This window comes from Coregonus clupeaformis, chromosome 23, assembly GCF_020615455.1.
Source record: "Coregonus clupeaformis isolate EN_2021a chromosome 23, ASM2061545v1, whole genome shotgun sequence".
NCBI classification, from domain to species: Eukaryota; Metazoa; Chordata; class Actinopteri; order Salmoniformes; family Salmonidae; genus Coregonus; species Coregonus clupeaformis.
This window is the reverse complement of record NC_059214.1, coordinates 3,106,282-3,178,370: the sequence shown is the minus strand read 5'-3', so window position 1 is coordinate 3,178,370 and position 72,089 is coordinate 3,106,282.

Below are 72,089 nucleotides of genomic sequence, written 5' to 3'. Positions count from 1 at the left end.
GATTTGAGTCCCTGGTGGCGTAGTGTGTTACTGATGGTAGGCTTTGTTACTTTGGTCCCAGCTCTCTGCAGGTCATTCAATAGGTCCCCCCGTGTGGTTCTGGGATTTTTGCTCACCGTTCTCGTGATCATTTTGACCCCACGCGGTGAGATCTTGCGTGGAGCCCCAGATCGAGGGAGATTATCAGTGGTCTTGTATGTCTTCCATTTCCTAATAATTGCTCCCACAGTTGATTTCTTCAAACCAAGCTGCTTACCTATTGCAGATTCAGTCTTCCCAGCCTGGTGCAGGTCTACAATTTGGTTTCTGGTGTCCTTTGACAGCTCTTTGGTCTTGACCATAGTGGAGTTTGGAGTGTGACTGTTTGAGGTTGTGGACAGGTGTCTTTTATACTGATAACAAGTTCAAACAGGTGCCATTAATACAGGTAACGAGTGGAGGACAGAGGAGCCTCTTAAAGAAGAAGTTACAGGTCTGTGAGAGCCAGAAATCTTGCTTGTTTGTAGGTGACCAAATACTTATTTTCCACCATAATTTGCAAATAAATTCATTAAAAATCCTACAATGTGATTTTCTGGATTTTTTTTTCTCAATTTGTCTGTCATAGTTGACGTGTACCTATGATGAAAATGACAGGCCTCTCTCATCTTTTTAAGTGGGAGAACTTGTACAATTGGTGGCTGACTAAATACTTTTTTCCCCCACTGTATGAGGCTAATCCTTATACTGGATTTTGTACATGCCTTGTGCTGACATGAAATTGTTTAGTGCAAATCCAACCCTTGCTATCTAGGTAGTGAAAATGTCTGGAAGCAGGAGATGCTGGGATCCTAAGCTTAAAAAATACATACAACTACTACTACCAAGTTCAATGCCAAAACTTTAAACTCACGCACCGCCTACGAGAGTGTCCCGTGTAGCTCAGTTGGTAGAGCATGGTGTTTGCAAGGCCAGGGTTGTTGGTTCGTTTCCCACGGGGGACCAGTATGAGAAAAAAAATGTATGCACTCACAAACTGTAAATCGCTCTGGATTAGAGCGTCTGCTAAATGACTAAAATGTAAAATGAGAGAGACGCCTGCTAACAGCTAGACTATGAGCTATATAGCTAGCTAATGTTGGCTAACTTAGTCTTGTTGTTAACACCTGGTTAGCATAACAGCTAAACTAAACTCGAAATCGATCAGACTTACCAGTGATGAAATGACGGGTTTCTTCGCTTTTCTAACAGTTCTTGAGTCTTATATCCTTGGTGTTTCATGATTGCCGGTAATCTATAAACATATTTTTTTCCCGTTGGCTTTCCTGCCTTGTTAGAGCAGCCAAATACTGCACAGAAATTGACCATGGTGATGAATCAACTATACTGAACAAAAATATAAATGCAACATGCAACAGTTTCAAAGATTTTACTGAGTTACAGTTCATATAAGGAAGTCAGTCAATTGAAATAAATTCATTAGGCCCTAATCTATGGATTTCACATGACTGGGAATACAGATATGCATCTGCTGGTCACAGATACTTTTTTTTTTTTATGGTAGGGCGTGGATCAGAAAACCAGTCAGTATCTTGTGTGACCACCATTTGCCTCATGCAGCGCGACATCTCCTTTGCATAGAGTTGATCAGGCTGTTGATTGTGGCCTGTGAAATGTTGTCCCACTCCTCTTCAATAGCTGTGTGAAGTTGCTGGATATTGGCGGGAACTGGAACATGCTGTTGATCCAGAGCATCCCAAACATGCTCAATGGGTGAAATGTCTGGTGAGTATGAAGGCCATGGAAGAACTGGGACATTTTCAGCTTCCAGGAATTGTGTATAGATCTTTGAGACATGGGGCTGTGCATTATCATGCTGAAAGACGAGGTGATGGTGGTGGATTAATGGCACAACAATGGAGCCTCAGGATCTCGTCCCGGTATCTCTGCATTCAAATTGCCATCGATAAAATGCAATTGTGTTCGTTGTCCATAGCTTATGCCTGCCCATACCATAACCCCCACCGCCACCATGGGGCACTCTGTTCACAACGTTGACATCAGCAAACCACTCGCTCACACAACGCCATACACATGGTCTGCAGTTGTGAGACCGGTTGGATGTACTGCCATATTCTCTAAAACGACGTTGGAGGCTTATGGTAGAGAAATAAACATTCAGTTCACTGGCAACAGCTCTGATGGACATTCCTGCACTCAGCATGCCAATTGCACGCTCCCTCAAAACTTGAGACGTATGTGGCATTGTGTTATGTGACAAACCTGCACATTATAGAGTGGCCTTTTATTGTCCCCAGCACAAGGTGCACCTGTGTAATGATCATGCTGTTTAATCAGCTTCTTGTTATGCCACACCTGTCAGGTGGATGGATTATCTTGGCAAAGGAGAAATGCTCACTAACAGGGATGTACATTTTTTGTACGAAATAAGCTTTTTGTGCGTATGGAACATTTCTGCTGTCACCTGGCAACCCTCTATAGTAAATACTACAGTATACTACAGACCGCAAAAACACTACAGTAAATTCCACAGTAATGTCCGCAAAAACACTACAGTCCGCAAAAACACTACAGTAATTATAGTATATAATACTACAGTATTTAATTTGCATATCCAATGCCCATTGCTCTACCTCATATCCAAATTTGTGCCACCCATAAGTGAGAAACCTACACAGAGGTGGCGCCACAGGTTCAAAAGTGGTGGGGCAAAATGTGTATGTGTCTTTTTTGGGGCCTGGAGATTTTCCTGATCTCATGACCTGGTCAGGTAAAACTCTGGGCCTATTCATAGACTATGACAAAATATTATAATTATAGATAGCTTCTCTTTTCATCTGTGCTATGACTATAGGGCTGGGGGGTTTCTTGTCGGGTCATGTTAATTGGAAACACTCCTGGCATAAGCTGGATCAAACCCTTTCAACCTACCACAAATCGTGTTATTATTAATTGTGAATCTGATATTAAAAGAGCCAGAGACAACAAGCAAATAATGGTTACAATGTCTTTAAATATACATTTCACTCTATACACACAAAATGTTAAGCAGTGGACATAGAAAAATGTAAAAGACAGACAGGTTTCAACGTAGAAAAGTATTTGAATTTTATGTTATAAAACCTTTTATTTGTTTGTCTGATTACAGTGGTCTTCTGCAATTATTCATTATGTAAGCTTTATGTAAGGCAGGGTTCCATTTAACACTATAAACAATAGACTTTGTAACAAGGCAAGGTTACATTTAGCCCAATAAGGGACTAAAGGAGCCTAACATTACTCCTTATATTCCAAGGACCTTACATGTTCTGTTAAGATGCCAATTGGCTCGGGCAGCAAAAACAGCCAAGTACTCCATCTAAACTTCAATCGATTCTCAATTGCGGTATGGTTCTAGAAACATAAAGCCCTTTACTTCCATATCACAAAATCATTTCACAAATGCAAAATATACACTTACTGTACACTGTTTTAACCGGTTTGAAAACAGTTGCAGCCGACAGTATTTTAGTGATAACACGTTTGTGGCGTCCAGTGTTTGGAGATTCCATCTGTTTTCCATAAACAAGCGATTTACAGTCATGCGTGCATACATTTTTACGTATGGGTGGCCCCGGCAATCGCACCCACTATGCTGGCGTTGCAATGCTCCACCAAGATGTATGACAAGGTTATAAATGCTTTGTGAAGCCTCAATTTAATATGAATTACACTATATATACAAAAGTATGTGGACACCCCTTCAAAATAGTGGATTCGGCTATTTCAGCCTCACCCATTCCTGACAGGTGTATAAAATCGAGCACACAGCCATGCAATCTCCACAGACAAACATTGGCAGTAGCATTGTCTTCCTGAAGAGCTCAGTCACTTTCAATGTGGCACCATCATAGGATGCCACCTTTCCAATAAGTCAGTTTGTCAAATTTCTGCCCTGCTAGAGCTGCCCCGGTCAACTGTAAGTGCTGTTATTGTGAAGTGGAAACGTCTAGGAGCAACAATGGCTCAGCCGCGAAGTGGTAGGCCACACAATCTCACAGAATGGGACCGGCAAGTGCTGAAGTGCGTAAAAATCATCTGTCCTCGGTTGCAACACTCACTACCGAGTTCCAAACTGCCTCTGGAAGCAAAGTCAGCACAATAATTGTTAGTCAGGAGCTTCATGAAATTGATTTCCATGGCCGAGCAGCCTGAGATCACTATATGCAATGCTAAGCGTCGGCTGGAGTGCTTTAAAGCTTGTCGCCATTGCCTCTGGAGCAGTGGAAACGCATTCTCTGGAGTGATGAATCACGCTTCACCATCTGGCAGTCCGACGGACGAATCTGGGTTTGGCGGATGCCAGGAGAACGCTACCTGCCCGAATGAATAGTGACAACTGTAAAGTTTGATGGAGGAGGATGAATGATCTGGGGCTGTTTTTCATGGTTCGGTGTCACGGTTTTCGCTGACAAACATACTGTTCATGGCTAACGATCCGGCAGGGAATGGATGTCAGGTCAGAGCTTAAGAAGGGGTGATGATCAGGACCAGGTGTGCCGAGGCTGATGAGAAGCAGGTGCGGGTAATCGAGAGATCACCCGCCTAGCAACGTCATCCGGCAACCGGACAGGGTGCGTTCAGGAACCTTCGGGAAACAGGAGATATCGAGCAGAAAAACGGCAACACAGGCAGGAACAGACTCAGGACGCAGGGATCATGACAGTACCCCCCCTCCGATGAACGCCACCGGGCGGACTACCCGGAGCGCCAGGATGGAGGCGGTAGAAGTCACGAAGGAGGTCAGCATCAAGGATCTGATGCCGAGGAATCCAACTCCTCTCCTCAGGACCATACCCCTCCCAGTCCACGAGATACTGGAAACCCCGGCCCCGCCGTCTGGAATCCATGATGCGGCGCACCGTATAGACAGGACCTCCTCCGATCATCCGAGGAGGAGGAGGAGGAGGCGGAGGGGGCAACAGAGGGCTGAGGAGAACAGGCTTGAGGCAGGAGACATGGAAGGTGGGATGGACTCTGAGCGTCCTAGGCAACTTGAGTCGAACCACAACCGGATTGATCACTCTCTCCACCACAAACGGACCAATGAACCTCGGCGACAGTTTCCTTGACTCAGTCCGCAGAGGGAGGTCCCGTGTAGCCAACCAGACCTTATCTCCAATAGCATAAGCGGGGGCTGGACTACGGCGACGATTCGCCTGGAGCTGATACCGGTCAGAAACTCTAAGGAGGGCCTTTCTGGCCCGATGCCAGGTCCGGTGGCAACGACGAATGTGGGCCTGGACAGAGGGAACCGAGAGATCCTTCTCCTGAGAAGGAAACAAGGGGGGTTGGTAGCCGTATAGGCACTGGAAGGGAGACATCCCAGTGGCAGAAGTAGAGAGAGTATTGTGGGCATACTCCACCCAAGGCAACTGAGAGACCCAAGAGGTGGGGTTGGAGGAAACAAGGCAGCGCAGCGTGGATTCCATCTTCTGGTTGGCTCTCTCCGCCTGTCCATTAGATTGGGGGTGAAATCCAGATGTGAGACTGACTGTAGCTCCAATGGCCAAACAGAAGGATTTCCAGACAGCAGAGGTGAACTGAGGACCATGGTCGGAAACTATGTCACTGGGCAATCCGTGGACCCTGAAAACCTCCCTAACCAGGATCTTGGACGTCTCAGAGGCAGGGGGAAGCTTGGAGATGGGCACAAAGTGGGCGAACTTGCTGAATCTGTCCACAATAGTCAGAATGACCGTGTTCCCCTCAGAAGAGGGCAACCCAGTGACAAAGTCCAGGGCCAGATGCGACCATGGTCGCCGGGGGATAGGTAGGGGGTGAAGAAGTCCAGAGCTGGGCCGATTGGCACTCTTGTTCTGCGCACAAACTGGACAGGCAGCAACAAACCTCCGAGTATCTTCTCCCATGGCAGGCCACCAAAATCGTCTGCGTAGAAGCGCCATCGTCCGAGCCACGCCAGGGTGACAAGCCATCTTGCTGGCATGGGACCATTGGAGGACAGCCGAACGGACCGACTCGGGCACAAACAACCGACCGGGTGGACCGTTACCGGGGCCGGGCTGCGTCCGAAGGGCCGCCATAACCTCCTCCTCAATCCTCCACATAACGGCTCCCACGACAAGGTTCCGGGGAAGAATCGTCTCAGTCTTGGCCCCACTCTCCTCCGTCTTGGAGAACATCTGGGACAAGGCGTCCGCCTTGCCGTTCTTAGACCCCGGACGGAACGTCAAGGAAAAATTAAAGCGTCCAAAAAACAGCGACCACCTGGCCTGACGGGAGTTGAGACGTTTAGCCGATTGCACGTAAGCAAGATTCTTGTGGTCAGTCCAGACAACAAACGGTTGCTCCGCCCCCTCCAACCAGTGGCGCCACTCCTCCAAGGCAAGTTTAACCGCGAGAAGCTCCCGGTTACCCACATCGTAGTTCCTCTCCGTAGACGAAAGACGACGAGAGTAGAAAGCGCAGGGATGGAGTTTACCATCAGTGGAGCATCGCTGGGACAGGATGGCGCCAACCCCCACATCAGACGCATCCACTTCAACGACAAACTGACGGGCAGTGTCAGGTTGAGAGAGAATCGGAGCGTTGGTGAATCGCCTCTTCAAATCCAGAAATGCTCGGTCCACCTCAGGATTCCAACTGAAGGCTCTGGTACTAGAAGTCAGGGCAGTTAAAGGAGCGGCCACACGGCTGTAATCACGGATAAATCTCCGATAGAAATTCGCAAACCCCAGAAACCTCTGGAGCTGCAATCTCATCCCGGGCTGGGCCCAATCCAGAACCGCCCTAACCTTCTCTTGGTCCATCCTAATCTCTCCCCTGGAGATGATGTATACGAGGAAGGATGTAGTGTGGGCGTGAAATTCACACTTCTCGGCCTTCACAAACAGGCGATTCTCCAGCAATCGCTGCAGAACCTGCTTGACATGCTGGACGTGGCTGGAAGGTTCCTTCGAGAAGATAAGAATGTCATCCAGGTAAACAAACACAAAAAGACCGATCATATCTCTCAGGACGTCATTCACCATACTCTGGAACACTGCTGGAGCATTGGTCAGTCCAAACGGCATCACCTGATACTCGAAGTGACCCATCGGTGTATTGAAACCCGTCAACCACTCGTCCCCCTCTCTGATCCGGACCAGATGATACGCATTGCGTAGGTCCAGCTTGGTGAACACAGTAGCACCCTATAAGGAGTCGAAAGCAGAGCTCATCAAGGGCAGGGGATACTTGTTCTTGACCGTGATATCATTCAACCCCCGATAATCAATACACGGTCGAAGAGAGCCATCCTTCTTACCCACAAAGAAGAATCCTGCCCCCAGGGGTGATGACGAGGGACGAATGAGACCAGCAGCTAGGGACTCCTTGATGTAGGTCTCCAAAGCTTCACGTTCAGGTCGGGAGATGCTGTATAACCGTCCCTTGGGATAGGCAGCCCCAGGGAACAGGTTTATGGCACAATCATATGGTTGGTGGGGAGGGAGTGACAGAGCCCTCTGCTTACTGAACACTTCCCCCAACTCGTGATATGTTTCGGGAACCAGGGACAAATCTGGGGGGTTAGCCTCAATGACCTGACTGGGAACAGAATGGGAACAGGCAGTCTTGAGGCAGTTAGCATGACAATCAATGCTCCAACTAGTTACCTTGCCAGTCACCCAATCGAACGAGGGATTGTGTTCCTTCAGCCAGGGGTATCCAAGGACCAGAGGAACATGGGGAGAAGGCAGAATGAAGAATGAGATAACCTCAGAATGATTCCCTGACAACAGCATCCTAACCGGTTCAGTCCTCATCGTGATACGTGCCAGACTACTGCCGTTCAGAGTGGTAGCTTCAATGGCTTCCGGTAATCGCTCCTTGGAAAGCCCCAGCTGTTCCACCACGTCGGCATCAATAAAGCTGCCATCGGCACCTGAATCGACGAAAGCGTTAATCGCTAAACTCTGATTCCCGTTCATGAGGGTAGCCGGGAAACGGGGTCTGACAGGGGTATTGAGAGGTTGTAACTGGCTCGCTAAAAGTCCTCCCAAACTTAGCGAGCCGGGCAGTTTGACGGCCGCTGGGAACAAGTGGAGATGTAATGTCCCGAACTCCCACAGTAGAGGCAGCGGTTGGTCTCACGTCTATGTTGGCGCTCCTCCTTGGTTAACCCGTGCCGCCCCACTTGCATGGGTTCAGAATCTGAAGGCAGGACCTGTCCACTAATCCCGTGTGGTGGACAATGATCGACGCGTTCTGGTCCACCTCCTGACCCGACTGGGAACCGAGAAGCTGATTGATCGGACGGGCCCCATTGCTTCTCCCTCCTTCTCTCTCGGACTCTGTTATCCACCCGAATAGACAAAGCTACCAAACTGTCCAGGTCACTAGGCTCCGGGTAGGAGATCAGCTCATCCTTAAGTTGCTCTGACAACCCCTGATAAAAGGCCGCTTGCAGTGACTCTTCATTCCACCCACTCTCCACAGCCAATGTCCTGAATTCTATTGCGAAGTCGGCGACGCTGCGAGCTCCTTGGCGAAGAGAGAACAGGCGCTTAGCTGCGTCCTTACCTCGGACTGGATGGTCAAACAGCCTCCTCATCTCTGCCGTGAACTCCTGGTATGACGCCATGCAGGTGTCCTGTCGTTCCCACACGGCTGAAGCCCACTCCAGGGCTCTCCCACGCAGCAATTCAATCACAAAGGCTGTCCTAGCCTTGTCTGTGGCATAAGAGTGGGGCTGTAGATCGAACACTAATCCACACTGCATAAGAAAGGAACGGCATCTTCCAAAATCCCCTTCATACTTATCAGGCGTCGGAACCTTGGGCTCACGGAAGGGCACAGCTCCAGAAGCGGTAGGCGAAAGGGGTGAAACCGGTAGTGGATTCTCCACCGGCAACCTGAGCTGAGCCTGGATCTTCGTCAGACTGGTCGAAAAGTTCAGAACTGACAACGCTATCTCCTGTAGCGCCGTGCTGTGTTGTCCCAACATCCTTTCCTGATGGGTAATGGCATGGCGAACAGAGTCCAGGTCCGCTGGGTTCATTTCTGGCCGGATCGTTCTGTCACGGTTTTCTAAGCCAGAACCCAGAAGCAGACCAGGACAAGGTGAGTTGAACGAAGGTGAGTATTTATTAACAGATTCAAAAAACGATGCAGAATAATCCAGGGGACAGAGCGGGTGGCGGAGATGAGTTGGTGGAGGTGAAGTGGCAGATCCAATGATGGCTCGGCAGCCGCCGACAACCAGGCAGGGGTTGGGTGAAGGTTCCGGGAGAATGACTGTAGATAGAAACAAACGGAGGTAAGTACACGGCAAGCCAACAAGGTGCAAAACAACAAAACTAACGCTAGTAACTCAGAGGCTGATACGCTGACAAACATACTGTTCATGGCTAACGATCCGGCAGGGAATGGATGTCAGGTCAGAGCTTAAGAAGGGGTGATGATCAGGACCAGGTGTGCCGAGGCTGATGAGAAGCAGGTGCGGGTAATCGAGAGATCACCCGCCTAGCAACGTCATCCGGCAACCGGACAGGGTGCGTTCAGGAACCTTCGGGAAACAGGAGATATCGAGCAGAAAAACGGCAACACAGGCAGGAACAGACTCAGGACGCAGGGATCATGACATTCGGGCTAGGCCCCTTTGTTCCAGTGAAGGACAATCTTAACACTACAGCATACAATGACATTCTAGATGATTCTGTGCTTCCAACTTTGTGGCAACAGTTTGGGGTAGGCCCTTTCCTGTTTCAGCATGACAATGCCGTCATGCTCAAAGCAAAGTCCATAGAGAAATGGTTTGTCGAGATCGGTGTGGAAGAACTTGACTGGCCTGCACAGAGCCCTGACCTCAACCCAATCGAACACCTTTAGGATGAATTGGAACGCTGACTGCGAGCCAGACCTAATCGCCCAACATCAGTGCCCCACCTCACTAATGCTCTTGTGGCTGAATGGAAGCAAGTCCCCTTAGCAATGTTTCAACATCTAGTGGAAAGCCTTCCCAGAAGAGTGGAGGCTGTTATAGCAGCAAAAGGGGGACCAACTCCATATCAATGCCCATGATTTTGGAATGAGATGTTCGATGAGCAGGTGTCTAAATACTTTGGTCATTTAGTGTATAAAGCCTTTATGGTTATGTCACGCAGTTATGCCACATATAAACTCAGCAAATAAAGAAACGTCAATTTTTCAGGACCGTCTTTCAAAGGTAATTTGTAAAAATCCAAATAACTTCACAGATCTTCATTGTAAAGGGTTTAAACACTGTTTCCCATGCTTGTTCAATGAACCATAAACAATTATTGAACATGCACCTGTGGAACGGTCGTTAAGACACTAACAGCTTACAGACGGTAGGCAATTAAGGTCACAGTTATGAAAATGTAGGACACTAAAGAGGCCTTTCTACAGACTCTGAAAAACACCAAAAGAAAGATGCCCAGGGTCCCTGCCCATCTGCGTGATCGTGCCTTAGGCATGCTGCAGAGGCATGAGGACTGCAGATGTGGCCAGGGCAATAAATTGCAATGTCCGTACTGTGAGACGCCTAAAACAGCACTACAGGGAGACAGGACGGACAGCTGATCATCCTCGCAGTGGCAGACCATGTGTAGCAACACCTGCACAGGATTGGTACATCCGAACATCACACCTGTGGGACAGGTACAGGATGGCAACAACAACTGCCCCTGTTACACCAGGAACACACAATCCCTCCATCAGTGCTGACTGTCCGCAATAGGCTGAGAGAGGCTGGACTGAGGGCTTGTAGGCCTGTTGTAAGGCAGGTCCTCACCAGACATCACCGGCAACAACGTCGCCTATGGGCACAAACCCACCGTCGCTGGACCAGACAGGACTGGCAAAAAGTGCTCTTCACTGACGAGTCACGGTTTTGTCTCACCAGGAGTGATGGTCGGATTCACGTTTATCGTCGAAGGAATGAGCGTTACACCGAGGCCTGTACTCTGGAGCGGGATCGATTTGGAGGTGGAGGGTCCGTCATGGTCTGGGGCGGTGTGTCACAGCATCATCGGACTGAGCTTGTTGTCATTGCAGGCAATCTCAACACTGTGCGTTACAGGGAAGACATCCTCCTCCCTCATGTGGTACCCTTCCTGCAGGCTCATCCTGACATGACCCTCCATCATGACAATGCCACCAGCCATACTGCTCGTTCTGTGCGTGATTTCCTGCAAGACAGGAATGTCAGTGTTCTGCCATGGCCAGTGAAGAGCCCGGATCTCAATCCCATTGAGCACGTCTGGGACCTGTTGGATCGGAGGGTGAGGGCTAGGGCCATTCCCCCCAGAAATGTCCGGGAACTTGCAGGTGCCTTGGTGGAAGAGTGGGGTAACATCTCACAGCAAGAACTGGCAAATCTGGTGCAGTCCATGAGGAGGAGTTGCACTGCAGTACTTAATGCAGCTGGTGGCCACACCAGATACTGACTGTTACCTTTGATTTTGACCCCCCCTTTGTTCAGGGACACATTATTCCATTTATGTTAATCACATGTCTGTGGAACTTGTTCAGTTTATGTCTTAATAGTTGAATCCTGTTATGTTCATAAAAATATACACATGTTAAGTTTACTAAAAATAAACTCAGTTGACAGTGAGAGGATTTTCTTTTTTTCAATCCTTTATAGAGCATGACAGACGTTATAGATGATTTGTGTAGTGTTTATGAAGGTTTTATGAAACTTTAAATTGAGTTATGTTGTTTCTGTCTGTAGTCAGATTTTGTTTAATATTTAAATAATTAAGCATTTAATTATTCCATTCTCTTAACATTGGAGAATCATTTGACTTCCATTATTTAAGTAATAGCTTCTTCAGTTCACAGTTAACATTTAATTGAGAAAGAATGGCAGACCGTAATATTCAATATCTGTACATTTTACTAAATATTAGCATTTCACTCCACGTAGGCAATAACCTTCAATCTGGATAACAACACAAAACAAATTATAAGGCTAGAGAAATGTATCGACCAATATCACCAATACGATCAACACCAAAACATGTCGGAGAGTAAGCATGGAGAACCAATCCCCAAAAGAAAACGAGACTCCTCAACGGACACAGACGATTTATGCTTTTCACCTCCGGGAATGGTAAGTGTAGAAACCAACTTGCTAAATTCAATAAATACTGTACTTGAACTATTCAGTAAAGATACAAAGGGGTTGAAATTGAGCCTCAAGATGATGCAACAATGGAGAAAGAAACAAACAAGCTAAATGGTACAGTCAATACTATTGAAACGGACGTTAAAGAACTTAAAAAGGAGAAGCCATACTTGGAATACAGACTAGATCTATGCGAGGAAATCTGGTACTTACCGGTATTAAAGAAAATGAGGGTGAAGATCCTGAAAGTGTGGTGAAAGAATTCCTTCTGAATGCGCTACAGATCCTAGGTGATACAGTTGAGAAAATCAAACTCAAACGTGTACACCGTTTCAGACAGAGAGGACAGAGATATGAGCGCCCAATCGTTGCCAAATTTGCATTCTTTAAAGATAAAATAATGTTTAAAAGCCTGGTCAAAAGACACGAAAATAGGAATGAATGATCAGTTCCCGAAGGAAATTGCGGAATGGCGCAATGTTCTGTACCCACTCTTCACGGTGAATAGACTTAAAGGGAAACATGTAGCTCTTGTACTCGATAAACTGTATATTGATAACCAACTGCTCCGAGTCACCAAGACTATTCCATGGCTATTCTAAATAATACAAAATTCCCATAGATGAGTTTAATAATGGAACACCCAATACTATCCATGGTAGGGATTGTAATAAAACAACAACAGGAAAACAATCAAATACAACAATTGATAAAGAAATAAACTACAAATACACTTTATCATTCAAGATAGGGAATGTTGTAAAATAATTAGTATTCAACTTTCTATTCATAGTATTTATAAATAGATAAAAGACAGCATTAGAAGAAATGATAATTATTGAAATAATGCATCTTCGAATATAAGAAAAAAGCCCAAAATTAGGTAGGAATCAACATGGTAGGGATATAAACACAGCAAACAGAGGACATAGAAGGCACAGTATATGGGTATGTGCAGGTGAATTGTGATGGAAGGTGGGGTGTGTGTTTTTGTGTTTGGAAAAGTGTGGAGTTTATTACTTATAATGTAATGGCAAAATGTAGATTTCTGCCTAAATAGACAAACCCAAACGTAACTGCTATTCATGTGTAATTACATGATTCTGACATGCAAAAATGTGGTATATTTGGAAAGAAGACATCTGGGAGATTATGAGGAAATGATCAGAAGATTGATAGGAGTTACATAGTTCAGAATACACAAGATTTTATATTTTGAAAGTCATCTTTCATTGACAAGCTATAAGTGAATTATTGATGACTAGAGCTGGAAACACATCAAATGGCTTCCACAACATGTGAACAATATCCTAATAAAAATGGGATTGATAGACCTAACAACTAGAAATTGGCAGATGTTTTAGTAAGTGGTGTCAGGTGTGGTCATGGGACGTTTCCAAGTGTCCCTAAACCTCTCCAAAGTGGCATATGTCTGTAAATTAGATAATTCCAGAGCTATTACATATTTGCAATCCCTCAATTCTATTTGTTCAGTATAAAAACACAATTTCTACCATATCAACCTCACTCAAACATTGTGGTGGTGTAATGGGGTATCCAAGGTACATTCAAGTGCACTTTCAACCTCTCCAAAGTGTCCGAATGTGGTAACGGCACTGTTTTTGCACACTGGATGTGCTTAAAAGTTATTGTTCACTATAAAAACTAACTTTCTAGAACACCAACCTGTCTCAAACATTGTGGTGGTGTCAGGGGACATACAGGGGATATGGATGCCTACAGAGCGCAAGCAGTCAACATCATATTTCTGATGCGCAAAGATATAGTCACTAAGTCATTAAGTCATACATCATCAGATAACATTGGCAATATGCTAGATTTGTTTCTACCAACCTAAGGATTAATTTGATACCCCCCATGTAGCTATAGCCCAAACACAGACCAAATCGAAGCTTATCTTGTAACAGTAGGTCACAGGCAGACAAATAAGACATCCTCATGATCTGTGGAGTCCCGGCTTTTGGTGTGACCTCTCCCGGGTTGGTGTCGGGAGAGGTCGTGTTTTTCTCTAGCTGGAGGTAAGCAGGAGGTAAGCTTCTCATATGGTGTTGAGTAAAGCTTAACCATGTATTAGATCGTAGGTAGGTAGTTAGCTGTAGTTAGGTATTGTATTTATTATAGGTTAGTATTGTTGTTATTGTAGGTTTCCGTAGGTAATTGTAGGTTAGTATCGAAGCACGAGGCTAGCTAGCTAGCGGGTAGCTACTGGTAACGATTAGCAACGCTGGAGAGCTGTTTCCAATGTTAATGTAGTCCTAGCCAACGTTTAATTTTTTGCTTAACCATGTATTAGATCGTAGGTAGGTAGTTAGCTGTAGTTAGGTATTGTATTTATTATAGGTTAGTATTGTTGTTATTGTAGGTTTCCGTAGGTAATTGTAGGTTAGTATCGAAGCACGAGGCTAGCTAGCTAGCGGGTAGCTACTGGTAACGATTAGCAACGCTGGAGAGCTGGTTCCAATGTTAATGTAGTCCTAGCCAACGTTAAATTTTTGCTGCGTTATGCGTTATGAAAGGAACTAGACACGGACTTGAATTATCTGTTTAGTGTGCTAACACACTCTTGGCAGTTTGTTGTAACCAAGTATTGATGCTAAATTGTGTGTTAATGGATGCTAGCTTGCAAGTTAGCTACGGCGTCATAGCTAGGCTTCGTGGGTTGTTGTGGGTAGTTACTGTGTCTTGGCAGTGTCCTCGGCCGTGCCGGCTGTAGCACGAAGCTAGCTAGCTAGCCGTTCTTCAAACAAAGTCAACACAGTGGCCATTGCTAGCTCCCCAACACGACCAGCTAGCTGTACTGTAGTAGCTAACTACAATATACTTGTCCTAGCTAGCCAACGTCTAATCATTGCTGCGTCATGAAAGGAACTTGACACAGACACGAATGATCTGTTTAGTGTGTTATCACATTATTGGTGGTTTGTTGTGACCAAGTGTTGGTGCTAAACGGTGTGTTATTGTTATTGGATGCTAGCTTGCTAGTTGGCTATGGTGTCATAGTTGGCTAGCTGAATAAAGTGGGTTGAGTCTATTCCTTAAACATTGAACCGCTGTGGTTCACAACAATTCTGATTTCTAAAGGCGGAAGTTGGGAGAGTTTTTGTTCGGGTGGTTCAGTGAAACAATTTTAGTTTCTGAAGTAGAAGTTTTTGGTGAGGGAGGCCCTGCTCTCTCCGCTCCCAGATGCTTAGCCCATTTCATTCCGATCTCCTCTGCATTTTTGTAGCCATTTGCTACAGCCTGTCAACTATGCCTCTGCCTATCCCTGTTCTCTCCTCTCTGCACAGGCTACACAAACGCACCACACCGCGTGGCTGCTGCCTCTCTAACCTGGTGGTCCCTGCACGCACCACCCACGTGGAGTTCCAGGTCGCAGGCAGCCTCTGGAACTGCCGTTCTGCTGCCAACAAAGCTGACTTCATCCCAGCCTATGCCAACCTCCAGTCCCTCGACTTCCTGGCGCTGACGGAAACATGGATCACCACTGAAAACACTGCTACTCCTACTGCTCTCTCCTCGTCTGACCATGTGTTCTCGCATACCCCGAGAGCATCTGGTCAGAGGGGTGGTGGTACAGGAATCCTCATCTCTCCCAAGTGGACATTCTCAATTTTTTCCCCTAACCCATCTGTCTATCTCCTCATTTGAATTCCATGCTGTCACAGTCACTAGCCCATTTAAGCTTAATATCCTTGTCATCTATCGCCCTCCAGGTTCCCTTGGAGAGTTCATCAATGAGCTTGACGCCTTGATAAGTTCCTTCCCTGAGGATGGCTCACCCCTCACAGTTTTGGGGGATTTCAACCTCCCTATGTCCACATTTGACTCATTTCTCTCTGCCTCCTTCTTTCCACTTCTCTCCTCTTTTGACCTCACCCTCTCACCGTCCCCCCTACTCACAAGGCAGGCAATACGCTTGACCTCATCTTCACTAGATGCTGCTCCTCTACTAATCTCACTGCAACTCCCCTCCATGTCTCCGACCACTACTTTGTTTCCTTTTCTCTCTCACTCTCCTCCCACACTACTCACTCTGCCCCTACACAGATGGTAATGCGCCGCCGCAACCTTCGCTCTCTCTCTCCCACTACTCTCTCCTCTTCCATCCTATCATCTCTTCCCTCTGCTCAATCCTTCTCCCTCCAATCTCCTGATTCTGCCTCCTCAATCCTCCTCTCCTCCCTTTCTGCATCCTTTGACTCTCTGTGTCCCCTATCCTCCCGGCCGGCTCGGTCCTCCCCTCCAGCTCCGTGGCTTGATGACTCATTGCGAGCTCACAGAACAGAGCTCCGGGCAGCGGAGCGGAAATGGAAGAAAACTAAACTCCTGCCGACCTGGCATCTTTTCACTCCCTCCTCTCTACATTTTCTTCATCTGTTTCTGCTGCTAAGGCCACCTTCTACCACTCTAAATTCCAAGCATCTGCCTCTAACCCTAGGAAGCTCTTTGCCACATTTTCCTCCCTCCTGAATCCTCCCCCCTTCGTCAACCACTTTGAAAAGAAGGTTGACGACATCCGATCCTCGTTTGTTAAGTCTAATGACACTGCTGGTCCTGCTCACACTGCCCTACCCTATGCTTTGACTTCTTTCTCCCCTCTCTCTCCAGATAAAATCCTGCGACTTGTGACTGCAGGCCGCCCAACAACCTGCCCGCTTGACCCCATCCCCTCCTCCCTTCTCCAGACCATCTCCGGTGACCTTCTCCCCTACCTCACCTCGCTGATCAACTCATCCTTGACCGCTGGCCATGTCCCTTCCGTCTTCAAGAGAGCGAGAGTTGCTCCCCTTCTCAAAAAACCAACACTCGACCCCACTGATGTCAACAACTACAGACCAGTATCCCTTCTTTCTTTTCTTTCCAAAACTATTGAGCGTGCCGTCTTTAGCCAACTCTCTTGCTATCTCTCTCAGAATGACCTTCTTGATCCAAACCAATCAGGTTTCAGGACTGGTCATTCAACTGAGACTGCTCTTCTCTGTGTCACGGAGACTCTCCGCACTGCTAAAGCTAACTCTCTCTCCTCTGCTCTTGTCCTTCTAGACCTGTCTGCTGCCTTTGATACTGTGAACCATCAGATCCTCCTCTCCACCCTCTCCGAGCTGGGCATCTCCGGCGCGGCTCACTCCTGGATTGCGTCCTACCTGACCGGTCGCTCCTACCAAGTGGCGTGGCGGGAAGCTGTCTCCGCACCACGTGCTCTCACCACTGGTGTCCCCCAGGGCTCGGTTCTAGGCCCTCTCCTTTTCTCCCTATACACCAAGTCACTTGGCTCTGTCATATCCTCACATGGCCTTTCCTATCATTGCTACGCTGACGATACACAACTAATCTTCTCCTTTCCCCCTTCTGATAACCAGGTGGCGAATCGCATCTCTGCATGTCTGGCAGACATATCAGTATAGATGACGGATCACCACCTCAAGCTGAACCCTGGCAAGACGGAGCTGCTCTTCCTCCCGGGGAAGGACTGCCCGTTCCATGATCTCGCCATCACGGTTGACAACTCCGCTGTGTCCTCCTCCCAGAGTGCGAAGAGCCTAGGCGTGACCCTGGACAACACCCTGTCGTTCTCCGCCAACATCAAGGCGGTGACCCGCTCCTGCAGGTTCATGCTCTACAACATTCGGAGAGTGCGACCCTGCCTTACACAGGAAGCGGCGCAGGTCCTGGTCCAGGCACTTGTCATCTCCCGTCTGGACTACTGCAACTCGCTGTTGGCTGGCCTCCCTGCCTGTGCCATTAAACCCCTACAACTCATCCAGAATGCCGCAGCCCGTCTGGTGTTCAACCTTCCCAAGTTCTCTCACGTCACCCCCCTCCTCCGCACACTCCACTGGCTTCCAGTTGAAGCTCGCATCCGCTACAAGACCATGGTGCTTGCCTATGGAGCAGTGAGGGGAACGGCACCTCTGTACCTTCAGGCTCTGATCAGTCCCTACACCCAAACGAGGGCATTGCGTTCATCCACCTCTGGCCTGCTGGCTCCCTTCCTCTGCGGGAAGCATAGCTCCCGCTCAGCCCAGTCAAAACTGTTCGCTGCTCTGGCACCCCAATGGTGGAACAAGCTCCCTCACGACGCCAGGACAGCGGAGTCACTCACCACCTTCCGGAGACATTTGAAACCCCACCTCTTTAAGGAATACCTGGGATAGGATAAAGTATTCCTTCTAACCCCCCCCAAATTGTAAAGTGGTTATCCCACTGGCTATAGGGTGAACGCACCAATTTGTGAGTCGCTCTGGCTAAGAGCGTCTGCTAAATGACGTTAATGTGCCCTTGAGCAAGGCACTTAACCCTAATTGCTCCTGTAAGTCGCTCTGGATAAGAGCGTCTGCTAAATGACTAAAATGTAAATGTAAAAATGTGTGTATCAACATGAATAAAGCGCAGCAAGCGTCAAAACAAAACTAGCACAAGGGAAAAATCCACCTTGGCTACATACAAGGAAAGAGTAGCTCAACCGAGCTACTCACTCTCACAATGAACAATCACTCACAAAGGACAAGGGGGCAGAGGGAACACTTCTACACAGACTAATGAGGGAATGAGTACCAGGTGTGTGTGATTGACAAGACAAGACAAGACAAATGGAGGGATGATAAATGGAGCGGTAGTGGCTGGTAAGCCGGTGACGACGAACGCCGAAACCTGCCCGAGCAAGGAGGAGGGGCAGCCTCGGCTGAATTTGTGACACAGACAGAGCATTCAATTTTGTGCAGATATGGGATATACATTTTAAAATAAATTGTAAATGTAGTTTATTTATTTATTGTCCTATCATGATGGAACGGTCCACAACCCTATACCCGAGACACCCACCTGAGCGACCCATACATTAAGGAGAAGTCCTTATCTGTTTTACAGGCCTACTGCAAGTAGCCTATACACAGCCACGACAGAAAGATAAAGGTGGTCAGAGACCCACTAAAGCGGCACTGCCCCCTCAATACTCTGAGCCTGCCTGGCAGGGTTGGTCCAACAAAGATAAAGCCCCCGGATGGGTGAGCATAATATACAGAACAAGGAAATTCTCAAAGCTGCTAATGAGAACCTTGACAACCTTGTACCTAGCCAGCGGGAATTCTGGTGGGGTGCCCCCACCCAGGTAGTGGTAGTGCTGGCAACACTAGCTGCAGTAACCCATGGGGAGGGGGTCACACTCTGACAATCAGAGAGGGGGCAAATTATTGTGGCCCTGGTGGCACAAAATAATCAAAAGGTCTGACTGCATAGAGATGCTTGGGAAAATGGTCACAATGGGGGACTAGCATGTGTGTGTTTCAGGATAGGGTGGTGTATCTGAGCTCCATCAGCTAGGACTTGACATTGGTTAATCAACTCTCCCCATTCTTGCTCAATTTTGCATGCCTTCTCAAACAGCTACAACTGTATATATATATTCGCACATCAAGTCTTCTCTTGAGTTGGTCTCGGATGGAACAACTGTTGAACATTTGCGCTTGTGGTTGTTTGTGGGGGAAGAGTGGGGAGTGTGTGTGTGTGTGTGTGTGTGTGTGTGTGTGTGTGTGTGTGTGTGTGTGTGTGTGTGTGTGTGTGTGTGTGTGTGTGTGTGTGTGTGTGTGTGTGTGTGTGTGTGTGTGTGTGTGGACGTGTTTAACTATACAATTTTTTTGACGACATGGGTCCCATTACAGCAGGCGAAAACCAAACACTGCATTCCACAGTAAGGCATGCTTTGCTGCCTTAGGACCTGGACGACTTGCCTTAATAGAAGGAACCATGAATTCTGCTCTGTATCAGAGAATTCTACAGGAGAATGTCAGGCCATCCGTCTGTGAGCTGAAGCTAAAGCGCAGCTGGGTCATGCAGTAAGAAAATGATCCAAAAGAAACAATCGAGTCTACATAAAATGGCTATGTGACACAGCTGTCAATTTTTTGGTCCTTAAATGGTATACTTCTTTATTTATCACAATTTTCTTTAACCAATTTTGGTCTTTATTCAGGGCCGACAGACAAGTTCCTTACTTTTTCCCCTTTCCACTTGCCTCTTCAACTTTTGCGGTAATGCTGCAATTAGTTGGTTGTAGTTTTGGGTAGAGCAGACATTTCCATATATTTGTGTTAGCTGCATGTGTGGCATAACTCCACTAGTCCTATTTATGATATAATGTACAAAGATTATACCTTTTTTAAACATTTTTTCCAAAGATATAGTTTTTTTTTAAATCAATTAGTATATTTGAGTTTAACCATAATATGTCTTGTATTATTTGTTGTGTCTTTTCTGGTGGAATAAACTGAAATTGTAACCAACTTTCTATGGCTTGTTTTATAAATAATGATATTTTGGAGATTATTTCATTTTCAAATAACCGAAAGTGAGAGGTTGTAATCTTAATAAAGGGAAAAAGGCCATTCTTGAACATGGGGTGAGACATTCTTACTAATCTGCTAGAGAAAGATGTTGGATTTAAGTATAACTTTTGTGAGCGGTCTAATGCTTTAATATTTAATAATTTCTGCCGTCCGAATTGATATTCATTATATAAATAAGGCCATTTAATTTTGTCTGGCTTGCCGTTCCAAATAAAATTTAATATTTTTTTCTCGTATAATTTAAAAAACAAGTCACTAGGTGTAGGCAAGGCCATAAGCAAATAGGTCAACTGGGATATGACTAAAGAGTTAATCAGGGTGATTTTTCTATAAATAGACAGGTATTTTCCTTTCAATGGTAGCAATATCTTATCTATTTTTGCTAACTTTCTATAAAAATGTATTGTAGTGAGATAATTTCTTTCTTTCGGGATATAAATACCAAGTATGTTCACATCACCGTCAGACCATTTTATTGGTGAACTACACGGTAATGTAAAAGTTGTATTTTAATTACTTTGAGAAAAAAAGGAGTAGTCTTGTAGTTGGAAATAATAATCTCCAGGTGTCCTGTAAAATATTTGTAGAGATGACATTTTTCAGCCTCTTTGGAGGCTACTTGAATTTCCCTTTTTTATTGCTATGTCTGTCTGACTTGCTGAATGCTTGATTTGGGTCATCTACTAAAATAAAAGTTCCTGTCTGGGTTTGATCTTATATAGCTTGAATTATATCTAAAAACACCAGGTATGCCACTGGCGGGATATACAATTAAATCAATGTGTATTTTTTCCCATGTAAGGTACAATTCAAAATGAGAAAACGTCCTTCTTGGTCCATGTGCTGGGATATAAGGTAAAGGGGTGTATTCTTATTTATCAGGATGCCTACACCTCTGCTGTTACTACAGTAGGTGGCAGCACAGGCCTCTCCAACTCAGCTCCTCTTTATTTTTTTAAAGTGTAGCTCTTGCAGGAAAACCACATCTGCTGACAATCTCTTTAAATGTTCAAGAACCTTATGTTTTTTTTTTCATCATGAAGCCTGTGCAAATTCCATATAATAAGTTGGATTTTGTTGTCATTTACTTGTATAGAACAAAAGTTTACCTTGTCTGTTCCGTTTGCCATTGAACAACCAGATAAACATTTTTAGCAGACGTCATATGAGGGCTGTGAACATCCCATTGATATGGAAGAGTCATAGTATGAATGCATAGTTATTGTATACATTACATATATAAAACGTGTGAACGTGTAGGGTGAGCAAACATTCAATGCTGCAATATGTAACTTTTTGGGCGGCACAACCAAATTCACATAGAAATATGATTATAGATATGTCATTCTCATTGAATGCAAGTCTATGTAATGATAAAGCTGTTCTATGTGCACTATTTCTATGCTTCCCATTCATCTTTTACTTTCTTTTTTGTACACCAGCTTCAAACTGCTGAAAATACAATATTTTTTGTTATGGAAAATATATTTCAAATAGGTTTAGATGGTACAATGATTTTCTACACTCTTGAGTGATTGTTTTGTCACATAAACTGAAATTAGGCAAATTAGTATTAGCGAATCTACTTTTTAAATTACAGATTGTAGCAGTTTGTTTGTTTTGGTGTGCATTGAGAGCATTTTACCTATGTTTTCCTGGATATCCTTTAGCTGTTCATTACTCTCGTTTGCATCTTTAAGTTGCTCCTTGTCTTTTCCTCTGGGGGAAGCCATGGCTAGTTGGATTTGTGTCACCGCGCCACTTTACCAACTGATTGGTTCGCTGTTGTACATAACTGACCGTTCACTCGCCCAGTTGCTTGGGGATGTTGATTTAAGAGGCTTAATTTAAACTTTGTTGCCTGGTTTCTACATATAACCACAGTTTTGTCTGAACAAAACGGAGCTACTCACACCCCATGCGTCCTATCGGTGTGCACATGCGGCCCCAAATAACAATTATTTCATAATCTGATTAGTGTTATACTGTAATTGTTCATTATTTTAAATCCTACTCCAATCTCCTTTTCACCTCATTTAACACCTGATTTACTTAACAAAAGGAACATCTCAGTAGGTCCAGTTATCTTCATGACACGGCACAAGTGGGGAGGGTGGGCCTTTCCTCTTTTGTTCTCTATTGCTCCTCTATTGCTCCCAGCAGTGGAAATAAAATAATATGCCAACATTACTGGACTAACACACTGGCTGATTAACCTTTTCAGGAACAGTATCCCTTGGCCTTGGGTAGCAGCAGCAGATCGTTTCATCTTCTTTGTCCTGTGCCAAACACATTTATTCAGTGAGTCTAAATTATTATTGTTATCTGCTGGCTGCATGATTGCATCAACCTAGCTAGCTAATGTTAGCTAGCTAGCTATCTAGGATACTAAAGATAACGTTAGTAGTTTTGTTAGCTATAGATTGGATCATTCTAGATAGTTTTAGCAGAAGACTAAACTGATTTTATTAACTGCTTTTATTAACACATACCTTGTTTTCCAAGAAATTTGAGTTCGCTCTCTAGTGAGGCAGGCAACCAGTCATGGTTGTCACTAGTTACCACAGTCAAAATTGGCTATATCGTAAAAATGAGGCTCTGTAGGCTGTAGCTAAGAGACCACTGTGACTGACAAGTGAATCCACCTGTCGCAGCGAACGTGTGGGTTACCGCATGAAATCCCAGGGACAGGGTTATATTCACTAAACAAAAGAGAAGCAAAGGGGCTGAAATTGGGGGACGTACTATGTCAACTTGTCCAATAAGAAACACCTGCTTTCTTTTCCTTTGCAAACCGCTTTAAATGTTTTTCTATGATGTGAACTAATGACTATATCTGGTAAATGCGTTCGGTGCTGCTGCTTTGAAAGTGATGTGGCAGATTGAAAAGTACTGGGACAAATTTTGTCTCACCATACGTTTTCTGGCTGCTCTGAACCTACATGGCAAGTATAGACCATGTATTGTGTTCCCTACAGGTTACAGTACATGCATACTTATCCAGTACAAGCATACTTACCCACTGTGTCTGCTGTGTTGCTGCTCTGGAGAAGACATGTGGGTAATGCTCTCTGCCCATTCCTTTTGGGTGATGGAAACACAAACAACATCAACAACATCCACAACCACCTACTCACAATCACAAAACACCACGCCCTCCCAGCATCCTGAAGAGCAAGTTTCCATCCCCAATTATTTTATTTAATTTTTTGTACATTTACGTAATTTAGCAGACGCTCTTATCCAGAGCCACTTACAGTAGTGAGTGCATACATTTGAACACTTTTTCGTATTGGTCCCCCGTGGGAATCGAACACACAACCCTGGCGCTGCAAGCGCCATCCTCCCCCAACTCAAACCCTTACCCTAAACCGGGTCTTTAACCTAAACCCTTCCCTCTTTTTATTTGTATCTTTATTTTTCTTCTTTACATTTAATTATCAAAAAATCAAATCGCAGAAGACAAAAGCAGAACTCCAACCCCCATCCCCCTTGTTCCTTGGCAAACCTCACGCTCAACTGGACAGACACAATGAGAAGAGGGGTAGAAAAGTGCAGGAAGCCCTGAGCTATCCCTACAAGCTCCAAGTCTATTTACTTCATACAGGTTCTAGAAAAGATTAGAAGCTCTGAACTATCCGTTCAGACCTCAGTCCTACCTACCTACAGGTTATGGAAAATATGCTCATAGGAAGAACAAAGTGTTTTGGCCTGTCAGTAGAGAGGCTCTCAGGGTTCAGCTGTATTCCCCTCAGCCAATCAATTAGCCAGATCAGAGAACCTTCATCCGGCCTAGGGGGATAGGTGGAGGGGAGAGGAGGGGGAGAGCGGGAGGAGGAGAAGGGTGGATGTTGGGGGAGGGTGGCTGACAGGGTGAGAATACACCAGGGGAATACACCAGGGGAAAAAGAGAGAGACTTATATAGAGATGAAAAACAGAATGAAGATGAGCAGAGCCAATGTTAACCTCTGTGAGTGTTTTCTTTTCTTAGACAGAACCAGACTTCACAGTTTACCATTTAGAGAGGATGGATTTGGTATGACAGCCACACAGAATTCCAAAGTCAACCCTACATCATGTTAGTCTAACTGACTCGGATCGGACCCGGGTCTGCACCGCTCTTAAGGTGAAACTGGCTCTTGATATTGTTTCCCTCTTGGTGGCATAGAGTGAGCTCTGATTGGCTTCGAGTGTGCACCGGTTGCTCGCTGTTCCTGTCTCCATGACCTCTGGGTGAACCTGTTGTTCCTCATTTGCATAGGACACTGAACTGACAGCTCATCAGCTTACAGGATTCATGCACATATTCCTCTCTCTATCTCCCTTGCTTTCTCTCCCTCTACCCTTCTCATTTTACCTCTTTCTCACTGTCTCTCCATCTCTCCACCCCCTCTCTTTGTAGGCTCTAACCTAATTTATGTGCCCTCTGTTTTATTTTTTGAATTTTATTTCACCTTTATTTAACCAGGTAGGCCAGTTGAGAACAAGTTCTCATTTACAACTGCGACTTGGCCAAGATAAAGCAAAGCAGTGCGACAACAACAACAACACAGAGTTACACATGGGATAAACAAAAACATACAGTCAGTAACACAATAGAAAATCTATATACAGTGTGTGCAAATGCAGTAAGTTATGGAGGTAAGGCAATAAATAAATAGGGCATAGTGCAAAATAATTACAATTTAGTATTAACACTGGAGTGATAGATGTGCAGAAGATGATGTGCAAATAGAGATACTGTGGTGCAAATGAGCAAAATAAATAACAATATGGGGATGAGGTAAGTTGGGTGGGCTAATTACAGATGGGCTGTGTACAGGTGCAGTGATCGGTAAGCTGCTCTGACAACTGATGCTTAAAGTTAGTGAGGGAGATAAGAGTCTCCAGCTTCAGAGATTTTTGCAGTTCGTTCCAGTCATTAGCAGCAGAGAACTGGAAGGAATGGTGGCCAAATGAGGTGTTGGCTTTGGGGATGACCAGTGAGATATACCTGCTGGAGCGCATACTACGGGTGGGTGTTGCTATGGTGACCAATGAGCTAAGATAAGGAGGGGATTTTCCTAGCAGTGATTTATAGATGACCTGGAGCCAGTGGGTTTGGCGACGAATATGTAGTGAGGGCCAGCCAACGAGAGCGTACAGGTCACAATGGTGGGTAGTATATGGGGCTTTGGTGACAAAACGGATGGCACTGTGATAGACTACATCCAATTTGCTGAGTAGAGTGTTGGAGGCTATTTTGTAAATGACATAGCCGAAGTCAAGGATCGGTAGGATAGTCAGTTTTACGAGGGCATGTTTGGCAGCATGAGTGAAGGAGGCTTTGTTGCGAAATAGGAAGCCGATTCTAGATTTAACTTTGGATTGGAGATGCTTAATGTGAGTCTGGAAGGAGAGTTTATGGTCTAACCAGACACCTAGGTATTTGTAGATGTCCACATATTCTAAGTCAGACCCGCCGAGAGTAGTGATTCTAGTCGGGCAGGCGGGTGCAAGCAGCGTTCGATTGAAGAGCATGCATTTAGTTTTACTAGCGTTTAAGAGCAGTTGGAGGCTACGGAAGGAGTGTTGTATGGCATTGAAGCTCGTTTGGAGGTTTGTTAACACAGTGTCCAATGAAGGGACAGATGTATACAAAATGGTGTCGTCTGCGTAGAGGTGGATCTGAGAGTCACCAGCAGCAAGAGCGACATCATTGGTATACACAGAGAATAGAGTCGGCCCGAGAATTGAACCCTGTGGCACCCCCATAGAGACTGCCAGAGGTCCAGACAACAGGCCCTCCGATTTGATACATTGAACTCTATTTGAGAAGTAGTTGGTGAACCAGGCGAGGCAGTCATTTGAGAAACCAAGGCAATTTAGTCTGCCAATAAGAATGCGGTGATTGACAGAGTCGAAAGCCTTGGCCAGGTCGATGAAGATGGCTGCACAGTACTGTCTTTTATCGATGGCGGTTATTATATCGTTTAGGACCTTGAGCGTGGCTGAGGTGCACCCATGACCAGCTCGGAAACCAGATTGCATAGCGGAGAAGGTACGGTGGGATTCGAAATGGTCGGTGATCTGTTTGTTAACTTGACTTTCAAATTCTTTCGAAAGGCAGGGCAAGATGGATATAAGTCTGTAACAGTTTGGATCTAGAGTGTCACCCCCTTTGAAGAGGGGGATGACCGTGGCAGCTTTCCAATCTCTGTGGAACTCAGATGATACGAAAGAGAGGTTGAACAGGCTAGTAATAGGGGTTGCTACAATTTCTGTGGCTAATTTTAGAAAGAAAGGGTCCAGATTGTCTAGCCCAGTTGATTTGTAGGGGTCCAGATTTTGCAGCACCTTTGGGTGAAGGAGAAGCAGGGGGTGGGGCATGGGTCCAAGGACTAGTCAGTCTTCCCCTTCTGAGGGGCCAAAATGTATCTCTCTATTACAGTACCCAGAGGACTGACTATTGAATGTGTGATAGAATAATACTGTAGTATCCATGTTTGGTATCTATCTGAAACTTGTTCTCTGAGGATAACTCTGATGCTATCTATATGGATGTATGATCTCTGTGGAAACTTGTATCTGTACAGGGTGAACTCTAAATTACTCCATGCAAAGAGGTTTAATGGAATTATGTATTTTTGTACATTGGCCTCATCCTACACACAAGCCCCTAGATGCTATGCCACCCTGTGGAGATTGGGCCTTGGTGGTCGGGTTGATGTATACTTGGTATTGTTTGATTGGTCAATAGTTGTTGTTTGGGGTTGAGAAGGTTACACCTTCAGATGTTCTAAATGGAATTAAATGCATTTGTTCTCTCTCTTCTCCTGTATCCAGTCCATGGAGGAAGGTTGTATGATCAGTTCTCATTTCTTTGTTCATGCTTTGTCTTGTAAGTTAACCTTAGGATTTATATGCCTAGAATTATGCTTTGTTAATGTCAGTATTGCCTTGTAACTTCAGCTTTATGCCTTGTATGTGAATCCATTAATTTTACAAAGTAATTAAATACACTTAGTATTTAGAATTCCATTCTCAGACCGTTCTTGATTGCCTATTACTGTAACTCAACTATAGTGTTCTTGCAAATTGCTATTTATCTTATGAAGTCAGATAATTCCATCAATGGATTAATTGCTTAGTCTTATTGCGAGTCGCATGTGAGGTAAATATAATATACAGTCCATTCGGAAAGTATTCAGACCCCTTGACTTGTTCCACATTTTGGACAAATGGACAAAATTGTTTTTTTCCCTTCATCAGTCTACACACAATACCCCAAAATATATATTTTTTTATTTTACCCCATTTTCTCCCAATTTCAATCACGATCTTGTATCATCGCTGCTACTCCCCAACGGGCTCGGTAGAGGTGAAGGTCGAGTCATGTGTCCTCTGAAACATGACCCACCAAACCGCGCTCCTTAACACCCACCCGCTTAACCCGGAAGCCAGCTGCACCAATGTGTCTGAGGAAACACCGTTCAACTGAAAACCGAAGTCAGCCTGCAGGTGCCCGGCCCGCCACAAGGAGTCACTAGAGCGCGGTGAGCCAAGTAAAGCCCCCCCGGCCAAACCCTCTCCTAACCCGGACGACACTGGGCCAATTTGTGCGCCGCCCTATGGGACTCCCGGTCACGGCCGGTTGTGACACAGCCTGGGAACAAAACCTGGTCTGTAGTGACGCATTAAGCACTGTGATGCAGTGCCTTAGACCGCTGCGCCACTCGGGATGCCCACAAAAGCATTTTATTTGTTGCCAATGTATTAAAAAACAACAACTGACATATGACATTTACATAAGTATTCAGACCCTTTACTCAGTACTTTGTTGAAGCACCTTTGCCAGCAATTACAGCCTCGAGTCTTCTTGGGCATGATGCTACAAGCTTGGCAAACCTCTATTTGGGGAGTTTCTTCCATTATTTTCTGCAGATCCTCTCAAGCTCTGTTAGGTTGGATGGGGAGCGTCGCTGCACAGCTATATTCAGGTCTCTCCAGAGATGTTCAATCAGGTTCAAGTCCAGGCTCTGACTGGGCCACTCAAGGACATTCAGAGACCTGTCCCAAAGCCACTCCTGCATTGTCATGGCTGTGTGCTTAGGGTCATTGTCCTGTTGGAAGGTGAACCTTCGCCCCAGTCTGAGGTCCTGAGCGCTCTGGAGCAGGTTTTCACCAAGGATCTCTCTGTACTTTTCTCCGTTAATCTTTCCCTCGATCCTGACTAGTCTCCCAGTCCCTGCTGCTGAAAAACATCCCCACAGCATGATGCTGCCACCACCATGCTTCACTGTAGGGATGGTATTGGCCAGGTTATGAGCGGTGCCTGGTTTCCTCCAGACGTGACACTTTGCATTCAGGCCAAAGATTTCAATCTTGGTTTCATCGGACCAGATCATCTTGTTTCTCATGGTCTGAGAGTCCTTTAGGTGCCTTTTGGCAAACTCCAATCGGGCTGTCATGTGCCTTTTACTGAGGAGTGGCTTCTGTCTGGCCACTCTACCATAAATGCCTGATTGGTGGAGTTCTGCAGAGATGGTTGTCCTTCTGGAAGGTTCTCCCATCTCCACAGAGGAACACTGGAGCTCTGTCAAAGTGACCATCGGGTTCTTGGTCACCCCTCCCTGACCAAGGCTCTTCTACCCTGATTGCTCAGTTTGGCCGTGCGGCCAGCTCTAGGAAGAGTGTTGGTGGTTCCAAACTTCTTCCATTTAAGAATGATGGAGGCCACTGTGTTCTTGGGGACCTTCAGTGTTGCAGAAATGTTTTTGCACCCTTCCCCAGATCTGTTCCTCGACAAAATCCTGTCTCGGAGCTCTACGGACAATTCCTTCGACCTCATGGCCTGGTTTTTGCTCTGACATGCACTGTCAACTGTGGGACCTTATATAGACAGGTGTGTGCCTTTCCAAATCATGTCCAATCAATTGAATATACTACAGGTGGACTCCAGTCAAGTTGTAGAAACATCTCAAGGATGATCAATGGAAACAGGATGCACCCGAGCTCAATTTCGAGTCTCATAGCAAAGGGTCTGAATACTTATGTAAATAAGGTATTTCTGTTTTTTATATAAAAACCTGTTTTCGCTTTGTCATTATGGGGTATTGTATGTAGATTGATGAGGATAATAAAAATAAAAAAATAAATTTTTGAATAAGGCAGTAATGTAACAAAATGTGAAAAAATTGAAGGGGTCTGAATATTTTCAGAATGCACTGTATGTATCAAATATTACAAATATTACATTAGATCTTCATCTACCCCTTTCTCTCTCCTTGACTTTCTCTGCTTCTCTCTCCCCCCCTCTACCTCTCCCTTCTTCACCCCTCCCCTCTCCTCTCTCCCATGTCTAATGAGCCTCCTTCTCTTCAGGGACTGCGGTGAGTGACGGCTGGGAATTAGCGATGTGTAAACACTCACGCATCTTTTGCATATCATCAGCAGGCCGTCACACTCCTCCTCTCATTCCGCACCTTTTCTGCTGCTTCCTGCGCTTTTCTGTTTGTAGAGTTTTCTGCTTTCACAGAGGAAGAGGGGAGAAAAGAGGAGGAGGGTGGAGCACGTCTAACTGACTGAGTTATGGTCACCTTCAGAAAACCGCCATCAGCGGGAGAGGAGAGGAGAGGAGAGGAAAGAGGGGGGAGGGGAGGAGAGGAGCTTCTGTAAGAAACAGTTACATTTGATACCGATTAATAATTCTGCAAAACATACTTCTAGGAGATCATACGATACAGACCCAGAGAGATAATTATGTAGCATGTGTTAGACGAAAGCTCCCCTGCTACCCAGTAATCATAGGAGGTGAATTCAGTAAACAGCTTGTTATTGATCGTCAGACATTTTGCTCTGCAAAGTTCACACATATTGATTTTCCTTCAGGAGACTCTCCGTATTACGCCTGGAAACTCCAAATCTATACGAATGTTTTACCCTGAAAGACGCTCCCAACCGCAGGCCCAATATTTCACTACATAAGGCCTGCAGTTGAATGTTATTTTCTCTCAAATACCAGCTATAGTACGAGCTTGAACATGACTGCAAAGCAAATTGGTACCTATTTCACTGTGTATCCGTGTCATTGTAAAATATAATTTATTCTCAATTCTAAATAAACTGTACGAGGCTAGCAGGTTGTGTGCTGTAGCTTATCTATAAATCGGATCAAATCATCAACATGATTAGTTCCAACACGGCCATCTTTACTGACCTCAGCGCCTTCTGATCACACTACAAAGCATCAACATCAACGTCATGCATCACATCCATCCATTTACAACCTGGAAGATTTAATGCCCGGCTCTAAAAGACAGCGGAGCGTAAAATATGCATGTCTAATTGTCTGGACGACTTCAGTTTTTATTCCTTTGTCCATTGTTCTTATTTTGCTGTGGCTCTATGAGGCGCGGCGTTGATGGGGATGTAGCCATTCGTGAGAAGAGAACACACAGTGCTCGGCTTTATAGGGTCATTATCTCTTCTCTGGTATTAAGGAACAAACCATCGCTCTCTCCAGCCATGACATTAATGTCTAAACGAGCATTAATTAACATGAGCATGCGCAAACACACACACACACACACATATGCAAGATGCAATTTTCACACACACCCTCTTTTTACTTCTCTCTCTCTCATTCCCTTCCTTTCTCCATCTCTCCCTCCATCCATCCTTTTTATGAGAAGATATATATTTTCTATGAATTAATGGGGCCAGAATAAGAGGTGTCTTTTGATCCTAATTATTTTGTCAGACCTTTTTTATCTCTACCTAGTCATGTGTGAGGCAGTAAAACGCAACGGAAACCACTACAGTATACTTGACAGGAAATATGCAGTGATGGCCTGCTATTTTAATTAGCAGAAGATAACCATATTGCCTATACAAATTATAGCTTTAGCCTTTTAAAAATGCATTAGAATGGTCATTGAGCATTATTCATGAAACTGCATATTAATTTGAGCATGGTTTCACACTGCGCTGTAATAAAGTTTTTTTTTCTCACTTATCCCTGAAACACACTTAGCAGGTTTGGCTGAATATGGGTTCTAATCACACCACTCCTAATCCTGTCCTCCTACTTGTCAGGGACTGATTCCTTTCTTACAGTTTGCCGTGAGCAGGATCACAACGTATTAGATGACAACAAGGCTGAGCATCATGCAACTCAGGCCCTGGTATCCATCATGAATCCAACCACACGTCTGTCTAGTTAACTGCAACGCTGCATACATACATACAATACATAACCAAACACTGTATGTGTCACATCAGTGTCAGCCCACACACACACACACACACACACACACACACACACACACCGGTCCTTTGGAGCAGTCATCAGCTCCACCTAGTCTTGTCACAGGGAACCCACTCTGCATGGTGGCTTCACAATGCTCTGATCCTGTGATCAGTTATCAGCACTACAGTACCAGTCCCAGGGTAAACACTGTCACAACGCTGTCACACACTACCGGTCACACAGAGGTCAGCCTGTCACAGCTCAGTACACATGTACGACATGCTTAGACATTATCTGTTTCTGTAAGATCTGTCTCTCACACTGACAATTTATCAGACAGAACGGTGTAGTGACAGAGACTCAGAGACAGAACTCACTGACTGTACTATAGTGAAGAACTCTACTGAATCTGTTGAAGAGAACTAATTAAAGAATTAGCTAATTGTATGTTCAGTACTGGGAAAATAGGGGAGGACTGTTTAGAGATGCTGCTGTGGCATATTAGTAAAAGTATAGGGATTGTGGAGGAACAGACAGAGCTTGAACCAGCAACCCATATATGTTATAGGACAAATCCACTATCTCGTGTGCCATAAAGATGTATACCTCCAGGCAGAGTTTGTAGTCTTACATCACTAGTATAGGCCTAAACTAATGTTTCTCACAGCATTGATCAACAGCTTGGCGTTTATCTCTTTGCTATTGCTTCCAGTTCACTGCTCACTGAGGGAAAATGCAAGTGTTGCAACCTCCCTAATTCGCATTTCACAATCTGCAAGATAATAACAACTCAATGGTGATGTAATTAGTACATCTATCAGACTATTACCAACCCACAGGTCTAGTTCAAATCAAATCAAATTGTATTTGTCACATACACATGTTTAGCAGATGTTATTGCAGGTGAAGCAAAATGCTTGTGTTTCTAGCTCCAACAGGGCAGTATATTACATTTACATTTACGTCATTTAGCAGACACTCTTAACCAGAGCGACTTACAAATTGGTGCATTCACCTTATAGCCAGTGGGATAACCACTTTACAATGTTTAGTTTTTTGTTTTTTTGGGGGGTGGGGTGGGGTAAGGGGGGTGGGTAGAAGGATTACTTTATCCTATCCCAGGTATTCCTTAAAGAGGTGGGGTTTCAAATGTCTCCGGAAGGTGGTGAGTGACTCCGCTGTCCTGGCGTCGTGAGGGAGCTTGTTCCACCATTGGGGTGCCAGAGCAGCGAACAGTTTTGACTGGGCTGAGCGGGAACTGTGCTTCCGCAGAGGTAGGGGAGCCAGCAGGCCAGAGGTGGATGAACGCAATGCCCTCGTTTGGGTGTAGGGACTGATCAGAGCCTGAAGGTACGGAGGTGCCGTTCCCCTCACAGCTCCGTAGGCAAGCACCATGGTCTTGTAGCAGATGCGAGCTTCAACTGGAAGCCAGTGGAGTGTGCGGAGGAGCGGGGTGACGTGAGAGAACTTGGGAAGGTTGAACACCAGACGGGCTGCGGCATTCTGGATGAGTTGTAGGGGTTTAATGGCACAGGCAGGGAGCCCAGCCAACAGCGAGTTGCAGTAATCCAGACGGGAGATGACAAGTGCCTGGATTAGGACCTGTGCCGCTTCCTGTGTAAGGCAGGGTCGTACTCTCCGAATGTTGTAGAGCATGAACCTACAGGATCGGGTCACCGCCGATGTTAGCGGAGAACGACAGGGTGTTGTCCAGGGTCACGCCAAGGCTCTTCGCACTCTGGGAGGAGGACACAATGGAGTTGTCAACCGTGATGGTGAGATCATGGAACGGGCAGTCCTTCCCCGGGAGGAAGAGCAGCTCCGTCTTGCCAAGGTTCAGCTTGAGGTGGTGATCCGTCATCCATACTGATATGTCTGCCAGACATGCAGAGATGCGATTCGCCACCTGGTTATCAGAAGGGGGAAAGGAGAAGATTAGTTGTGTGTCGTCTGCGTAGCAATGATAGGAGAGGCCATGTGAGGATATGACAGAGCCAAGTGACTTGGTGTATAGCGAGAATAGGAGAGGGCCTAGAACTGAGCCCTGGGGGACACCAGTGGTGAGAGCACGTGGTGCGGAGACAGCTTCTCGCCACGCCACTTGGTAGGAGCGACCGGTCAGGTAGGACGCAAGAGTGAGCCGCGCCGGAGATGCCCAGCTCGGAGAGGGTGGAGAGGAGGATCTGATGGTTCACAGTATCAAAGGCAGCAGACAGGTCTAGAAGGACAAGAGCAGAGGAGATAGAGTTAGCTTTAGCAGTGCGGAGAGCCTCCGTGACACAGAGAAGAGCAGTCTCAGTTGAATGACCAGTCTTGAAACCTGACTGGTTTGGATCAAGAAGGTCATTCTGAGAGAGATATCTAACAATTCACGACAATACACACAATACACACAACCTAAAAGTAAAATAATGGAATTAAGGAATATAGAAATATTAGAAATATTAGGATGAGCAATGTCAGAGTGGCATAGACTAAAATACAGTAGAATAGAATACAGTATATACATATGAGATGAGTAAAGCAAAAATATGTAAACATTATTAGAGTGACTAGTGTTCCATTATTAAAGAGGCCAGTGATTTCAAGTCTATGTATATGGGGCAGCAGCCTCTAAGGTGCAGGGTTACGTAACCGGGTGGAAGCCGCCTAGTGATGGCTATTTAACAGTCTGATGGCCTTGAGATAGAAGCAGTTTTTCAGTCTCTCTGGCCCAGCTTTGATGCACCAGTACTGACCTCACCTTCTGGATGATAGCGGGGTGAACAGGCAGTGGCTCGGGTGGTTGTTGTCCTTGATGATATTTTTGGCCTTCCTGTGACATTGGGTGCTGTAGGTGTCCTGGAGGGCAGGTAGTTTTCCCCCGGTGATGCGTTGGGCAGACCGCACCACCCTCTGGAGAGCCCTGCGGTTGTGGGCGGTGCAGTTGCCGTACCAGGCGTTGATACAGCCCGACAGGATGCTCTCAATTGTACATCTGTAAAGGTTTGTGAGGGTTTTAGGTGCCAAGCCACATTTCTTCAGCCTCCTGAGGTTGAAGAGGCGCTGTTGTGCCTTCTTCACCACGCTGTCTGTGTGGGTGGACCATTTTAGATCGTCAGTGATGTGTACGCCGAGGAACTTTAAGCTTTCCATCTGCTCCACAGCGGTCCTGTTGATGTGGATACGGGCGTGCTCCCTCTGCTGTTTCCTGAAGTCCACGATCAGCTCCTTTGTTTTGTCGACATTGAGGGAGAGGTTATTTTCCTGGCACCACACTCCCAGGGCCTTCACCTCCTCTCTGTAGGCTGTCTCATCATTGTTGGTAATCAAGCCTACTACTGTTGTGTCATCTGCAAACTTGATGATTGAGTTGGAAACGTGCATGGCCACGCAGTCATGGGTGAACAGGGAGTACAGGAGGGGCTGAGCACGCACCCTTGTGGGGCCCCTGTGTTGGGAATCAGCGAAGTGGAGGTGTTGTTTCCTAACTTCCCCACCAAGGGGTGGCCTGTCAGGAAGTTCACTATATTCTCAATATTTCCACAACAGATCTTCTTTGCCCCACTGTACACTGTGCATGTGTGTGCATAGGTGCATGTGTGTAGGTGTGTGCATGCGTGTGTGTGTTACCTGTGTTTTTGGTTACGTTTAAGTATGATGTGCATACTGTACAAATGTAGGATCTTAATTTGATCACTCTTTTGTTGCTGATAATTTTCCTGTGCTGCAGGAGTGCTGTGCTGATTTATATAAATTCACTGAAAACCCGCGCTAACACATGGTTATATTAACAGTATTCCACTTTTCATGTAGCCTAATTTCGACTAGCTAATACCCTAAGGGAGTGAACGTTTTTTATATTGAGGGATACCTAGAGGTAATCGGACCTCTTTGAAATGAATGAAAATGAAAAAAAACATTTTTACCTGGCCCTCCCAGAGTGTTTGAAAAAAAAACATCTAACCCTCCCTCTCCAAAATGATAATTAAAACAAAATAGCAGGGAATATTAAATCCCTTTTTTAGTACGCTATCAATGTTGCGGTCTTGATTTCTATCAAATCAACCCGTGGTTGAGAACCACTGCTGTATTCATGCCATATTCATGTTATACGCTAGAGGGCGGCATTTACCAATTTAAGTGTTAAGGGCCGTCCACACCAAGGACGATAACTATAACGATAAATTATACATAACTATAAAACATTGGCGAGCATACACACTAGAGGAAAGTTTATTGTTCTACAGTAGCCTACACCTGTCAATCAACTGAACAAAGCATCCTACTGCACGCTGTAAGCCTATTAATAAGGTGGTAACACAGACCATTCAGTGATTCAGGGTGTGTTCATTGTCATAGTGACAACTGCAAATAATACTTCAATGTAGGCTACTCATATTTGAAGTAATGTAGAAATTCAACAACAAACACTGTTTAGCCTGCACATCTTTTACATCATGTCAAAGCTTGCCTCGTTGCTCAAGTGGTTTGGAAGTGATTTCCATTTTTCTAATGGATGTCAATTCGTTTGGATCTTCTTTTTCACTGTGCTCATCACTGTCTGTCCTGTGCAACTATTTAATAGGCTACATTAGTGCAACAATGTTATCATCACTGGCCAGTGATGCACTCTCTCTGCAAGGTTCCCTGACAGTTCATTTGGCCTAGGTCTATTTTACATTCAGCTTAGCAAGAGCAAGCCTGCTTCTCTCCACAAAAAGCCTATTATGCCTAGTATAAAAACAAATCTCCTATAGCTTTTGTAGCCTATAGCTTTTCCTGGGATTTCAGGAGAAAAGGAATAGGGAAGGGGCTTGCGTCCGTATTGCATATGGGAATAGCTGGAAGAGAGAGGCTAGAGTTGTGTAGCCGAAGAAGCTAAATATTAGCTAGATATTAGGCCACTCATTAACTAGATATATTAGGGCTGTAAATATTTACATGTCAAAGTGCAAGAAAATAAATAAACAATTTAAGAGATTATAAAATGGCAGATCTGTGAGTTCCTCCAGGCTGCGCTCTGCAGCAGTTGGGCACACAAAGCTCCACTATTGATTAGGCCTACGTTTAAAAATAAATAAATACATTCTACCTAGGCTACAACAACACAGTGCAATGAGGAATGTATTATTATACACAATTATTGGCTAGGGCTGTAAACTGCAGGGATGTAGGTTAATTTGAATTTTTGTAAGCCTATACATTTTTTTTGGTATTTTATTAGGATTGCCATTAGGTGTGGCGATTGTAGCAGCTACTCTTCCTGGGGTCCACACAAAACATGAAACATGACATAATACAGAAAATTAATAGACAAGAACAGCTTAAGGACAGAACTACATGCCTTAAAAACGTCAAAACTAGCTGGTAGGGTAAGTGTGTCAATGCTGTGTATTTTCAACACATTAATGCTTCTTCTAAAAATGAAAAGTGATGCAGCCAGTCTCTCCTTTACTTTTAGCCAAGACAGACTGGCATGCAAGACAGACTGGCATGCCCTCTGATTACAGTGAAGAGCAAGACCACTCAAATGTCCTGTTTTGGTTGCTTATTGCTGAAATAACTGCATAAAACCAAATCAAATGTTATTTGTCACATACCCTCAGAACAGTCTCAATTCGTTGGGGCATGGACTCTACAAGGTGTAGAAAGCGTTCCACAGGGATGCTGGCCCATGTTGACTTCAATGCTTCCCACAGTTGTGTCAAGTTGGCTAGATGTCCTTTGGGTCAAATCTAATTTTATTTTATTGGTCGCATACACATATTTAGCAGATGATATTGCGGGTGTAGGGAAATGCTTCTGTTCCTATCTCCAACAGTGCAGTAATATCTAACAATTCACAACAAGACACAAAATCTAAAAGTACAAGAATAGAAATAAGAAATATATAAATATTAGGACATTAGGACAAGCAATGGCGGAGTCCAGAGTATATATATATATATATATATATATATATATATATATATATATACACACACACAGTACCAGCCAAAAGTTTGGACACACCTACTCATTCCAGGCTTTTTCTTTATTTTTTCTATTTTTTTACATTGTAGAATAATAGTGAAGACATCAAACTATGAAAAAACACATATGGAATCATGTAGTAACCAAAAAAAGTGTTAAATCAAAATATATTTTATATTTGAGATTCTTCAAAGTAGCCACCCTTTGCCTTGATGACAGCTTTGCATACTAATATTTTCTCAAAACCAGCTTCACCTGGAATGCTTTTCCAACGGTCTTGAAGGAGTTGCTGAGCGCTTTTTGGCTGCTTTTCCTTCACTCTGCATTCCAACTCATCCCAAACCATCTAAATTGGGTATGTGGACACTAGGGCTGTTACGGTGACCGTATTACCACCACACCGGCGGTCACGAGTCATGATGGCAGTCAAATTCCACGTGACCGTTTAGTAACGGTAATTAGGCTGTCACGTTCGTTTAAAGAAGGGTCGGACCAAGGCGCAGCGTGATATGCGTACATGTTTATTCAACGATAAACACACGACAAAACAACAAAGGAAACGAAACGTGAAGTCCAAAGGTACAACACAACAAACCTTACACGGAACAAGATCCCACAACTCAACAGTGCCAATAGGCTGCCTAAGTATGATCCCCAATCAGAGACAACGAGCGACAGCTGCCTCTGATTGGGAACCACACCGGCCAACATAGAAATACAAATCTAGAATATTCACACCCTGACCAAACTAGCTAGAATTCTGTAGGGCGTGACATAGGCTTCTCCTAGCTCTGATGCTGCTGATGGTCATTAGTAGCCTACCAAACTTGCTAACTGCCTGGTACTCAGCACTCTATTGTCCCTCTAATCACTCTGACATCAATGCAAATGTATTCAAAAATCTAATCAAACACTTCACGAGAGCCCATGAGCTCATGTTGCACAACATTTCTATAGGCTATGCAATTGCGTGAGAAAACAGAGTTTTGATGGCCTCTACTAAAAAGAGGAGGATCCCATCAGCTTTCTATAGGCTAGGCATACTATATTTATTTCACAACTTTCCTAATATTAAGCACATTGCTTTTCTTTACTTCAGGAGTATAGCCTACCTGGCTGGCATGAAAATGAACCACAGGAACAGCGTCCTCCATTCGCATTTTAAGTGCGTAGATGACATGTATTTTTTTCCCCTTCCTCTGTTTCTAGACAGGTGTATGATAGTGGTCCATTCTAAATCAAAACAAATTTCACACACATATTATTTAGCATATGTAAAGACAAGATTAAATCAAGAATAGTGTGATGGGTGACAATATTAGCCTATAACTTGTGAATGATAAATGATCAATTGTGAATGATTCACAGCTTAAGGCAAACAGCGCATGCGTTTTCTTTTGCAACTTTTTAAAATCATAGTCGTATACCTCATGTATCCTAACCCATAGGCCTATATGTTTTGATAAGGTTTGTATCACAACTAAAGTGGCCAAATAACTTCTTTAAATGAAGCACATTAAATCCACTTTACAACGGAGGTAGAGCCTAACTGGCATACATACGCAGCACGTGAGTTTCAAGTTTGGGGAAGATCATTTTCACCATAAAAATGCACCTTTATAATAAAAGCATTAAATGCATAATCGCATTTGTGGTCACTTTTGAGAATGGTGTTTTCCTGCTACACTCTAAAAAGTCAAGGTTCCCGGAGGATCCTTTAGGGGTTCTTCAAATTGAAACTGTGGGGGAACCCCTATAAGTTATTCGAATAACTCTTTAAAAGGGTTCTGCAAAGAACCCCTTTTAATGGATCCTCGAATAACCTTTTGAATAACCTTTTGGGGTTAATTTTTGAACTACTCCCTCCCCCCTCCCCTATTATTATTATTATTAATAATAATACGCTTAACAATAACAACAATAACACAATATTTTAGTTGTCAGTGTTTATTATGATTTTAGTGGCAAAGCAGAATAAAAAAATAAAAATATGAGGTCCAGTGGGTATATCCTCTGGCATGTAGATGTTAATGTGTTGATGTTCTCCATATCCATAGCCAGAATGATTTTGCAGTGCATGGTGATCGAGCAGGTTTCCTGTTATATTCATCAGATGTGTAGGGAGGGTGAAGTCTGTGAATCCCAAAAATAGTAGTTATACAGATGATTAACAAAACATGCACACGACAGTATTCATACCTTGGTTTTTGTGGTAAATGTAAAAAACTGTTTTAATAATGGTTTTCATACACATACCTTGTCCATAATGTAGAGGCCTATGGGATATTAATTGAAGAGGTAAGGGAGGAGGATGGTCAATCTGATCTTCATAACATACCAATACCAATTGACATACCTTTGTATGCATCCTCATCTGTATACCTACAGACACAAAAGTGAGCAGTTCAGTCATCTGCACCCAATACAGCTAGCCATATTCTTATAGCCTACAGTTCATATTCCTACATCTGTTGATTGATATCAATTGAATTGTGTCCATTTTCTGTTTTAGAAAGATTTGCACAAATATGAAAAGATGGATAGTGTCATCAGAAAACATTATCAATTTAGATCATACAAGGGACAAACCTTTCCTTAAATTGAGGAGATCTTTACATTTTTCAGTTAAGGGCCTGCACCTGCTGTCCTTTCAAATTAAAATCCAAATGTTTCAGTTCGGAAGTTAGGTTCCTGCAAGAACCCCCACCAACTAAGGAGGTTCCTCGATAAACCCCACCTCCTATGGGGTTCTTGGAAGAACCTTTTGGGTGCAATTTTCGGTGCCAAGAACCCTAAGGTTATTCAAAGAACTTTGAAGATCTTAGAAGAACCCTTGTTGAACCACTAATTTTTAGAGTGTAATGGATCATTCGCACTATTGCCGTGTGTCCATTGCCAAGCATATCATGTGAAGAAATAGCCTAATAGCCTAATAGCTAAACATTCTCATCTGTTGCGTCAGGCTCCTTGCTTAAAACAGTTTTTTTAATGCTAGTGGTTGTATTAATTTGAGATCTATCGCATCCCACAACTGTCCCAGACTACGTTTGGAATATTTATTTCTCGCACAGACTAGAATAGGTAAACTTTTGTACTATGGGGGATAGTAGATTGACATAGGCTAGTGCTTTTACTGTTCGTTAAGCCTACACATCTGGTTGGCTGACGAAAAGTAAATGTGGAAAGTACTTCCAATATCTTCACTATGCGCCTCGGAATTGGATAAGGACAACGCAGTTGTGTCCCCGATGTGTCTGTCTTCACTTGTAGCCTGTGAGAAAGACCCGATCATGTGACTGAGAGCCATGTGAGTGAGAGGTGCTTCGGCACGCAGCCGAGAGAAGGGAAATATAATTATAATATTCAGCCCAAGGGGACAACAGCCACTGGCTGCAAAAGGCTGTTGACAGACTGATGAAGTGTGTACAGCCTGCACAAAAAAACTAAGCCGAGCTCACTGCTTTCATGCGACTTTTTTCAAATAATCTGTCACGACTTCCGCCGAGGCTGCCCCCCCTCCTGGTTCGGGCAAGCTTCGGCGTTCGTCCTCACCAGAGTACTAGCTACTGCCGATCCCATTCTCATCACTCCACTTGTCATGTCTTGTCAATCACACACACCTGTTGCTCATTCCCCTAATTAGTATGTGTATAAGTGTTCCCTCTGTTCCCCTTGTCTTTGTGAGTGATTGTTTTGTTGTGAGAGCGTGTAGCTCGGTTGAGCTACATTTCACTGTGTTATTTGCCAAGGTGGATGTTTTCCCTTGTACAGTTTCGTTTGACGCTTGGGGCGTTTGATTTATGCAAACGGCTTAAACTTTGGTATTTTACCTCCTGCGCCTGACTCCTTCTTTCACACCTCATCACAGAATCACTCACCTGATCTGATATGGAGTCAGCAGGAGAAGACCGCATGCCTGGAGTTGTGGCAAGGGTCCAGGAGCATTCCTCGATGTTGGCCAGCTTGGGGGAAGCGATGGATCGGGTTCTTCAGGTGGTAGAACGCCTGGAGAGGAGAGGATCCGATCTATCGAGACCAGCTGGTCAACCGGATACAGCCACCTACACCCCAGCCCCTGGAGGGATCCAGATATCCCGGCCACCGGCGTTTGACGGGACTGCAGCGCGATGTATGGATTGTGTGGTCCCCTGTAGCTCAGTTGGTAGAGCATGGTGCTTGCAACGCCAGGGTTGAGGGTTAATTTCCCACGGGGGGCCAGTATGAAAAATGAATGCACTCACTAACTGTAAGTCACTCTGGATAAGAGCGTCTGCTAAATGACTAAAATGTAAAAATGTAAATGTAAGGGATTCCTACTCCAACTGGAGTTGTATTTCTCCAGCATCAGGCCGGCGCCCCGGGAGCGGGAGAAGGTATCCGTCCTCGTTTCCTGCCTTTGTGGGCGAGCCCTGGAGTGGGCCAACGCAGTATGGAACGAGGGAGGTACCACGTTGGAAAACTACGGGGAGTTTGCTCGCCTCTTTTGGGACGTTTTTGATCACCCGCCTGAGGGTTGAGAGGCCCTCATCTAAGGCAGGGGACGAGGACCTCTCAGGACTATGCGCTGGAGTTCCGGACGCTGGCAGCGGGGTCCGGGTGGGACGAGCGGGCCCTGATAGACCATTTCCGGTGCCACCTAAGGGAGGACGTCCGACGGGAGCTAGCCTGCCGGGATGCCATGCTATCGTTCTCCCAATTGGTGGACATGGCCATCCGGCTGGACAATCTGCTAGCAGCCAGAGGATGTCCTGGTAGGGGTCTGCCCGTTCCCACTCCGGACGACTCTGACCCCGAGCAGATGGAGCTGGTGGGAGCCGCCGGTCGAGAGAGCGCAGGAGGACAGCGACAGTGCCACTTTGGTGGCAAGAAGGGAATCCACCTCACGTCGCAGTCAACGTTCTTTTGGGTCTGGAGGCGGTAGGCAGGGTACTCATGCATCACCCCAGGTACGAACACCCAAACGTGTTCAGAGCCCTTTGCGGCGCACTGTACTTTATCTATCTCCTTTCCAGATCACTTGGTAGGTTCCCAGTGTAAGGCACTAGTTGATTCAGGCGCAGCTGGGAATTTTATGGACAGGGCATTTGCACACCGTCAAGGCATTTCATTGGTTCCCCTAACCATTCCACTCCCCATCAGAGCACTAGATAGTCGACCATTAGGGTCCGGGTTTGTTAAGGAAGTTACTGTACCAGTCACCATGATTACGCAGGAGACACATGTTGAGCAGATCACCTTTATGATTATTGAGTCTCCTGCTTACCCTGTAGTCTTGGGTATCCTGTGGTTAGCCCTTCACAACCCCAATTTCTCATGGCCACAGAGGGTTCTGACGGGGTGGTCGCGTGAGTGTCCGGGTAGGTGTCTAGGTGTTTCAGTCTAGACGGTACCCCCACCGTGCGCATTCCCCCCGAATACCATGATCTGGCGCTCGCGTTTTCCAAGACGAAAGCGACTAAATTACCACCTCATCGGGAGGGGAATTGCGCGATAAACCGTCGGGTAGACGCTGTACCTCCCAGGAGTCATGTGTATCCGCTGTCGCAGGCTGAAACAGAGGTTATGGAAATATACGTCACAGAGTCCCTGCGCCAGGGGTATATACGTCCCTCCACTTCACCTGCCTCCTCGAGTTTCTTCTTTGTGAAGAAGAAAGATGGCGGTTTACGCCCGTGCATTGATTATCGACCACTGAATGATGTGACGGTAAGATTTAGTTATCCTCTTCCCCTCATTCCTTAAGTGATTGAGTCAATGCATGGGGCCCGTTTTTTTTCACCAAATTAGACCTCAGGAGTGCCTACAACCTGGTGCGTACTCGGGAAGGGGATGAGTGGAAAACAGCATTCAGCACAACCTCCGGGCATTATGAATACCTGGTGATGCCCTACGGTTTGATGAATGCTCCATCCGTTTTCCAGTCCTTTGTGAACGAGGTGTTTCGGGACATGCTTGGTCGTGGTGTGGTGGTCTACATCGATGACATCCTGGTGTATTCCGCTACGCGCACCGAGCATGTGTCCCTGGTTTGCAAAGTACCTGTCCGACTGCTGGAGAATGATCTTTTTGCCAAGGCAGAGAAGTGTGAGTTTTCCAGCAGTCAATCTCCTTCCTCGGATATCACATTACCACCACAGGTGTGGAGATGGAGGGAGACCGCATTGCAGCCGTGCGTAATTGGCCGACTCCAACCACGGTAAAGGAGGTGCAGCGCTTCCTTGGCTTTGCCAACTACTATCAAAGGTTTATTCTGGGTTTTGGCAAGGTCGCAGCTCCCTTTACCTCCTTGTTGAAGGGTGGGCCGTCCCGGCTCCGCTGGTCTGCTGAGGCTGATTTGGCATTCAGTAGATTGCGGGGTCTGTTCACCTCAGCCCCGGTACTGGCACACCCCGATCCATCACTACCGTTCGTAGTGGAGGTTGATGCGTCCGAAGTAGGGATAGGAGCTGTCTTATCCCAACGCTCGGGCACGCCACCCAAGCTCCGCCCCTGTGCCTTCTTTTATAAGAAGCTCAGCTCGGTGGAGCAGAACTACGGCGTTGGTGATTGGGAGCTGTTGGCTGTTGTCCGAGCTTTGACGGTGTGGAGACATTGGCTCGAAGGGGTGAAACACCCTTTCCTCGTCTGGACAGACCACCGTAACCTGGAGTACATTCGGGCAGCGAGGAGGCTGAATCCTCGCCAGGCCAGGTGGGCCCTCTTCTTCACCCGGTTCGATTTCACACTCTCATACATTCCGGGTACGAAGAACGTGAAGGCAGACGCACTGTCTCGGCTGTATGACACAGAGGAGAGGCCCAGAGACAACACCCCCATACTCCCGGCCTCATGCTTTGTGGCGCCGGTAGTATGGGCGATGGACGCAGATACAGCGCAGGTATTACGCACAGATCCATCTCCACCGCAGTGTCCAGCTGGGCTGCAGTACGTGCCTGCGCTTATCCGTGATCGTCTGATCTACTGGGCACACACGTCACTCTCCTCTGGTCATCCAGGTATCGGTCGTACAATGCGCTGCCTGACCGAGAAGTACTGGTGGCCTACCTTGTCTAAGGACGTGAGGGTGTATGTTTCCTCATGCTCAGTGTGCGCTCAGAGTAAGGCACCTAAGCACCTCCCAGCGGGTAAGCTACTACCTTTACCAGTTCCACAACGACCATGGTCTCACCTGAGTATTGATTTTCTCACTGATCTTCCCCCCTCCCAAGGTAACACCACGATCCTGGTCGTTGTGGACCGCTTTTCAAAGTCCTGCCGCCTCCTTCCTCTGCCTGGTCTCCCCACGGCCCTACAAACTGCGGCTCTGTTTACTCACGTCTTTCGGCACAACGGGGTACCAGAGGATATAGTGTCCGACCGAGGTCCCCAGTTCACGTCTAGAGTCTGGAAGGCGTTCATGGAACGTCTGGGGGTCTCGGTCAGCCTGACCTCTGGTTTTCACCCCGAGAGCAATGGGCAGGTGGAAAGGGTGAATCAAGATGTGGGTAGGTTCCTGCGGACCTACTGTCAGGACCGGCCAGGGGAGTGGTCTGTGTTCCTGCCATGGGCAGAATATGCTCAGAACTCTCTCCGCCACTCCTCCACTAACCTAACACCCTTCCAATGTGTTTTGGGGTACCAACCGGTCCTGGCACCATGGCACCAGAGCCAGAAGGCTCCCGTGGTGGATGACTGGTTTCGGCATGCAGAGGAGACTTGGGATGCTGCCCACGTTCGCCTCCAGCGCGCCGTGCGTCGTCAAAAGGCCAACGCTGACCGCCAGCGCAGGGAGGCCCCGGTGTTTGTACCGGGGAATCGGGTCTGGCACTCAACACGGAATCTGCCCCTCTGCCTGCCCTGCCGGAAGCTGAGCCCGCGGTTTGTGGGGCCGTTTAAAGTCCTGAGGAGAATAAACGAGGTGACATACAGGTTGTTACTCCGCCCTGATTACCGTATTAACCCCTCGTTTCATGTGTCTCTCCTCAGGCCGGTGGTAGCTGGTCCACTCCAGGAGTCTGAGGTACGGGAGGTTCTTCCACCTCCTCTGGACATTGAGGGGACCCCGGCTTACTTGGTCCGTTCCATCCTGGCATCGAGGCGTCGGGTGGGGGGCCTTCAGTATCTTGTGGAGTGGGAGGGGTACGGTCCGGAGGAACGGTGCTGGGTCCCAAGGCGGGACATCCTCGATCCCTCCCTGTTGAGGGATTTCCACCGTCACCATCCGACTCGCCCTGCTCCGTGTCCTCCTGGCCGACCCCGAGGCCGGGGTAGACGCACTGCTGGAGCCGCACGTCGGGGGGGGGGCTGCCCCCCCTCCTGGTTCGGGCAGGCTTCGATCCCATTCTCATCACTCCACATGTCATATCTTGTCAATCACACACACCTGGTGCTCATTCCCCTAATTAGTATGTGTATAAGTGTTCCCTCTGTTCCCCTTGTCTTTGTGAGTGATTGTTTTGTTGTGAGAGCGTGTAGCTCGGTTGAGCTACATTTCACTGTGTTATTTGCCAAGGTGGGTGTTTTCCCTAGTACAGTTTCGTTTGACGCTTGGGGCGTTTGATTTATGCAAACTCTGGACTTCGGTATTTTACCTCCTGCGCCTGACTCCTTCTTTCACACCTCGTCACATAATCATTAGAGTCGCATCATACAGCCTTAGAATGTATAAAAAATCCAAACATATAGCCTAACATTTGTATCACAACTAAAGTTACATAAATAACTCCAAATTAAGCATATAGGAGTACCTGTTTCTTTGTTATCCTCTCAACACAGAATAGCCGCATGTGCGCATTCCCTCAAATCGTTTGGAGAAGATATCCTTTCTATTTATTCAGCTATGTCCAATTGTATTCTTCATACTATGAAATAATATAAAATAATGCCATGGAATTCTAAGCAAATCTTGTCAGCTAAATGAACTAGTGTAGCCCACAGCCATATGGCATAGCCAGATCAGGGCCTAACATAAGGACAACTCAGAGTATGCTATTCTGTTCTTCTGAAACAGACCACATTTTCTTCATATCATGTGTCTTTAGACCTGTCTAAAATAAATGATGAATTTATTGTGATGGTGTAGGCTATATTACATGGATTTTTTAGACTCTTTAAAATGTAGATGTTCCAAAGGTCTGCATCAGTGGCTTGTAGGCTATGCATGGAAGCCAGGAGATGCTAAATGTATTTATTTTAATTAACGGTCAATTACCGTGAAACCGGCAGTTATTTACTTGACAAGCACCGGCTGACAAAATGTAATGACCACCACAGCCCTAGTGGACACCTGCTCGTCGAACATCTCATTCCAAAATCATGGACATCAATATGGAGTTGGTCCCCCCTTTGCTGCTATAAAAGCCTCCACTCTTCTGGGAAGGCTTTCCACTAGATGTTGGAACATTGCTGCGGAGGCTTGCTTCCATTCAGCCACAAGAGCATTAGTGAGGTGGGGCACTGATGTTGGGTGATTAGGATTGGCTCGCAGTCGGCATTCCAATTCATCCAAAAGGTGTTCGATGGGGTTGAGGTCAGGGCTCTGTGCAGGCCAGTCAAGTTCTCCCACACAGATCTCGACAAACCATGTCTGTATGGACCTTGCTTTGTGCACGGTGGCATTGTCGTGCTGAAACAGGAAAGGGCCTTCCTCAAACTGTTGCCATAAAGTTGGAAGCACAGAATAGTCTCGAATGTCAATGTATGCTGTAGCGTTAAGATCTCCCTTCACTGGAACTAAGGGGCCTAGCCCGAACCATGAAAAACAGCCCCAGACCATTATTCCACCTCCACCGAACTTTACAGTTGGCACTATGCATGCGGGCAGGTAGAGTTCTCCTGGCATCCACCAAACCCAGATTCGTCCGTCGGAATGCCAGATGGTGAAGCATGATTCATCACTCCAGAGAACGCGTTTCCACTGTTCCAGAGTCCAATGGCGGCGAGCTTTACACCATTCCAGCCGACGCTTGGCATTGCGTATGGTGATCTCAGGCTTGTGTGCGGCTGCTCGGCCATGGAAACCCATTTCATGAAGCTCCCTGTGGCGTGTGATTTGGACGGAGTCAGGCGCAGGAGGGTAAATCAAAGTGTCGATACAAACTACAAGGAGCTCCACCAAGCTCATATAACCTCCACAATAAACAATCACACACAAAGACAAGGCGTCAGAGGGAACACTTATACAGATACTGATGAGGGGAATTGAAACCAGGTGTGTGTAATAAACAAGACAAAACAAATGGAATGATGAGAAGAGGAGCGGCAGTGGCTAGAAGGCCGGTGACGACGAACGCCGAAGCCTGCCCGAACAAGGAGAAGAGGCAGCTTCGGAGGAAGCTGTGACACTCCCGATGAACAGTTTTTGTGCTGATGTTGCTTCCAGAGGTCGTTTGGAACTCAGTAGTGAGTGTTGCAACAGAGGAATGACGATTGTTACGCGCTACGCCCTTCAGCACTCGGCGGCTCCATTCTGTGAGCTTGTGTGGCCTACCACTTCGCGGCTGAGCCGTTGTTACTTCTAGATGTTTCCACTTTGCAATAACAGCACTTACAGTTGACCGGGGCAGCTCTAGCAGGGCAGACATTTTACTAACTAACTAGATGGAAAAGTGTCATCCTTTGACGGTGCCACGTTGAAAGTCACTGAGCTCTTCAGTAAGGCCATTCTACTGCCAATGTTTGTCTATGGAGATCGCATGGCTGTGTGCTCGATTTTATACACCTGTCTGCAACGGATGTGGCTAAAATAGCCAAATCAACTCATTTGAAGGGGTGTCCACATACTTTGTATTTGGACACATCTTCCATAATGTCTATGCTGTACGTATAGACATTATGGACAGTATGTGGATAGAATATTTAGTATATCTGTAGAATACATAGGATAGAACAGTATATATACAGTCATTGTTGGTAATCAGGCCTACTACTGTTGTGTCGTCTGCAAACCTGATGATTGAGTTGAAGGCGTGCGTGGCCACGCAGTCATGGGTGAACAGGGAGTACAGGAGGGGGCTGAGCACGCACCCTTGTGGGGCCCCTGTGTTGAGGATCAGAGTAGCGGAGGTGTTGTTTCCTACATTCACCACCTGGGGGCGGCCCATCAGGAAGTCCAGGACCCAGTTGCACAGGGCGTGTTCAGACCCAGGGCCCAGAGCTTAATGATGAGCTTGGAGGGTACTATGGTGTAGGGGTAGGGAGAGATTGAATATGTCCTTAAACACTCCAGCCAGCTGGTCTGCGCATGTTCTGAGGCCTTCTGCACCGGCAGCCTTGTGACAGTTAACAAACGTAAATGTCTTACTCACGTCAGCCACAGAGAACAAGAGACCACAGACCTCGGGAGAAGCCCTTGTCAGTGGCACTGTGTTATCCTCAAAGTGGGAGAAGAAGGTGTTTAGCTTCTCCGGGAGCAAGACGTCGGTGTGCGCGAGGCTGGTTTTCTCTTTGTAATCGGTGATTGTCTGGAGTCCCTGCCACAAACGTCTCCTGCCTGAGCCGTTGAATTGCAATATTTTGCTTGTTTTGATTGCCTTACGGAGGGCATAACTGCACTGTTTGTATTCAACCATATTCCCTGTCACCTCGGTGGTTCATGCTTTCAGTTTTGAACGAATGCTGCCATCTATACACGGTTTTTGGTTTGGGTAGGTTTTAATAGTCACAGTGGGAACAACATCCCCTATACACTTCCTGATGAACTCAGTCACCATGTCAGTGTTCACATCATTGTTATTCTCAGAGGCTACCCGGAACATATCCCAGTCCACGTATTCTAAACAATCTTGAAAAATGGATTCCGATTGGTCAGACCAGTGTTGAATAGGCCTTAGCACGGGTACTTCCTGTTTGAGTTTCTGCCTATAGGAAGGGAGGAGCAGAATGGAGTTGTGATTTGATTTGCCGAAGGGAGGGTGGGGGAGGGCCTTGTAGCCATCCCAGAAGGGAGAGTAACAATGGTTGAGATTTGTTTAAGCGCGAGTACTACAGGCAATGTGTTGATAGTACTTTGGTAGCGTTTTCCTCAGATTTGCTTTGTTAGAATCCCTAGCTACAATACATTCGGCCTCAGGATATGTGGTTTCCAGTTTGCACAAAGTCAAGTGTAGTTCCTTGAGGGCCGTTGTCGTATTGGCTTGAGGGGGAATATACATGGTTGTGACGATAACCAAAGATAATTATCTTGGGAGGTAATACCGTCTGCATTTGATTGTGAGTTATTCTAGGTTGGGTGAACAAAAGGACTTGAGTTCCTGTACGTTACTACAATCACACCATGAGTAGTTAATCAGGAAACATACATCTCCGCCTTTCTTCTTCCCGGAGAGTTCTTTATTCCTGTCTGCGCGATGTACTGAGAACCCAGCTGGCTGTATGGACGGGGACAGTATATCCGGAGAGAGCCATGATTCCATGAAACAGAGTATGTTACAGTCCCTGATGTCTCTCTGGAAGGAGATCCTCGCCCTGAGCTCGTCTACTTTATTGTCCAGGAACTGAACATTAGCAAGTAATATACTCAGAAGCAGTGGAAGATGTGCACACCTCCTGAATCGGACTAGAAGTCCACTCCGAATAACTATTTTCCGCCGGCGGCGTCTTGGAGCAGCCTCTGGGAGAAGTTCAATTGCCTTGAGGGGTACGAACAAAGGATCCAATTCAGGAAAGTAGTATTTCTGGTCGGAATGCTAATAAGTTACGGCTGCTCTGTTATCCAAAAGTTATTTCCGGCTGTATGTATTAAGACAAAAAAAGTTCTGGGCTAATAATGTAAGAACAAACAAACACACACAAAAAAAAACTAAAATACTGCAAAGTTGCTTAGGAGCTAGAAACAAAGCTGCCATGTCTATCGGCGCCATCTTGTATGGGTGGTGGACCATTCTTGATACACAAGTTGTAACGGTTTTGACTTTAGGTTATTGTTTGTTAGGGGTGCCAGCTCCAACAGTGCAGTATATCTAACAATTCACAACAATACACACAATACACACAACCTAAAAGTAAAAAAACGGAATTAAGGAATATATAAATATTAGAAATATTAGGATGAGCAATGTCAGAGTGGCATAGACTAAAATACAGTAGAATAGAATACAGTATATACATATGAGATGAGTAAAGCAAAAATATGTAAACATTTTTAGAGTACATGACCCTCTCCTGACTGAAATTGAAAAAGCATGACCCTCCCCCATTTTTCTCCAGGTAACAATTGCGTACATTTTGACCGCTCCTTAACCACTGATCAAGCAACATTATGGACTAAACGTTAAAATCCTGTTGCTGCATGATTATTTTGCAGCGACAATACAGGTCAAATTAAGATCCTACAACTATATGTGCGTGTTGGTGTATTTATTAATTACTTCTAACTGCATTCTTGAACACTTTCCCTGTGTGAATGTGAGATGATGACTACACTTCTCTGCCACTTAATGTTAATAGTGCTCCATTGTAAACATGGTAAAGTGTATAAAACTGATAGATTGGGGAGAGTGATTGCAGAGAAAGAGCATCCTTATCTATTCTAATCTGAAGACGCAATCTCTTTTTCTCAACCCATGGCTCACAACAGTTAGACAACAGACGCACGCATGCACACACACACACAAAACTGAATACCAATTAAGCATCTCCATTTGCTTTCTCTTCTCCTTCTTACTTTCAATAACAGGCACATAGTGAGTGTGTGTGTCTGGCTGTCTGCGTGTTTGTTTGAATGTATATGGGAGAAAGCGTGAGTTGGGAAAATCTCACATCTTCACACCGTTTCAATTTGCCTCTTTTTTTCTCCAGTGAGCTGCATTGCGTTCACAATGATGTCACACCCTTCTATGATTGCTTAACATTTGTTCTTTGTAATTATGCATTCTGTTTATGTGGCTGCGGGCCATTAAGTGGAAAACTGAGGGACTGAACGGGTGTTTGAAGAAGGTCGTAGGAGGACCTTCACTTCCTCTTTGTGTTGGTGGGGGGCGGGGGGGGATGCCTATCAATACAGATGATGTGGGACGGGTGACAGAGAGAGAGAGGGGGGGGGGAGGAGTAGTGGGAAAATAAAGATAGTTAACTTTCCTACATTGTGAACATTTCATGACAACCACAGTTGGGGTCAATTCCAATTTAATTTGAAATTGCAGTTAAATTCTTGAATTCACTCATGAATTGGAGACATTTACGTTGAATTCAATTCAAATTTCAACAGTCTTCAAGTTATGGAATTGGAATTGAATTGGAATTAGACTTTCAACGGTTTGAATTGGAATTGAATTGCAATTGTAAAAACATTTAATCTTTGGAACGGCATTGAATTAGAATTCAATATTTATACATTTCCCAGTTATTAGTGCACTTAGTATAAAAAATGTACAGCAGGATTTGTTCTAAATCATTTCAACTTCACTTGTATTTCTATATTTCCAGTATAGCTAGGCTGTCTGAACAGTGACATGATCAGCCTGAAAGTCTGAGGGGATTGAATTTGAATTTGTGGAATTGTTGGTATAATATTGAATTGGATTTTGAATTCTTGGAATTGACCTAAAATTGGAATTATCTCTGAATTCAAAGACTGACCTGGAATTTGAATTGAATTAAATGGAAATTTACAGGGAGAGGAAATTGAATTAGAATTGAATTTGTGGAATTAACCCCAAACCTGATGACAACCCTCTGTACTTTTACTAAATGTTTTCACCCTCACCCTAGCTAAACAAACTCCATTATCTTCTCAAGGATAAAATGGCTGCCACCATGGAAGTTTCTCCATCACCTCGTCCTAGCCCTCCCCCAAGCTGTCTTAAATCTCTCCAAACCCACACAGTGACATCCTCCTCCTAAACCATTAATCTAAGTCTCTTCACATTATACACATTAAACAACATTATTAAGCATTACCATTATCCACCATGTATCTTAACCTGTACCATATGACCTGTCAGTAACGGTCATACAATAAACTGGTCTCATTTATGCATACAGTACATGTCTATTTAATGGCTTGGGCCATGTAGCGGAGAGACCTTGGGAGTAATGTGGTGTGTGTGTGAGGGAGAGCGACCGGGGGGTCAGAGGGCAGAGAAATGGCATCCTGCTGCTGGTTTAGCATTACACAAACACATACACACACACACACACACACACACACACACACACACACACACACACACACACACACACACACACACACACCCCTAAGCATGTCACTGCATGTTCCAGTGGCTAGCCCCCAGAGTCTATAATAAGGGTCATTGTAAAGCCCTGTTGAATCTCCCCTCCCTCTCAGCGACCAGGGTCAAGGGTCAAACCCAGACCTCGTGAATTATACATCAGTCATTTGTCCAGGAGACAGGCCTATAAATATATAATAAATATATAAATGCTCAATGTGATGGAGCCTGTCAGAGACAGGGAGGGCAGTCTCACCATATACTCTCTAGGACAGCTGTCTGCCAGGGAAAAGATGACAATGTTGACAGTCACTGTAATGGAACAGAATGTGCTCTGCATAGTTTCAGTGCTGTCTGACTGTTCAAGGGGGTATGGAGGGTGCAACATAAGTAGTGTGGTGTATGTGTGTTGAGGGGGAATGGAGAAAAACACTGTAGGCTCATGGTCCCTTCTCCCCATGGTGCTTTCTCATAACTCTAGCCTAAATTACTCAAACGAAAACGAGTAGAGAAGGCCACTCAAAGTGAAAGTGTTGCAGTGGCCTGCCTGAGGTGTTCTGGGAAGTGAGATATCCTAACTTCATGAACTATTGAACTCAGAATGAGAAAAAGTGAAAGTTGCCCCTCATTAAACCCTACAGTAGGCCAGATACATTAGGGGGACGTTTTTAGTCTCTTCAGAAAGCCTCACAGTGTCAAAATCTCTGACTTCAAAGCCTTGTGAAAGCCTTGTCTTCCATCCATCCAACAGTTGAACAGAGTAGAATGCTGGGGGACTGGAGAGAGAGAGAGAGAGGGACTGCTGTTGCTAGGCGGCAAACCTGTTCTGTGATGATATCACAATCATCCAGACAGAGAGAGGACTATTCCGGAACTTTTGAGCTCCAAAAAACTAGGGCACACAACACAGCAAGAGCTCAAATCCCACTTATTTTCTTAAAGTTTTAATGCTCACTGTCTCTCAGTTCTCTTGTCATCTGTGTGGCTATAGAGTGACATGCATCCTCAGTCTGTGGTGGTAGTGACATTCCTTAACAGCCTCCTCTCCTACAGTCTTTGTCTGTGTCGAGCCGGTCGCCAGCTAGTTGGGATAACATCTCATTATCTGAAGGCGATGCCAAAGCAATGCCACTGCCAAGGCTATCACCAGCCACTGTAGAAAGAGGAAGAACAAGAACATAGGAGGAGGAGGAAAAGAGGGCCTGCCTCTCTCTTGCTCTGCTTCCCCAATGCTTTACCCCCCCTCCCTACTCTGTATGACTCTACTGCCCCTACTGGTCAGCTCCTCCAGCCACCCACACACTTCCTGCTTCCTGCTGCACTGCACTCTGGGACAGGTGTGTGTTTTGATGGCGTGGGGGCAGGCGTACCGTGTCCTCCACAGACCAGGGGACAGAGCCCAGTGAGGGGTCCCTGTCCTCAGCCTTACCCTGACCGGCCCCCTGGGTCACCCCTACCTCTCCCTGACCAGAACCCTCTGCCACCCCTACCTGACCGACCAGGACCACTTCTGGAGGACTAGGCTGGCTTACCTGCTGCACAGGAGACTGCAGTGGGAGAGATGTTGGGTGAGCTAGGGGTCCCATGGCTCAATAGGTTTTGAGCATGATGCTGGGCTGAATACGTTGAATTCAATTCAAATTTAAACAATCTTGAAGTTATGGAATTGGAATTGAATTGGAATTATACTTTTTGGACTGTTCCCAGTTAATGGAATGAAAGCACTTAGTATCAAAAGTTGAGTGCAGGTTTTGTTTTAAAACATTTCAACTTGTATTTCTATGTTATGTTTCCAATATAGCTAGGCTGTCTGAACAGTGACATGAACAGCCTGAAAGCCTGAGGGAATTTAATTTGTGGAATTATTGGGGATAATACTGAATTGGGAATTGAATTCTTGGAATTTTCCTAACATTGGAATTGAGAGGAATTTAGTTATCTCTGCATTTAAAGACTGACCTGCCATTTCAATTGAATACAATTGAATTTACAGGGAGAGGGAATTTATTTAGAACTACATTTGTGGAAATAACCCCAAACCTGCTGAATATGTGTTTTAATGTAATGTGCCTTTGGAGAAGGTTTCAGCTAAATGACAGTATTATTGTGTTGTATTACTATCAGATGGGTGCTCTGAGCCTTGGCATCACTCCGTGAACCGCAAACTACAGAATCTCCTACGTAGGGTTAGGACATGGATGTGTATGAACTGAACTCCATTTCTTGATTAAAACTGAATTAAATTATTGCAATAGCTTTCATTTCCAAACTTCCCTGTTGTCTTAAGTATGATAATATAATGAATAAAAGGTCAAATTTGTCTCATAATTGTACTCTAGATAAAGACTGATCTGTCCCACAAGTTGAAATGCTGGTTGGAGACACTCCTGGCCAAATGCCTAAATCTCACATCCTGCGTCAAGAGCCTGGAGCTGACATTATCATCCCACATCAAGAGCCTGGAGCTGACGCCATCACCCTGAGTCAAGAGCCTGCAGCTGACGCCATCACCCTGTGTCAAGAGCCTGGAGCTGACGCCATCACCCTGCGTCAAGAGCCTGCAGCTGACGCCATCACCCTGCGTCAAGAGCCTGGAGCTGACGCCATCACCCTGCGTCAAGAGCCTGGAGCTGACGTCATCATTGCCTGTCAAGAGCCTGGAGCTGATGTCATCACAGAGTGCTGTTGTCGTTAGTAACACAGTCTAAGAGTGAATTTAGTAAATTTAAGTCTATTAATGTTAATTTCATATATATATCAGAACAGAAGTATGAGAGTGATTTTTAAATTGGCTGACATTTAAGAGGTTAGAGAGATAAAGAAAAATTTAAGTAGCAAAATCATCTGTCCAAATTTCAAATGAAATCAATTTTTGTGAAAATGATTGCTTCCGTGTCTATTGAGTGTAGAGTTAGTCTTTCTGTGTACACCTGACACCTGGCCTGATGTCTTATTTACACTCTCCAGGTACAGTCATTGATTTCTCTTTGATTCTTTTGTCTCCAACTTTGAATCCACCCTCGTTTTGCTCCATCCTAAGGTCTGGTGGAGAACAGAGGGCTTTGATTGGGCTGGCAGTGGGAAAACAGGGGGTCGCTCTGGGGTCAACCCCATGGAGGATCAAAGCCTGAGCTCTCTGTATTTTCAGGCTTGCAGGAGAACTAAGCCTTTCATGTCTGGGCTCTGGACAGGAGGGTGAAGTCGATCGGTGTTTACTCTACCTCAAGGGCACCACAGTACTCTGAAACACAGCCTTGAGAGAGCGAGCGAGAAAGAGAATTTGAACAACTTTAGAATTGGATGCCTATATTGTTGCATTCAGCTCTGGGCATTCCAATTGCCTATTCATTGTGAGTACTTAGATTAGTTCTCAGCAAGCAAACAAGCAAGCGAAGCTGCAATGCAACTCTCAATACAGTGCAATAATGTCCTCTGGTCTCTGCTCACAATACATTTAGTCATACATCTATGCTCAAACAACATGAATGTGTATCTACTACATCACTTCATTGAGGAGATGGATGTGAGGTTGTCTAGTACTCTTCTCCATTATTCCTCATGCACTCAATTTCCTTTGTCTGAGAGTTATTCACATACATTTTAGATCACATTAATTTTAGATCTACATGAATGATGTTTGCATTTAGTGAAAGTCTCACCATTAGCTATTGTAAACTAGACAGTGTCCGTAAAATGTATAAAGTATGTATAGGCTGGAAGTAGAAGCCTAAGAGTTGTTGTCCATTAGTTACTCCAATTAGGGGAGGGATGGAAATGTATTTGATATATACAGTACCAGTCAAAAGTTTGGACACACCTACTCATTCCAGGGTTTTTCTTTATTTTTACTATTTTCTACATTGTAGAATAATAGTGAAGACATCAAAACTATGAAATAACTCATATGAAATCATGTAGTAACCAAAAACGTGTTAAACAAATCAAAATATATTTTAGATTCTTCAAATAGCCACCCTTTGCCTTGATGACAGCTTTGCACACTCTTGGCATTCTCTCAACCAGCCGACCGACCGACCGACCGGCCGACCGACCAGGTAGAGGGAGGGAGGGAGGGAGATGTCTGTCTGTGTGAGTTTATATGTCTGCCTGACTGCCAGCCTGCCTGCTTGCCTGCCAGCCTGCCTGTCTGAGTCTTTCACCAATTTACCCATTGCAGCTTTATCATCAAATGTTTGGCCTTGAATGCAATGTAATGACATCCCATCATGCTTAGCGTTATGTGTAAAAATGCCCAGTTGCCCATTATTTTGGAAAGAGGGGTCTCAAAGGAGCATAGGGGGTTTAAAGGGTGTGTGTGTGTGTCAGTCACCAGATCTCAACCCAATTGAACACTTACGGGAGATTCTGGAACGGCGCCTGAGACAGCATTTTCCACCACCATCAACAAAACTGGTGTCGCATCCCTCCAATAGAGTTCCAGACACTTGTAGAATCTATGCCAAGAAGCATTGAAGCTGTTCTGGTAGCTCGTGGTGGCCCAACGCCCTATTAAGACACTTTATGGTGGTGTTTCCTTTATTTTGGCAGTTACATGTATATTAGTTTGTTTATATTATTTATTAGGTTTAACCAAAGGGGAAAAGTAAGTTGAGTGTTGAAAGAAATAGGTTGCAACTTGAAATATAGGTTTGTTAATAATAAAATATAACAGTTGACATTGAATCATATACTTGGTTTCAACAAATGTAGTTTTTTTCTATTGAGAAAACCTAACTAATTTACTTGTAACCAGTTGACGCAATTTTAGGTTGATCCAAAGAGTAATTTTTTACAGTGTGTTGTAATACTGTATGTGCAGGTAGTAAGTTATTATTGCTTTGGTCCTATTGTATGTACTATACATATCAATTACCCCTGTTTTCAGTCATTTACAGAACCACTGCCTTCCACTACCTTTCCATGTCTATTCCATTCTTGTGTGTGTCAATAAAGTATCTGTCATGAGGTGATTCTGAAGGAGTCAGGCGCAGGGTAAATCACAGCATAACAGGACTTATTCTGAACCACAGAGTTATGCAGTAACGTGTGAAAACACTACAGTGCGCAAATCAGGCGCACTGGAAAATACAAGGCACACAGGGAATATTCCCGGCGATAGAAAATACACTGAGCTCCACCGAGCTTCTCTCTCCTCCACAATAAACAATCACACACAAAGACAAGGGGGCAGAGGGAACACTTATACAGGTACTGATGAGGGGATATGAACCAGGTGTGTGTAATAATCAAGACAAAACAAATGGAATGATGAGATGAGGAGCGGCAGTGGCTAGAAGGCCGGTGACGACGAACGCTGAAGCCTGCCCGAACAAGGAGAGGAGGCAGCCTCGGAGGAAGTCGTGACAGTATCCTTGTGTGTAACTCTGAGGTTGCCTTGTTCCCCTCTTACAGGGGGAGGTGCTAGTGGGTCACAGATCAACCCAAATGGAGAGTCTCTATTTCACACAGGCGTTGTGTTTTCTAAAACCACATGGGAAAACAACTTAAACCATATGGAGTTTTAGAGTTTTAGAATGTTATTTTAGATGTTCAATAAGGATAACAGTGTTCAAAATAACAGCATGTGCAATCCAAAAAACTCAACGGGTTCAAACCTCTTAGATGTTATGATCCCTCTTTGCGCTGTGCAACAGCTTTCACAGGCTTTCACACGCGCGCATGTACGCAAACAGGAAATGGCGGACTGAAGATAGTGGTGCAGAATGCCTCAAGATAAAAACATAATATTAAATATCTGTACGTTTTATGAAATATTAGTACTTCACTCCAAATACTCATGGGCAATAACTTTCAATCTGGATAACAACACAAAACACATTATAAGGCTAGAGAAATGTATCGACCAATATCATCAATACAATCAACACCCAAACATTTCGGAGAGTAAGCATGGAGAACCAATTCCCAAAAGAAAACGAGACTCCTCAACGGACACATACAATTTATGCTTTTCACCACCGGGAATGGTAAGTGTAGAAACTGACTTGTAAAAGTCGATAAATGATAAACTGGGCATACTTGAAACAGTCAGTAAAGATATAAAGGGGTTGAAGGCAAGCCTCGAGATGAGTGACGAAAAAGCTGCTACAATGGAGAAAGAAACAAACAAGCTAAAAGGTACAGTCAATACAATTGAAATGGACGTTAAAAAACATTTAAAGGAGAACATATTTCTGAGAGAAGCCTTACTTGAAATACAGACTAAATCTATGGTACTTACTGGTATCAAAGATAATGAGGGTGAAGATCTTGAAAGTGTTGTGAAATAATTATTTCTTAAAGAGCTAGAGATCCTAGGCGATACTGTCAACAAAATAAAACTCGAACATGTACACCATTTCGGGCAGAGGACAGAGATATGAGCACCCAATCGTTGCCAAATATGCATTCTTTAAAGATAAAATAATGGCTAAAAGCCTGGGCAAAAGACTCGCTGGCATGAAAATGGGCATGAATGATCAGTTCCCGAAGGAAATTGCAGAATGGCGCAAAGTTCTGTACCCACTCTTCAAGGTGAATAGATTAAAAAGGAAACGTGTAGCTCTCGCAGTCTATAAACTGTATATTGATAACCAACTGCTCCGAGTCACCAAGGGGGGCAAAGAAACTCAAATGGGCAAAGAAACTCAAAAGGGGTGATGATATTAACTAACAATAATTTTGATCCCAATGTGCAAATTGTTTAAACAGATCCGGAAGGTAGACGGCTTATTTTAAATTTGTTATTGGACCATAAATAGATTTGTCTCATTAATCTATATGGTCCAAATAATGATTATCCATGCATATTTGAAAAAATATATACTGTAATAATTGATCAAGCCTACAAGCAACACAATACTCTATTATTATGGTGGGAGATTATAATAAGGTTTTGAATACCTCAATGGACTGTAAAAGAAATCACACTACAAACTATCACCCTCATGCACTTAAGGAAATCATGAATATCATGGATATATTGGGACTAGTGGATCTATGGAGGCTTAAATATTGTCACGATCGTCGACTGAAGACACGGACCAAGGCGCAGCGTGATAAGTGTACATACGGCTCCGGGCGTGACCACCACTCTCTCTCCACCCCCCCGTTGCGCCCCTGATCTGGTCTGGTCCCGCTGGCCGGAGCTGGACTGGACACCGGTGGAGCGGATTGCTCTGGCTCTGGAGTGGAGCAGCTGACCGGTGTCGGACCAGGCACCGGTGGAACAGGCACGGGCCGTGCCGGACTGGACACACGCACCACTGGCTTGGTGCGGGGAGCAGGAACGGGCCGGACCGGGCTGACGACGCGCACCACTGGCTTGGTGCGGGGAGCAGGAACGGGCCGGACCGGGCTGGCGACGCGCACCACAGGCTTGGTGCGAGGGACAAGGAACAGGCCGGACCAGGCTGGCCACGCGCACCACAGGCTTGGTGCGAGGGACAGGAACAGGCCGGACCGGGCTGGCGACGCGCACCACAGGCTTGTTGCGAGGGACAGGAACAGGCCGGACCGGGCTGGCGACGCGCACCACTGGTTTGGTGCGAGGGGCAGGAACAGGCCGGACCGGGATGGCGACGCGCACCACTGGCTTGGTGTGGGGAGCAGGAACGGGCCGGACCGGGCTGGCGACGCTCACCACAGGCTTGGTGCGAGGGGCAGGAACAGGCCGGACCGGGCTGGCAACGCGCACCACAGGCTTAGTGCGGGGAGCAGGAACGGGCCGGACCGTACTGGGAACACACACCACTGGCCTTGTGCGGGAATCAGGAACGGGCCGGACCGGACTGGTGACACACACCACTTGCTTGGTGCGAGGAGCGGGACTGGGTTTCCTTCTAAACCTCCGCTCCCTCTGCTGCCTAACCAGTTCCTCTCGCCATGCCTCTACACTCTCCCTCTCCCTCATGACCAATAGCCCCCGTAACCTGGTGGCCTCCTCTCCTAGTCCGCAGATTCGCCCTGTAGCTGCCTCCTGCTGCCCCGTCAACCACGCCGTGTGCCCCCCCAAAAAATGTTCTTGGGGTTGCCTCTCGCGTGTCCGTCGTCGGCGCGGTTGGCGCCGTTTCTCCTCTCCTGCCTGGGCATCTACCTTTGCCCATGGCCCTCTGCCCGCGAAGATCTCCTCCCAAGACCACCATTTGCCCACCTGCGACATCGCCATCTTCTCCTCCTGGGCACGCTGCTTGGTCCTCTTATGGTGGGATCTTCTGTCACGATCGTCGACTGAAGACACGGACCAAGGCGCAGCGTGATAAGTGTACATACTTTATTTAACGTACTCAACACACGATCAAAACAACAAACCAAACGATATGTGAAGTCCTAGGTTAACACCAAAACAAACCTTACGGAACAAGATCCCACAAAGACTAGTGCAAAACAGGCTGCCTAAGTATGGTCCCCAATCAGAGACAACGAGCTACAGCTGTCTCTGATTGGGAACCACCCTGGCCAACATAGATCAACACGATCTAGAAACAAAAACATAGAAAACAAAACATAGAAAATCCACACCCTGGCTCAACATATAAGAGTCCCCAGAGCCAGGGCGTGACAAATATCCTGACCTTGTGAGATATACATAGTGGAGGCTCAATCAAGCTAGTCTTCTTGAATAATTTCTTATGTAATTCTCGCTGGCACAAAATTTTAAAATGTGTTGATATGGGACAGACCATCAAATAATTGACATAGACATTACTCTTAAGCAGTTTCCATATGGGCAAGGATATTGGAGATGTAATCAAAGCCTATTGGATGATAACTTGTTTTTAACTAGGACAGAATCATTTATAACAGACATTTTCCGACATAACATAGGTACAGGAGATCCCCTTATTGTACGATACACTTTTAAATGTGCCTTTAGAGGCCATGCAATTCAATAGTCATCTTTAAAACAAAATCAATTTAGGTCAAAATAGTTCATATTAAGAAAGGAAATAGAAGGACTAACAGTAGAGAAAGATAGCAATAAAAACTGTACCATAGAGGCACATAATAAGTTAGATGAAAAACAAAACGAGATGGAGGAACTTATTCAAGAAAGATCAAGTGTAATATATTATTAAGAAGCGAACTGGATGAAATATGTGGAAAAATGAACCAAATTCTTGTTTAATCTTCAACATATAAATGCTACCAAAAATAATTGACTGAAACTTGTTACAGATGATGGAGTCACCACTTTAAGCACATGTTTTCATTTCAGTCTCCTCCATATCCACTAACTGAAGTTAATTGTATGGATTTATTTTCTATTAATAATGTAAAATTAAGAGCTGTACAGAAAGAGTCATGTGAAGGCCAAATTACAGAGGAGGAACTTCTTGATGCAATTAAATCCCAGGAAAACTCCAGGGCTGGATGGCATACCAGTTGAGGTATACCAAAACTTTCTTTATGTACTCAGAGGACCGTTATTATCATGTGTTAACACTCCTATAAAAATTGTAGATTATCAGATACTCAACAAGAAGGTATTATTACTGAAACAGGACCCAAGTGGTACATCTAAAAAATTGGAGGCCCCTTACAGTTCAGTGTTGTGATGGAAAAATTCTAGCAAAATGCATAACTCATAGAAATAAAAAGGATGGTGCTCAGAGGTAGATGGGAGGGGTTGAGTGGAACTGAAGGGTGGGACTAAAATCAACAAGATAACTAATGTAAAATACACTGTGTCCGTATAAGATGGAAGTAGAAGCCTAAGTGTTGTTGTCCATTAGTTTACTCCAATTAGGGGAGGGGTGGTAGGGTTAGGGGAAAATAATAAAGGAAAATATATAAAAAATATATATATATACAACAAATGTATATGGGGGATTGGAAATGATCCATACAATTACATTGATGGAAACTACAATCTATCTGCAAAAAAATAAAATAAAATAAATCCCCTATTTAGGCTGGTGCCGACTGACATTTTAAGTGCCGACTGACATTTAAGTGCTAGTTGTGTACACAAAGTCTAGCGGATGCAACAATGGTAGTTTCATCTCACTGTGATATTCTCAGCCAGATTTAGAGCTCTCAACATGAAATAACACTAAATAATTTCATAAACTGAACAAAGACCACTTTCTCTTGGTCACAGGTGGACGAAGTTGTAAGAAGTCTGCGCATATTTGAATGGTGTCTCTGCGGCACTCAGTGGACGTTTAGGAGAAAATTCTCTGTCGGCAGTTATATAAAATAGTGCCAATATTGCACTGTCACTAAGTATGATCATATTTATTTTGCAGTTATAAGAGATCTTAAATCTTATAGTAAGTCATTTATAATTTGATTGTTACTATATTTAGAAAGCATTTCAGTCATTGCAAGCCCTATTGCCCCACTTTTGTTTGAATAAGAAAATAAACCATATATTATTTTTCATATTTTCACAATATTTGTACTATGTAAAGTACTTGAGCTTGTGTCCTCACGAGTACACCTCAGCAATTTATTTTTAAAAAATCCAGAAAGTGAGTTCCAGACCTTACTAAAACTATGCAACAGTACCAGTTATTGTTTACGTCTAATGAAAAATAATTACATTTGGGTATGTCTATTTAGGCGGAAATACAATTTTTGCCTTAGTGTTGAAGTGATCTTTATTCCAAATTACATGATCGCAATCAAGACCTCAATGCAGCTCAGTGCATCATCACAGTGTTCATTGAATGAAATTGCAAATGTTTTTTTTTCTTTGTTTGTTTTTTACAAATGCGAGACTATTGTCTCACATTAACCAGGACAGCCCTGATCAACAGTCACAAAGTACTTTACAGATACTCAGCCTAAAACCCCAAAGAGAAAGCAATGCAGAGGCAGAAGCACAGTGACTACCTGGCTGAGCTTGATTAGCAGGGGTCCAGGACAAGGTAGCATGCACGGTGAAATCTGGCCAAGGGTCCACAGCTGCAGTCGAAACGGCAGCATGACCAGGGGCTCAGGTCCTCCAGGAGGGAATACACAGAGAGAAAGAGGGGGGGGTGATTAGTGGGGGCATGCCTAATATCACACATTACACCAGGGCCCATATTCAGAAACCATACAAGAGTAGGAGTGCTGATCTATGGTCAGGTCCCACTAGTCCATATAATTTGATTCATTATGATCTAAAAGGCCAATCTGATCCTAGATCTGCACTGGGTCCAGATCAGATAAGCTGATCCTAGCCCCCCTGACACATAAACTATTGCAGAATAATTACTGGGGACTGAGACTGGGGGGTTGGGAGATATTCTGGCCCTGTTCAATGTCACCCCTGGACAGGGCCATCTAGGAAGGAGCTTACCCAACCACTCTGAGGCAGTGGTTGTGTGGCTAGCAGAGGCACAGTTGTGTTTGGCAGATCTAAAAGACAGGCACAACATTACTTGAATGAAAATTCAGTCCACATGAAAATTCAACAGAATTCAGTATTCTTCATGCTGATGATATGTACAACTTGAGACAGATAGCAACACAGTACAAATATATTAAAACATCATATGGAATGGAACACAGATACAGATGGCCCCCTGTTTGAAGTATGTTCCAGAATGATAACACCTCACCTGATTGGTCAGAAGAAAAAGCCCGCCCAGCAGAGCTCTCGTGTTTTTCTCTGCTGGTTGCTTGCAGAGCAGCTCTTACAAGCACATATTTTTTTTTTTTACAACTACAAAACTTTTGGCACAGGTTAGTCGCTAAATTAATTGCCAAAACAGATTCAACATAGGCAAATGTTGTTTTAATTCACAGAAGAAGATTCACCAGTCTCAAAATCTTATTGTATTTGTTCACACATCACATTACCTGCTTGCTAGTGTTGTTGCTTTTATTCTCAAAAGAAGTTACATGTTTGCAAATATTTTTTGCAACTACAAAACTGATTATACAGTCTCAACTCATATTTTACATGTGCAAATCATACTTTACATGTGCAAATCATACTTTACATGTGCAAATCATACTTTACATGCTTGTACACTTATGACATTAATTTACCTTCATACTCCTTGTCCACCCAACCTTAAAGAAGAGACAATTCATAGAGAAGAAAAATGTTAGTTCGATTTAATCTTGCCACACTGCAAACCTCCAAATTATATAATTCTGCACTCCCAATCCTACATGTCATTGTCATGTTATTACACAATAATTAACTTTGATGTAAAATTGTCAGCGTTAACTTAACAGCTTGTTTTCGTCCATAATCCCTGAGCATTTACCTCCTGAGTTTTGTCGCAGGATGTATTTCATCATAGAGGAAGCTGAGCAGAGATAGGGTAAGGCACAGAACCACCAGCAAGGCCTTATGAATAAGAGAAGGAAAGACAAATGGAAAGAGAGAATGGAAAGAAAAAAGTGATTAAATTGAGCGTAAAACAGCGAGCCAATATGCTTACAGGGCCCCAAATGTCATTTGGCGTTTTCTCTCTTGGTTGGGCAGTAAACCCCATTACACTTCATCTAGCTAGTGAACTCCAACTGATCCTGTGAGACCACAGTAGACTCTGCCCTTTGTAATATCCATCAATTTTACCACTCATCTTTTAAAACAGGGGTGACCTTTGTTCCAAGCTGATATATTTAATCTGTAGTGTCTACTCACTTGAGTGGGTACATTCTGAGGACGACATCCATTCCAGGGCAGTAGGACAGGAAGAGAGCCAGGGTGGTTTCCGCAAACAATCCGAAGACGAAAACATGGATCCTGATGTGGTAGGAGAAACAAAATCATTTTCATGGATTTAAAACTAACAGGGTGAATATTGATTTCAAAGTGAGTTGCAAGACTGTATGAACATGGTGATGTGTACCAGAGGTGAAGTCAAGACTAGAGAAGTGAAGATCAAGTCTAAGAAAATAACTCTTAGGACCCAGACCTTGACCAAGACAACAAAGATTGATGTGTGTACTCACTTCAATAGTCCCTGCTGAACAATGGAGTTCTTCCTGGTCTTACAGATGATCAGATCGACCCACTGTACAATCACGATAATGACGAAGAACGCTGTGTGGTAGGTGAACTCAACAATCTTTCTGCGCTCATATGTCTGAAGGATGAATTGTAGGCCATAGAAAGAGAGAGAGAGAGAGTGTGTGTAGTACATATGGAGAAAAAGAAAAGAGAGGACATGTTTATTACATTGTTACATTGCAGTAGTGAAGATTGCTGACTTCTCTGACTGAGTGTTTTGCAAAGATAATATATTTCCTCCTCACCCTGAGAAACTCCACCCCTCTCTCTCTCTCTCTCTCTCTCGCTCTCTCTGTCGCACACTCACACACACACAGCAGTCCAGAGCTCCCTGGATAGGTAACTCAGGTTTGAATATTTATATGGTTTACCTGGCCAAGGGGAGGTGCACAGGAGGAATGAGGCAGGTGAGCGGAGAGGGGGCTGAGGATGGGAGGGGAGGAGAAGGGGGATCTGTGGCAATCTTCACCTGTACAGCTAGGTCATTTTGACAACAAGACCCCATAAAGAAAGAATCCCTGTTGGAAGTTTACATACTCACTAAATACAAATGGGTTAAAAAACAACCCAACCAGTAGCCGAACCATGGGTCACTGTAGCACCTACCTCGTGTAGGTAGTCAGAAGTTTACAGTACTTGCAATAAAGAAATGGGTCAAAAATAACCCAACCAGTAAATGGAAAAGGAAAGGGACAATGAATGAATGGAGATCATTTTCTTTCTCTCTGCATGACTTACTTTGTCACTTATTGGTTGAATAGAACGAAATCCTGAAGCTTTGAAGCTAAATACAGAGTGATATGAAAAGCTGTTATAGGGGATTTCTGCAGTTGCTACATATATTTTTGGACTTTGGGAGGCAGGGTGGAGGCAGGGCCCTATGTTCCCTCAGCCCTTTGTTCCCTCTGTTTACACAGCCCTATGTTCCCTCAATTCTATGTTCCCACAGCCCTATGTTCTCTCAGTTCTTTGTTTCCTCAGACCTATGTTCCCTGTTTTCACATAACATCAAGTTTTTGTCTTTAATGTCCCTCTATTCCATTTCCCCAACTCCTAAACAGGGGTACATTCCATGTTTCTCCAAAAGTACTAGATATTGAGAGAATTTGTAAAATGGCTCTTCCTCTCATTTGGGTTGCCAACCACTGGTTTAGAAGATAGAACTAAGGGAACATAGAGCTGAGGGAACATAGGGCTGAGGGAACATAGAGCTGAGGGAACATAGGGCTGAGGGAACATAGAGCTGAGGGAACATAGAGCTGAGGGAACATAGGGCTGAGGGAACATAGGGCTGAGGGAACATAGGGCTGAGGGAACATAGGGCTGAGGGAACATAGGGCTGAGGGAACATAGAGCTGAGGGAACATAGGGCTGAGGAAACATAGGGCTGAGGGAATATAGGGCTGAGGGAACATAGGGCTGAGGGAACATAGAGCTGAGGGAACATAGAACTGAGGGAACATAGGGCTGAGGGAATATAGGGCTGAGGGAACATAGGGCTGAGGGAACATAGAACTGAGGGAACATAGGGCTGAGGGAACATAGAGCTGAGGGAACATAGGGCTGAGGAAACATAGGGCTGAGGGAACATAGGGCTGAGGGAACATAGAGCTGAGGGAACATAGGGCTGAGGGAACATAGAACTGAGGGAACATAGGGCTGAGGGAATATAGGGCTGAGGGAACATAGGGCTGAGGGAACATAGAGCTGAGGGAACATAGGGCTGAGGGAACATAGAGCTGAGGGAACATAGGGCTGAGGGAACATAGAGCTGAGGGAACATAGGGCTGAGGGAACATTGGGGCAGACTCCATTTGGGGACAGTCTGTGGGAAGAGGCAGATGACAACAGAGTGGGGAGGGGGGAGGGGTAAGAGGGAAAGAGAATGACAGGATTAATGGACAGAAAGGGTTTGAGAGAAAAGTGTATTTTAGAGAGAGAAAATGTAAGATTGAGGTAGAGAGAGAGAGAGAGAAAGAGTGTGTGAGTTTGTGTGTGTGTGTCAAAGAGAGACCTGTTCCTTATTTAAAGCTAACACAACCTCTGTGTATGCTACTTAGAAGCCCCATGCATTTATGGGAAACTGGCATTCAAAGCTGAAGTTCATGATTCTGGGACATTAGCATTAGAACAGCGGCCTGTTTTCATATGTTTAAGACTCCAACCCTGAATAGGTTTTGTTTTGAAAGGTTACTCTATAATGATCTGTCAATAGTCGATGGGCCAGCGGATACATTTGTCCACTTCGGGGTGACAAAGGTTTCATTGTCTAAAATGTTTCCCCACAAGCGCCTGATCAAATTGATTAATGATAACCTCTCCAAAATAGTAGCTTTCTATGTTATTCATACCTTTATATGTATTGTTGTATGGGAGTCCATGTAATAGAATGTTCGCAGGCTGATTAAGGAATGTTAAGACAAGTGTGACACTCTGGCTCCATGGACTTTGATTGTTGAGCCAGGGTTGTTCATTTTCATTATTTGGGGTGTATTTCTATGTTGGTAGTTCTGTTGTGTGTATTTCTAGGTTTGCCTTTCTGTTGGGTTCATGTCTAGGTTTGGTCTATGACTCCCAATCGGAGGTAACGAGTGTCAGCTGTCGGCTCGTTATCTCTGATTGGGAGCCATATTTAATCTGTATGTTTTCTTGTGGGAGTTGTGGGTTTTTGTTCCGTTTTCGGTCTGTGTACCGTGGACTTCATTGAGTCGTCTTTTGTTTTGGATTTTGGTTACTTTGCTAAATAAAGTCATGTTTCTTGGACACGTTGCGCCTTGGTCATACTTGGACGACATAGACGACCGTGACAGAAAAACCCACCACAAAAAGACCAAGCAGCGTGTCAAGCGGCAACAGGACCTACCTACACAGGATTTATGGACTCCCATAAAGGATTCATGGACATGGGAGGAGATTCTGGATGGTGAGGGGCCTTGGGATCAACCGGGAGAATATCGCCGTCCTCGTGAAGAGCGGGAGGCAGCTAAAGCCGAGAGGCGGCGATATGAGGAGGCAGCACGGAGGCAAGGCTGGAAGCCCGAGAGTACTACCCAAAAATTTCTTGGGGGGCTAGAAGGGAGTGTGGCGAAGTCAGGTAGGAGACCTGCGCCTACTCCCTGGACTGACCGTGGAGAGCGGAGTACGGGCAGACACCGTGTTACGCAGAAGAGCGCATGGTGTCTCCTGTACGCAGGCATAGCCCGGTTCGGTACATTCCGGCCCACGTATCGGCCGGGCTAGACCGAGCATTGAGCCAGATGTCATGAGGCCGGCCCCACGCATCCGGTCACCAGTGCGTCTCCTCGGGCCGGCTTACATGGCACCAGCCTTACGCATGGTGTCCCCGGTTCGCCTACATAGCCCGGTGCGGGTTATTCCACCTCCCTGTACTGGTCAGGCGACGGGGAGCATACAACCAGGTAAGGTTGGTCAGGCTCAGTGCTCAAGGGAGCCAGTACGCCTGCACGGTCCGGTATTTCCGGCACCACCTCCTGTCTCCAGTCCAGTACCACCAGTGCCTACACCACGCACTAAGCCTCCTGTGTGTTCCCCGAGTCCTGTGCGTCCTGTTCCTGCTTCCCGCACTAGCCCTGAGATGCGTGTCCTCAGCCCGGTACCTCCAGTTCCGGCACCACGCATCAGGCCTACGAGTGCGTCCCCCAGGGTCCAGCATGCCCTGTTGCTTCTCTCCGCACTAGCCCTGAGATGCGTGTCCTCAGCCCGGTACCTCCAGTTCCGGCACCACGCATCAGGCCTACGGTGCGTCCCCAGGGTCCAGCATGCCCTGTTGCTTCTCCCCGCACTAGCCCTGAGATGCGTGTCCTCAGCCCGGTACCTCCTGTTCCGGCACCACGCACCAGGCCTACGATGCGCCTCAGACAGCCAGAGTCTGCCGCCTGCCCAACGGGGCCTGAACTGTCCGTCTGCCCAACGCCGTCTGAACTGCCCGTCTGCCCAACGGGGCCTGAACTGTCCGTCTGCCCAACGCCGTCTGAACTGCCCGTCTGCCCAACGCCCGTCTGAACTGTCCGTCTGCCAAGCGCCGCAGGAACTGCCCGTCTGTACTGAGCCTGCAAAGCCGCCCGTCTGCCATGAGCCTTCAGAGCCGTCCGCCAGACCGGAGCCGCTAGAGCTCTCCGCCAGACAGGAGCAGCCAGAGCCTTCCGCCAGACAGGATCAGCCAGAGCCTTCCGCCAGACAGGATCAGCCAGAGCCTTCCGCCAGACAGGATCAGCCAGAGCCTTCCGCCAGACAGGATCAGCCAGAGCCTTCGCCAGACAGGATCAGCCAGAGCCGTCCGCCAGACAGGATCAGCCAGAGCCTTCCGCCAGCCATGAGCAGCCAGATCCGTCAGCCAGCCATGAGCAGCCAGATCCGTCCAGCCAGCCATGAGCAGCCAGATCCGTCAGCCAGCCATGAGCCGTCCAGCCAGGATCCGCCAGAGCCGTCCAGCCAGGATCCGCCAGAGCCGTCCAGCCAGGATCCGGCCAGAGCCGTCCAGCCCGGATCCGCCAGCCAGCCAGGATCCGCCAGAGCCAGCCAGCCAGGATCCGCCATTCAGTCCGGAGCTGCCCCTCAGTCCGGTGCTGCCCCCTAGTCAGGTACTGTCCCTTAGCCCGGTGCTGCCCCTTAGCCCGGTGCTGCCCCTTAGTCCGGTGCTGCCCCTTAGCCCGGTGCTGCCCCCTTATCCCGGTGCTGCCCCTTAGTCCGGTGCTGCCCCTTAGTCCGGTGTTGCCCCTTAGTCCAGGTGGGGTTAGTTGGAGGGTGGTCATTGGGAGGAGGCTACTGAAGCAGGTTGTGACTGTGGTGGGGTGGGGATCACGACCGGGGCCAGAGCCGCCACCGTGGACAGAGCCCACCCAGACCCTCCCTAGTCCTTATGTTGGTGCGCCCGGGGTTCGCACCTTTAGGGGGGGGTACTGTGACACTCTGGCTCCATGGACTTTGATTGTTGAGCCAGGGTTGTTCATTTTCATTATTTGGGGTGTATTTCTATGTTGGTAGTTCTGTTGTGTGTATTTCTAGGTTTGCCTTTCTGTTGGGTTCATGTCTAGGTTTGGTCTATGACTCCCAATCGGAGGTAACGAGTGTCAGCTGTCGGCTCGTTATCTCTGATTGGGAGCCATATTTAATCTGTATGTTTTCTTGTGGGAGTTGTGGGTTTTTGTTCCGTTTTCGGTCTGTGTACCGTGGACTTCATTGAGTCGTCTTTTGTTTTGGATTTTGGTTACTTTGCTAAATAAAGTCATGTTTCTTGGACACGTTGCGCCTTGGTCATACTTGGACGACATAGACGACCGTGACAACAAGTGTTCAAATGCTGATTGAAAATTAGTATATCAACCAACAATGGACCATTACATTGGTTGGAGCTCATCTTAAAAACCATGGAATTTGGAAATGTTTTGCCATCAGACCAAATGATTGAAACAACTATGTAACAAATAGCAGAACTACATGTTTGTTTTAGGGAAATTGGTCAAACTGGGAAATAACGCAAGAGGAGCTGGCCCTCTATTGTACATGAAGCCTGGAGGGTGACTCGATCGGGAGGACGGGTGGTGGTGGGTCAATGGATCATCAACAAACTGCAGTATGGACTGTTTGTAAAGGGCTATTTAAGGAGACGGACCCATGGCGCATAGCGCAGTGTCGCAATGTCGTTTTTCATCACAAAAGGGGCGGCTCCTTGTAGTGCGCTCCGACATTCTACATACTCCCGTGCCACATCAAATTGTAATGCGCTGTATCATTCCTTTCGTAGTCATGGGAGCAGTGTTGTCTAGGCAATGCAGCTCGCTTGGTTTATTGATCTAATCTATAGGCTATGCATCCAAGTAACCTACTTTGCATTGATGAGTCAATATAATCTCATCAACTGTTCAAACAATAAACCAAACCACATTGTAGCCTTATTAAAATCCCCTCCAAAATGTATTTTTTTTAGAAGTAATAAGTATTGATTCTGGGCTATTGGTAAAAACAGCTGCGAGATATGTACTTTTTCTCTGTGACCAAAATGTGATGACCTTCTATTTTTAGCTGATATGGGAGTGAATACATTGAAGCAGCATATGAAATTGGGACAATGTTGTAGCTTACACTGGAAAATAAGAATATTTGCCAGGGCATATTATTTAATAATCAATCTCATTATTTCACATGGCGATGTGGGAAGCTAATCAACTTCAAAATCACTTCAACAAGATTGGTGTCTCGGTTTAGCTTGGCATTAAATAGGCAGCCTATTTTGCATTGATAACCAAATATAATATCAGTGACTGTTAAAACAATAAA